We start from the raw sequence: 54,280 nt of genomic DNA on the forward strand, positions 1-54,280 counted from the left end.
AAAATAAAATTCTAGAGAGCATGGTGCCTATTCCATCCGTCCAAAAAAAAATCTAGGATTGGATATGACATATTCTAGTATAATGAATTTGGACAGATGTATATCCAGATTCTGTAATAGGATGTGTTATATTTATTACTAGGTTGGTTTTTTATAAGACAGAGGGAGTACTTTTTAATGTAAGACTTATCAGGAAATTAACATGTTACAGAGAGAGAATATAAATAGTATGATACTTTATATATATGTTCGGTGAATATTCAGTTAAAGGAATAATAATAAATTTAGAGTGAGGAATATAACTTAATAGAGAAAATGTATAATATTTTATTTGGCAAAAACACCAAACACATACCATTTGGCCAATCAAGAGAAGCGCCCTCGATGGATGTAGGGATAAAACAAGAGTGTTAGAGAATCCGATGACATAATCAACTCCTACTCATCTATATTCGTCACCGATGGATATTGATGAAGTAAGCTTTTGATGACTCTATTTGCTTCGAGGCGAAACCCTAAAGTTGTTTTTGGCACATGAGAATATGAGTGAAGCAAGATTATACTAGTGGTGGCGGCTGATACAAATACCAAGAGAAGAGAAGGAGATGTGGATAAAATCAATGAGCAGATCTAAACACGTAGATCTGAGTAGCATTACAAGGTAGGAGGAGATGGGGATATGTTGAGGTTGAAGAAATGATAAGACGATGCTATAACCGAATAAACATAGATGGGGTATGACGTTTTTAGAGTAAATACGACGGGAGAGCATCATTAGGCGTTAGATTTGTAATCAAATGGTTAGATCTTTGTCCCTATAAGAGGGATCGAAAGGCTTTTATAAAATGTATATACGTTGGAATTTCATTCATAAAGAAAGTTATCGAAATGCTATCATACTGAATATATACTAGCAAAGAATCATATTTATCGTAAGAGGAAGCAAAGGATAAAATTGTGTAGTTTAGGTAAAACAAAAACCACTGCCTAAGAGATACCGAACAAGTTTTAAAGCAACAATGGTCCCATTCGAGCCTGAATTAGATGAAGATTAACTAAGGAGATGTACAATACATAGGGTCAAATTTATTATCCGGATTTGGACAACTCCAGCAGATTCTTTGAATTAACCAAATTATTAAAAATCTTGCTGTCATCTTCGAATGCTAATAAATGTATTCTTTATTAATCTTTGGCTCCTAGTACTAACCTTCGTGTCTGCTTACAAACAACGAGCAATTTTGACGACTGACGAGGGCTTCCCCGCAAATGAGGCCCGAGCCACGTCAGACTTTCTCTCTCCTACGTGGCAGCTCCCGGGCAGACGTGCGGGCCTCGCGCCTCCGGACACGGACAGGTGGGCCCCACGCCCCCGCGCCTCGGCCGGCCGGGCCCCACCAAATCCTGATCCACCGCGAACCAGCGCCTCAGCCCGAATCTCGATGCACACGCGGGCGGCTATCCGACGGTCGGTGCGCGAGCGTTCGCTGCTCTGCGCCGCGCAGCGGATGCGGATGCGGATCCCCGCCCCGATGACGTAGCAGGCGTAGGGACAAAGGCGCTGCTAAATTTTCAAATTAAACTTAAACTAAACCGAAACCGGTTAGGCTATGGGATTAGATAGGGAAATGGAGATGGAGATGTTTGACGTCCCGTTGGAATATATTCCAGTCGATAACACCAACTTGTAAATTCAAATTTGCTTGTCTAAACAAAAATCTCAAGCAGATGTGTGATTAGCATGTAACTCTAAAGTATTTTGTGCTTATGGGATTTACGATTTATTTTTTTTTCCATTTCGGCATAGGCATGACGTGAGAGCTTACAGTACTTGACAGCTTATTTTCTAACTAATTTTCGAGGTGTGTACTTTTCACAGTTGACACATACCCACTCTCGATGTCCGTTAGAATTAATAGAGTAAGTTAGCGAATGTTAAACCGAGCACATGGTGGCTATAATTAGCAGTGCCGGAGAAGTTACCACGCAGTTTAACCTTTTTAGGTGTGGCCAATTGATCGTGGACTAGTGAAAGTACTAAACAAAATATTTGAAAACCTATATCACGAGAGCTAGTTAATTAATTTCAAGCCGTAAGCTAAGGGTCTGTTTAGTTTGGGAAAAGAAAATTTTTGGGTGTCACATCGGACGTTTGACCGAATGTCGGAAGTGGTTTTTGGACAAGAATGAGAAAACTAATTTCATAACTCACCTGAAAACTGTGAGACGAATTTTTTGAGCCTAATTAATCCGTCATTAGCATATGTGGGTTATTGTAGCATTTATGGCTAATCATGGACTAATTAGGCTTAAAAGATTCGTTTCGCGATTTTCTCCCTAATTGCGTAATTAGTTTTTGTTTTTATTTATATTTAATACTTTATGTATGTGTCCAAAGATTCGATGTGATGTTTTTAGGAAAAAAAATTGTGAACTATACGGGGCCTAACTAAGCTTGGACCAAAAAGTGAAAATGGCCGTGTGAAATCACGTTGTGCAGTGCACGCAGCTTAGCGAACGGTGATGCAGGCGGCTGCAGGTGGAGTATTGACATTATCGTCGACGATTGTGACAGTGTATATAAAGATAATTAATCACACGATGATTAAACAACTCATCAAGTTACATGTACATGGTCTACGTTTATCGAGTTCTCTTGACATGGTCTACGCTTATGTATGCATGCAGGTTGCAGGATCAGGTCATGACTTGACCCAGAAAATAGAAAATAATAATAAGGTACATTCTCCGTCCCAAAATGTAAGTATTTTTTTATCTTGACATGGTCTTCGAGATACTACTTTTACTAAAAATATTTTTAAAAGTAGAATGTTTTAAATAAAAATAGTTGCATATTATGATATTTCGTTTAATGATAAATATAGTAAGATCAAATTTACATGATTAATATTTTTAACTTTTTTACTATTAATAGGCAAAATTTAAAAAATTTGACTTGGCACTATTCTAAAAATACTTATATTTTGATAGGGGGGAGTAGCTCTTAAACAGGGATTGAGCAATGAAGGACCAATAAGATTTCTACCTTGTTGGTCGAAATCAAGAATCGCATATATAATATATTGGTGATGGAACCAAAAGGATATATAAAAATGTCGACGAATGTGGATGAACTTATTAAGTGCCTTAGTTTGATTGGTAGGTTTGGGAATATTTTCTTCAAGAAAAAAAATGGGAGATGGAATCTTAGTTAATCAGAAGGGGATTTAGCAAAGGCAGCTTTCGTGCAGTACGTGCATGCACGGAGCGTGTCTAGCTCCGTCAGGCGCGAATGCATGCATGCCATGTTCCATCTCGACCAAATTAAACCGGCCTAGAAAATCAAGCAACTGATCGATCATGCATGGCCATATATATATACACGAACTAGTCTGATTAATTGTCATCATGGACTAATAAAAAACCAGTTATACTAATATTTGATAATTAATCTGTCTGAAAGCTGTACTATGTGCTGATATCCGTCTCGATTGCTCGCTTGATTAGCTTAATCCCAATTTCAGACCGACCTATATGAAAATGCGCTCACAGCGGCGAAGAACATGCTGTGTCGTCAGTAGTGGGAGTATATATGTTCGAATTTTCGATGTACGCTGATGAGCAGTCAGCATCGATGGATTGGTAGCACCGTGTACGTAGAAATAAATCGATAGTCTTGCGAGACCACGACGTCCACGGAAGCACGCGAGAGACACCGCGCCGCACGGACCGGTTCGTCGGGCTGATACGGCGACGAGATGGTGAGATCTCGCATGCGCGATTGGGAGGTTCGCCTCACGGCACCGCTCGACATCGGGTTTGTTTGTGGAGTTTCCCACGGCTGCAGTTTCTCTCACAATTATTTCATCCAGATTTTAAAAAGCTATAATTGTAAAATCTAGAAAACGAATTAGAAACCAGAGACTAAAAACTCAATATCTTCAGGTTATTAGAAGTTAACTACTAATCAGCTGTTTCTCAAAACCCTTTTTAAGAGATTATAGCGGCTGTAGTTTCTCCTATATTATAGCGGCTGTAGTTTCTACCCTGATTTTGAGATTATGTAATCGTAGAATCCATAAAACGAATAAAAAGCCAGAACCTGGGTTTACCAGTTTGTTTGGAATATCAACAGCTGCTTTAATCTTAAACTCTCAAATAAGAGCAATTCTACGGTCCTTGAAGAGATACCATAAGATAATAAAAAATTAGTGTAAAATTTAGTTCTTCATAGTACTTAGGTACCAAGAGATACTAAATTTATAATAGAAAAAGTGTTACCTTAGGGCATGTATAATGGTCTTTATTAGTGGTCTCTCTTTATTATCATGCAAGTATATTTGGTGACGTGGAAGAGAAAGGAAGAAGGAAATAGAAAGATAGTTGCTACGCATGACAACGGCATAGAGTCGACTCTTAGTATTTATTAGGAAATTTTTCGTTGCATTGAGTCTAATAAAGAAAAGATGACTAGTAAGAAAGTATTTTAGTTTAAAGACAATATTGTCTTAACTATTGTAACGTGATAGCCTCTAATTAACGTAGAGACCATACCGATCTTTATCTTTATACTTATTCTTATGATACCAGGTATTGTAAAATTGCTCCTCAAATAAACACTCCGAATGTTAAACTTCTAAATAGACCCATCATACTCGTGGCGGTCGTCACCGTCGCCGGACGCCGGGAGATTTTCTTGCGCGGGCGCGTGCGTGGGTGCGACCGTTTTTTTTTTTTTTTTTTTTGAGGTCGATCGATCGGTCAATGGGTTGATCCAATCAGGGGAAAGGGAAAGGAAGAGAGAATCGATACGATCGAACCAACCGCGATTAATTCCTTGTAGTAATTGGCACGTTTGGAGAGAACCTGTCAAAAAAAAAAAACAGAGAGAAAAGAGGAAGAGTATGCACACAACCCATGTGGGCAGAGAGAGCGGAATGCAGGATAGATAGACCAATTCCTGCAGCTTGTAGTTAAGCTGTCACGAGGTTATGAACTGATATGTCATTCCCTTTACAGAGGTCGCAACACACAAGGACTTGTATCCTCACAATAATTTGAACGGTGCTAATGTCATGACATAGCCACCATAAAAACGCACATGAACCAGATAATTAAAGGTCTGTTTAGCACAGCTCCAACTTTAGCTCTACCCAGCTAAACAGTTTCAGCTCTACCAAAACTGGGAGTGGAGCTGGGTGGAGCTCTCTCACAAAATGAACTAGAGTTGTGGAGCTGGGTTTAGGCAGCTCTATAACTCCACTCTAGACCTAATTTCTGAAGCTAAATTTAGGAGTTGGAGCTGTACCAAACAAGCCCTAAGTAGTATTCCTATAACGGAGCCACGACCAAAACGCTGGAAAAGCCACAATATATATTGTACAATGAGAATATGAGATATAAGGCTGCGTTCTTTTCGAAGGTTTGAAACAGCTAATTAGCCACACGCAAAATGAGAAACGAGATTAGTATGTGATTGATTAAGTACTAATATATAAAAAATTGATGAATAAATTTATTAGAATTTTTAAAACAGTTTATATATATAAAGTTTTTACATAAAATACATTGTTTAACCATTTGAAAAGTGTGCTAACGAAAGTCGAGTAGTAGCTAAATTGCAATAGCTGAAAATAACGCAGCATTAGGCTCCCAATGATTTTTTCTAGCCCGAGAAGCACCCTAATATCCTGATTTCAAATCTCTGTAGGAGTGAGTTTCAGACTAGGTTATTTGAGAGCTAAGTTCTCTGTTTAAAGCGCTAAGTTTCTAATTAAAAATATTGTATATATCCGGTTGTATGTAGAGGAGGCCGAGCAAAAATTACCCTTCCATGATCGACTCATGTTATTTTTAATTTTTTCACTAGACAGTATTATTAACATTACTTTACACAATTCACACTTAAGACAATACATTTTTTATAAAAATTTTTTATTGCATTGTAAAAAAAAAGAGCATTGTTTGAAGCTATTTATTAAGTTTATTTATCAACCGTCATAAAAATGTTATTTATCAATCTATTTTTTATACTTCCTCCATTTTATATTATAAGACTTTCTAGCATTGCCCACATTCATATATATATCTTAATAAATATAGATATATATGTGTGCCTAGATTTATTAACATTTATATGAAATAGCATAGTAGCCCGCGCAGATTGAGCGGGTAGCATCATTATATTTTCTCTCATATAATAGCATATATGTTTTCTCATTATATTATTCAAATATATTAAAATGATAACATAATTTTAAATTTTTAAATAACTTTGCAAAACTACTAATGTGTAATATTCATATTGTATTTTATATACGTGTTAGTTATTAATTATTTTTAATATCAAATTTTAGTTATTTGTAAATTATATATATTCCTATATGGACTCTAGACTCATCTTTTAATATTTCTTTGTTTAATTCCGAATTTTCTATAAATTGTATTTCTATATAGACTCTATGTTCTTCTTCCAATATTATTTATTTTTATTTCTGAATTTTTATTATTTCTAATTGCATTTCTATGTGGACTCTAAACTCATCTTTTAATATTCTTTAATTTTTAATTTTGAATTTCAGTTACTTCTAAATTGTATTCCTATATTGACTTTAAACTCTTCTTCCCATGTTTTTCTTAATTTCAAATTTTAGTTATTCGTAAATTATATTTTTATATGGACTCTAAACTCTACTTTTAATTTTATTTCCAAATTTTAGTTAGTTTTAAATTCCTATATGGACTCTATACTCTACTTCTAATATTCCTTATTTTTTAATTCCGAATTTATTTTTTTTCTTAATTGTATTTCTATATGGGCTCTATACTCTACTTCTAATATTCCTTATTTTTAATTCCAAATTTCTATTATTTCCTAATTGTATTTCTATATGAACTCTATACTTTACTTCTAATATTCCTTATTTTTAATTCCGAATTTCAGTTATTTCCTAATTGTATTTCTATATGGACTCTATACTCTACTTCTAATATTCCTTATTTTTAATTCCGAATTTCAGTTATTTCCTAATTGTATTTCTATATGGACTCTAGTCTTCTCTTCTAATATTCCTTTTTTTTAATTCCGAATTTCAGCTATTTCTAAATTGTATATCTATATGGACTATGCTTTTTCTTTTTCTTCGATTAATGTGAGAATTTCTAGGGCATGAGAGCGAATGTGGAGGCTCCTTTTTCTATTCCTTTAATAATATAATAGAAGATAATATAATAGATGTGGACAATGCTAAAAAGTCCGATAATCTGAAACAGAGGTAGTAATTAAGTGGATAATACATGACAATAACCCGCTCAACAATCTTAAATCAAACCAGGCCAAGTCTTACTATATTATTGAGTGCCTACTACTATTTTGACTGGGAGTTAACCCCAAACCTCTCGAAATAGCGAACTTTTGAAATAAACAGCTTAATTACTTGTATTCATTCGTGTTCACGAAAACTAACAATTTTCAACGATGATGATTTTTCTTTCACCAATCTACGCAGTGCAAGTTTTGTTTGTACCCGCTTCCCATTACTATGCACACCTCATATGACAGAGACAAAAGAAGAAACGAGATTTTTTTTTTTTTAAAACAAGACGGGAATCATCTTTCGTTGGCTTAACACGGCAATTAAAACCGAAAAAAAATCTCAGATGAAAACCATGGATGACATCCATCTCTTGTACTAATCAACACAAAATTATCCATACACGAACACAGATTCAGTGACATTCCCTGTGACATTCTCGATGACATTGAGTCATTGACATATGGGACCCACATGTGACTGGACCCACATGTCAGTGACTCAATGTCACCGAGAATGTCACGGGGCAATGTCACCGAATCCCAATCCTCCATACACATGATCTTAAATTAACCACCTGAATCTAATATTGTAACTGTTCCCATCAGAATCCAAAGTCCCAACTCTAAACAAGTAGATGAGCATCTAGCTTTCCTGCATGTCCTGCTATATATAAATACATAAATATATAGTTTTTCTTTAGGGAATATATAAGTTAGTACATATAAACCAGTCCCTATTTTTAGTTAAGACACGTTAACGGTGGTTGAATCCACCATCCCTTTGTGCTTGCAGGGTCCCACAACTAATGCAAGTGGAATAAATCATTAGCTAAGCCATCTAGGATGATGAACTCCTTTACACTAGCTAGCATCGATCAACCATGTAGAAATGCAGCTTCAGTGGGAGAAGGTGGGAAAGTCTTAGGACAAGAGCGGGAGTCGCGGAGCGTAAAGCGAGACAGCTAAATGGCAAAGGATTAAGTCAACATCATATTTAGCAATCCAAAACCAGCACCGCCTGTGAGACGGTGTCCCTCTGGCCAATCTCAACCCTCCGTCTTAGCTAGTATGAATAGCATTAAATCCACTGCCACATAAATAAAAATTTGATGTTATAAGAGAATTAATAAAAAGAGAGGTAAAAAGATAAATGAAACTATTTCTTATACAAGAAACTATCTCTATACAGGAATCAGGAATTAAAACAAAGGATATGTAGATAAAAAGAGAGAAAAGCGGTGATTAGATAAGAATTTAATTAAAGATACCTTCCATTGGGTATATAATTTATATATATAGTGTCTATATGACATAGAAATTATGAAAACTAATTAATAGTTTATGGGTTGGGATTACCCTGACAGAAGCGCTATGAGGCTACACCCTGGTCTTTTTTCTCAACATTTTAATTATTAGATTATAGCTTATAAAATTTTTAAAAATACATTGAAAATAAAATAAAATTAAATTACGATTTGTATTGTGTTTCTAAAAAAGTTGTATTGGAATTTGAGAAAACGAGAGTATTATGGCTTATTTGTTTTGTATTGATATGTGTGAGATAGATTGGAAATAAACTTATTTGGAGATAAAGGGTGTATGATCATGAAACAATTTATAGGTAAAATGGTACTCCATTAGTTAGTGGTTTAAAGTTAATGCTAAAATATAAATTATGACGATAGATCCTCTAAATTAATTTTAAAATTTTAAATTTCAGCTACCGCTAATAACCAAAGGATGAGAGAACACTACTTTATCCGTTTAAAAATATAAGATTTTTGAGGAATTCTTTTTTGCAGATTATGATGGTTAATCATGAAATGGTGGTATGAAACTAGAGTAACTTAATCGGTTGCTTTGAAGATAGCTTTGGACTAAGTTTATCTTTCAATGATCAAGACAACATCAGGTGAAAACAAATTAAGACCAAACGGAGCCTTCATATAGATAGGGTAATCATCAGGGATGTAAGATCACAGTGATCAGGCACATGCATCTCCAATGCAAGCAACATCACACAGGTGGAAGTTGTTGGTAGCTTCTACATTGTGCGTGTGCTGTGTGGATTATCTGGTTGGTGAATGATGATTGATGAGTACGACGCGAGAGAGATGAATCTCCTGGTTGACACGTTTGCTAGCAATTCTCCCATGTTTTTGCATTTTGGGCGTTGCAGTGTTGTTATTGTTGTGATGGCGTCATAAAAGCCTCCTAATTAATCCCATCAGGACATCTTTTCTCATCTACAACTACTAGATGCATTTCTCAATAATCAGCTCATTCACTAATTCATTTAATAGCATCATTCCGTGAATATTTTTCTTAAAGGGAGTATGATATTTTGAGTTAAAATAAAGATGACATGACATGACATGACATGACATGCATGCCATTAGACCTAGGTGATAAATACTCCACCATCATTCTAATTTCTCTAGAAAAAAACACAATCCTAATGAACAAGAACAATGATTCAATGGTACAGCTCAATCATGGCATTTTCATGCATTGCAGCATTGGTGAGGTGTGAAGGGAGTAGTGGAGGAATTGTAAGGTATGGATATCACCAGGGGAATCAAGAGGAGCAGTGGGATTATGGAATTGTCATGGAGTGTTTGTTTTTGAGCTTAATTCATATCTGAATCTAGCTTGGCCAGTAGACCAATTCTGCTCCTTAACACGTTTGACTAAATCATAGGAATGTACAAGGATGATACATTTGTATTAATTATTTGCGGATGAGTTAGCATTGCACACGCCTGCAGGGATTTGGTCAAGATGGGGGTCAAAATGCAGGCATAAAAGGAGGGTTAGGTTTCCTTTTTTTTTTTTTGGTTTCGTTAGATGCATTGATTCATTCAAAAACTTCGTTCCATAGGGAAAAGTTCCGATTCTATGCTTAGGCCACCTTTGATACAGAGGAATTTTAAAGGATCTGAATTCTGAACTAAAGATCAATAAAAATCTTGTAGAATTCATGTGTTCTAAGTGTCCCCCTTCTTCTAAAGACCCTTGAGCTTACAATTTTCTGTCATGGCTGAGATTTTAACCCGAAATCATGTTCTTTTCACCGAAATGAAGTCGAGAATTGGCTTCAATGCTAGATCCACTCACCGCCATTTTGTTAATATAAACAAACCAAAAAAATGATAATATTTTGTGTATGGGCCAGGCCCAACTAAGAAAGAAGCCCAAACAGCATATTCTAACGAGCCCCAACATCCGGCCCATTTAACACAAAGATTCAGCGAGAGCGATGGGCCGGCGTTTCCTCTCCTCGCGTTCCCCCGTCGCCACTCATCCAGTCGTTTTTTATTGTGGCCCCTGAATTTCCGGCGAATTACATTTCTCCCTCCGTCACTCACACAGTGGGGTTATATTTTTTAAGCACGGAACCCCTCCACGTATTTATATTTTCCACTTCAACCGCTTCATCCCCTTCTTCCTCCTCCGGATTCCGGCCGCTGCTGCTGCTGCTGTTCTCCCCTCCCGGGTAAAGATCCGCTCGTATTCCCCTCCCGCTCCTCATCTGCAAGCTGTTTCTGATCGGTTTCTTGATTCCGCGTGGTGCTATGTGAGTTCTTGCGTGTTTTGGTCGCGATCTTGTAGGTAGATTCTCCGGTTCCGATAATCTTGGAAGGGGGAAAAGCGATAGTTTCAGAATTAGGTAGTACTGATTTCATGATGTATGATGCCGCATAGTTTATGGGAGATGAACAAGCTGCGATTAATTAATTAGTGGAATGATACAGGTAGCAATCCTTCAGGCAGTACAGGAAGATGGGTGTGGTTTTGGCTTCCTGAGATGGTGGCCTTGTGGGTTGTTCTGTGCACTTTTTTTTTTTTTTTTGGTTTCGAGAGCATAATTTTGATCAACTGATACCATGCGATGCATTTGTTGGTAGCATATCTTGCTTATGTTACCAACTGTAGATAGCAAGTACTACACTATTTTTCCTAAAAAAAATTCCCATAATTTTGGCCTGTTCGGTACCATACAGACTGAGGCAACATACACTTTGCATACCCTTTTTCTTTTTTTTTTGGGTGTCTATTTACATCTTGATACCATGTGTGGGAAACATTGCCGTTTTGACCCCCTAAAGAAACACTGTTATTGATCATTTTGCACACTTGTATACACATATACACATGCTTCGGGGGCTGAATATGAGGTTGTGTGATCTGTGGAGTAACTAATAGTTGCGAATGACTCATGAAAGCTTTATTTGTTGCAGATTGAACTGTTGGCAAGTTCTGAAGGACTCTCCAGTTATTGGAGAAATGTGTGGACGGCTTGCAGGCTGATGAGCATCCAGACATGCTGACGCTACATGGAACCGCTCTGTTCATTAGGCCGAGTGCTTACCAAGAGGTCAAGTCATCACCAAAGCATGCCATAGTTCCTCATAACAACCTATTAGGTTGCAGTGCGTTTTATAATCCAGTGGAAGGGCATCATGTGCAGAAGCCGCACATCGTTCCTAGCTGCAAAGTTAACTTTACCAGGGCGAGCCATTATCTCTATAGAAGTTTAAGTGAAAGAACTACAAGGCATTGGCTGGTACAGATTTTGTCCCAAAGTCCTTCCTTTTGATGAATTCGGCTGCTCTTGGTTTTTCTCTGAATCATTGTGCTGTGTGTAGCATCGGTTTCATGTTAACGCTTCGTCGGATGAGGACTTCCGCTCATCACGCAATATAGCAATCAGCCTATTCAAGCGATATAAAAATGTCATTGACCGAGGAGGTGGAGATAACCTGAAGGTACTGTTTCTCGCTGAAATTCTTCTCCTCTCTTCTGGACATAACTTTTCTTCAATATGGTGCTTTCAATCCTGCCAGGAGTTTGTTAGTGCTGGGGTGAATGCATATGCTCTAGGCTGTACTGAAGAGGGGCTCAGGAAGGAACTTATGGATATTGAAGATTCTGGCCTTGAGATTGAAGCTCTGCGGTCCAATGGAGGAGGAACCAGCTTGACCTTCAAAGTTCACTCCTTTGAGGTTAGCACAACATAAAGTGCTCAGTTTACAGTTACCTTTGCTTTATACTCTAATTTCATTGACAATATGCTCTTTAGTCTTTATACACAAGTGGAAGAGTTTTGGTGTGCATTTTCCATCATCATGTCTTTACTTTTTCTTTTAATTTGTTAATGATTATCGATAGATGAAGTCCACTAAGTCGCATTGGCAAGATATGAAGCTTTATGTAAGGTATCATGTAGTCTGCTGGAGAACACATTTACCATGCAAACACACTTGATAAGACCTGTGCTTTCATTTCTTCGTCTTAGCGAGAATTTCCCCTTTTTTTGGTAGGTCCGTGAATGCATCCTGTGGCTCAGTATAGTATTCATTACAATCCTGTGCACACCACAACCAACGATCATCAGATGGTCTACTACCCCACCAGTGTCAGCTGACGTTTTGCATCAGTGGAAAGGATTTTGTGCCTTAATAGCGAACGCTTACTATACCAAAGGAATGGCATGGTGAGACAATTTGAAATTAGCAATGTTTCTCTTTTTATTTACAAGTTTTATGATTATGATCATATGCATGGGGTCAAAACTGTTGTTGCAGGTTACCAGTGAAAACTTTGCAGCTGGAACAAATGGCTGTCACGGGCAGTTCAGAGGAGCCATCAGTAGTAGCTAGTCGCATGCAATTAGTTTTCAGTACATTAGAGGTTCGTACCCTATTGCATTCTCAATCGACAAACACTAAGCAGAATGAAAAATTCTAATTGCTGACCGGTTTTTAACTTCAACTCTGCAGGTAGTTAGTCCTCAATGGCCAAGAGTGTGATGAACTGAAACTGAAAGCACGTGTGCAGTTTTACTACATGCTCATGTCTGGCAAAGAGGAAAAAATGGCATCAGGAACGAATCATTTTTTTTCCTTCCAATTTGAAGTAAAATGTCCAGATGTGCAAATGTATACTACAAACAGATCTCCTTATATACTGAGATATTGATCAATACATGTACAATTTACTTTTTATATGCCTTTTCTGTTGCTTATGTTTCCCTCTTCTGCTGCCGTGCAACAAGTGATTGATATGGTAATTGTTCATGTTTTAGTGTTTGCTAGTTGCTACTCTGTGTGTTTAACCACCTTCTTGCTGTTTACTTCGGATTCAAACTTTATGAGTTCATCTAGAAAATAAGCTTAAATCAGTTTTCCAGTATAGTAACTTAGTTAAGAGCATGGTAGGTCGGTAATGTTTAACATGATTCCAGACAACTTTACATACTGCTAATGCAGTTTTACATGTACAGAATACAAGGACCAACCTGTTATAGTTGTCTGGAACGGTGACATAGAACACTTCCTTTTCATTCCATAACGAGGAAACGTTGTGCTTTGAATGAATTGCATAGACCAGGATAAAATTTGATCAATTTATATCAGAACGAAGACCCTCATAAGTCATATTAACACAATAACACAAGTGGTGCTTTGAGACATCAACCCTTTGAAGATTAGTTACGGATCTGTGTTCACTTGTTCAGCAACAAATGTGCTTCATATCTCACTGAAGTTCTAAAGTACAAGGCAATAAATTTAAAAGTGCCACGTTTTAGACTAAACCCAAAAAAAATGGCTGCAAAAGCTAACACAATATGTTGGAAATATTTTTTTCCTGCTCCAACCATTTTCTGCTGCCTTGAAGTAGACTCTGTTCTACACCCTGTTGTATGCCACGTTTTTGCTGAATAGGCGACGGATGTAAACAACTTGCAAAGCGCTTGCACCCATGAAAGCTAGGTACTCCGCTATTGTGTAGAACATGACACGCCTTCTTGTGCTCTCATTTGCTGGATTTATTAACACAAAATAAGCTCTCCACGATCACATAATGATAAGAAAAATAGAATACATAAAAACGTCATGCTACAAGAGCAAGAAAAAGCTATATATAGCACATCAATTACCATAAAGGGGAATATATGTTAAGCCAAAGAGAAAACAACTTTAGATATATTCCCCTACAAAGAAGCTAAGTGAAACATCAATTACCATAAATGTGAACATATATTAGTTAAAGAGGATATTCTCCCTTTTTGGAGCAACAGGTGACAAGTTCCTTTTCCTGACTGAGAACACATCGACCCACCTGACTAGGTTCTAACTTAACACTTACCAATATCAAGATTTGCCCTAAAAAATGTATAGCTAAGAATTGATGATCAGAATTTGAGAAAGTAGTATGGAAGAACAAAGGAGGAAAGTTAGGTAGCTCAGAGATGAACAAAGACAGAATGGAAGAACAGCCCAAAAGTGGGAGACCAGACAGAAATTTGTCTCACTCAAACTGTGGCTTTATTGTGCTCTAAGAAAGGGACAGGCTAAAGTCGTTAAACACAAACCAAATTAAATAATATCCAATTTCCAGTCACATATATTAGCCATTCTATCCCTATTTGCTCTTCTTTCTGATGGTGATAATGTTGTAGTGTTTAAAATGTAATAACGGATCAGTTTTTTCTTGCTTCATGTGGAAAGGGTGGTGAGTGGACCAACAGAAAATTCATACAAATTTATGCATTCTCATATCACACGCAGGATTATAGGAAACTGCCAAAGCTTCAGTGACCATTTGCAAAAGGATTGTTAAGCTTACTGTGTCGGTGACGAGCTTCACGGGCTTTAAGGTATTTCTGCTCAGCAGTGACAGATTCTAATGCTTCCTTCAGCTCCGCTATTTTCACATTGATAGGGTCCAAGTGCTCTGCAAAAGCAACCAAATATAGCTTATGTACGCAAATATAAAATGAACATACCAAATATAAACCTATGATCGCATATTAAACTGATTGTGATTCAATGCTCAAAACAAATAAATTGACGTGATAAGCAGATATGAGACTGTGACAAGCGAAAAGGTCAAGGTAAAAGACCAGAACACTAACCATCTTTTGCCAGATTGTGCTCGTTGGGTATGTGCCCAACATGAATGTAGAAAGAAACGGTTTCAGGTGCTCCATATGGATTATGGAAGCAGAACTTGTACATTCCACCCCTTGGAGCTTTAAATTCAAATTTGTCACCAGACTTCCCCTTCAATGTATACACAGTGTTGCCACCTGGTGAAGTTACCTACATTCCACGAGAGCACAAAATATCACGAAAGGAAGTGAGACAAGGTTATTAGTGGAATAACGCTATAGTGCAACACAATGATACTTAGTTATGTGTGATGATCAGAACACACTCCAGTGCAGAATGCGCTTTGAACACATTTGCAAAAATTGGCACATTATCTTTTCTTTCAAATGAAGTGGCTCCAAGAAACACTGCATCACAAGTATTCTCCAAAGTTTGCTTATAAATGAATTCTGATGAGGATTTATAGATAGCCATAATTCAATTAAACTACAGTTATTGGGAAGAAATATCAAGTTCATCTACCTTTCTATATCAGGGTATTAATAAGAAACTAAAGGGGCATTCACAGCGAACAATTCGATTCTGGCATCAATGGAGGTGAAAAATGTTCAGCCTCCCCAAAACGCCTAAAGTGTGAACTTTAAAACAAGATCACCAAAACATAAGAGACAGGACTCTACACCCGATCAAGAAAATAGAGAAGAACCTTGCTTAAATTTTCTACAGGACAAGGTAAAATCATCTGGAACACCTTGCCACTGGCCAAAACTAACCACCCAAACTAAAAGTAGTGACTTTTATAAGCAGATCAGTGGAAAGCCACCAAACACACTATCACGTAGTTGAACCTATGACCCTGTCACGCAGCAAAATCTACAGACCAGCATGCCAATCCATCGAAACATCATCGAAAAGTTCGTAAGTTTGCACCACGCTCCAACGAATTGACTAAGAACAGCCACCGCGCCAAGTTAATTTAGTTCATAAACTAAAATCAAATCGAAACCTATTCATGAAATATCTTCATATCACCAAATTTCCCCAAACTTTTGCACCGCGAAATCGCAGATCGCAAAAAGAGGACCACGATTCCACCTGATCCCCAATCCAGCGTGCCCCAGATCACGAAAAAACAAACCCATAAACCCATCTAGTTATAGATCCTTGCATCGAAAATCAAAAGCACAACGAAGACGAGGAGGATCGGGGGCGGGCACCGTGAGGTCGATGCCGGGGTGGTCGGAGCTCCAGAAGATGTCGTGGTCGACGACGACGAAGTTCCCCGACACGGTGTCCCCCTCGTAGGGCACGAACTCGTGGATGCACTCCGTGTCGGTCACCGTCACCGACAGCGCCTCCCCGCGCCACGCCGCCACCGCCACCACCACCACCAGCATCGCCGGCCGCCACCCCACCGCCATGGCCCACCGCACCGCGTCCGCTCTCACCACCGGCGCGTCCACCCCCTCGGCACGAGCCCGGAGTTCGCACGGGGAGGAGGAGGAGGAGGAGGCGGCGAGGTCGAGGTCGATGGCGATGGAGAAGTAGCCCCGGCGAGGAGGTCACGGGCTAGATTGGGGAGAAGAGGGAGGCTGCGTGTTTTTGCAGAAAAGGGCTCAGCGAATCGCGTAATTCTGCGGGTTTTGCGTGACGTGGCCATGTGCGCGCGAGTGGCTGCTTGTGTCGTACGTGGCGAGGAGAAGGTGGCTGATCTAGCGGAGTAAATAGCGTCTCTCATTATTTACGTAATCATGAGTAGAAGACGTACTCTAGATATTTGGGCTGGGCCGAGAAACACGTCCCGTATGAAATTTCTCCTTTGGAAATAAGTCCACTTGACGTCTCTCGTCTTTACGTTGAGTTTAATTCACACCCCTAAAACCGCAAGGGACCACCTATACATTTGTCAGACAAATTTTCTCCTAAAAATTTGACAGATATAATTATAATACAATCATAGTGTAATTACACTATAACTTGCATGTAATTACACTGTAACTTGCATGTACTACAGTGTAACTTGTATGTAAGTTTCACGCAATTTTGAATCATTAGATCTATTACAAGATTTGTTCTGGTGAGGAAGAAAAAAAATCGCAGTACACACATATGTAGGAATGAAAACGAATCGAATACGGTCGGAAACAAGCTCTATCATATTTGTTTTCATATTTTTTTCTCGGAATCGAAAACCTGGATACGAAAACGGAATCGAATATTATCGAATACAGGTATGGAGCGAATACGAATTGAAACGAATACGCTAACGAATAATTATCAAAATATTAAGACCCCTCAAAATAAGCTTCTTAAATCAAGGAAGAGCTGTAGCCATTAGTTTTCAAAAACAAAACATCACCATTTTCAAATTTTATCTCTATTTATAAGGGCAAGGGGGAGATAGAAAATGTTGTGTTTACTTTCCATACAAATTTATGTTATCATAAAACAAATAAATTAATGTGCATCACTGAAATTTTCGCATGCACATTGAAATTTTTGAAAATTGGTTGAATATTTTAAATTTTGGGTTGAACATGAAAGTTTTTAAAAATTTGAGTGGTTATTTTTAATAATTGAATTTTTTTCATTTGTTTGTATGTGGACCACTTAAGGACCCGCATGGAAAAATCAATTTTTCCATAAGGGTGTCTTAAGAAGCCGTATGCAAAAATAAACTTTAAAACTAGTTTATCTCACTCATATGAACTCCAAATTGGATGATTCTTTTTCCTAAATGTTTCCAAAATCATGCTCTATCATGTTATTGTATTCTTACCGCTATTATTTTGGACTTTTTTTTCGTGTGACTTTGTTTTATCAATTAAAAATTTGAATTTCAAAAACTTCAAATTATATTTTGAAGCTGTAATTAATTTCAGCTAAAAAAGTCATGAACATAAAACTACATTTATATTTTGAATTGTAGATCTCATCAAGACATAGAACTTTTATTTTGGTCATTTCTTCATCCGAGAAAGTGATAGTAACATTGTTCACAAAGTTTACATATCTCTCTTATAGTCTATAGAACCAGATGAGATAGATGTAAATTTTGTGAACAAAGTTACTATCACTTTGTCGGATGAAAAAATGACCCAAATAAAATTTATAGATCTTGATGAGTTATGAAACTTTGTTGTTGATAACTTTTTCAGTTGAAATCATTTAGTATTTCAAAATGTTGTTTGAAGTTGTCATATTTTGAAATTTAAATTCAAACGGTTCAAACAAAGTCATATAGAAAAATGACCAAAACAAAAGTTGTAGATATTGATGTGTTATACAACTTTGTTTTTGACAATTTTTTCATTTGAAATCATTTACTACCCAAAAAATTATTTAAATTTTTATATTTTAAAATTCAAAATTTATATAGTTCAATAAAACTCGGATGGGGAAATGACCAAAAGAAAAATGGTAAATCTCAATAAGTTATACAACTTTGTTTTTGACAACTTTTTTATATGAGTTGATTTAGTTCCTTAAAATTCGTTTTAAAGAGCCACATGTAAAAAAAATCGATTTTTACATTGAAAAAAAATCTACCATTTTTTCCCAACCTTATCTTCTCTTGACTCTTTCTCTCGTCTCTCTCTCACAGACACACACTTTTTACTCTTTCTATCTCACTACGCGGGGCCGAGCGGGCGGCGGCCGGCCGAGAGCGGCGCGACACGCGACGAGCGGCGACGGGCGGGCTCGCGCGGCGGGCGGCGGCAGCGGGCTCGATTGCCACGACGGCTTCGGTGGGCGGCGAGCCGGCGATGGCGTCGGTGGGCGGCAGCGGCAGGCGGCGAGGGCGGCGGATCCGGCGGCGGCGCCCTCGTGAGGGGCCGGATCCGCCGCCCTAGGGAGGTGTTCGGCGGTCGGCCCCACAACGGCCAGCGGCGGGCGGCTGCAGTGGCATGGATCTAGCGCCGGCCATTCGGCGGCTGGCGGTGGGTGGCGCAAAGCTGGCGCGGCCGGCTAGGGTTTCGGGTTTTTTTTTGCTGAAAAATTTCCCTTTTGCTCGCATGTAAACTACTGGATATCGGATGAAAAATCCCGGGTAGTTTCCGACCGTTTTCCGATTTCGTCGGATATCACCCTTACTGTATTCATTTTCGTATCCGAGAAAAAAAATCCAAATTCGTTTCTGAATCCGAGAAATTCCGGATAGTTCCGACCGAATTTTTCCGAATCCGAAAATTGGTCAGGACGGACGGAAACTATCCGAACCATTTTCATCCCTACACATATGTGAAAGGATTCCCACGACCTCCATTTTACCGAAATAACATGTTACGGAGAGATTTTTGAAAGTTACAGATAAGTTACATTATAGTTACAGTATAATTATATACAAGTTACAGTGTAATTACAGTACGATTGTACTGTAATTACATCTGTCAAATTTTTGGGAGAAAATTTGTCGATAAATATGTAGCAAAATTGAACCGTAATACCCGAAATCTTCAACCTCCATCTTGACAAAACCGTTTAACTCAGGTCCTCTAGTAATATGGATAGATGGTTTCGCTGACGTGGCGTCATAGTCAGCAAAAGAAAATAAAAATACCATGTGGGACACACGTGCAAGTGCCTCTTTCTCTTCTCCCCTCTCGTTCCTTTCTCATGTTCTAGAGCCGCCGTAAAGGTGGCGGCGAGCACAGGGCAAGGGAGACAGAGAGTGAGCCGGTGTCGAGGAGAACAACCGTCGTAGCTTTGGGAGACAACAAGCGCGACTGCCATAGCTTAGGGGAGACGACATTGAGGAGAGCGGTTGCAGGAGATCCACGGCCATCTGCCTCGAGGAGCTGCCGGCGGCCATGCTCGCGACTGATGGTGGGAGCTATGGGAGGGGGAAACGCAATAGACGAGTCAACAACGACAGCGGCAATGCCTAAGCATGGCCTGCTCTCGGTTTCCTCAAGCTCAAGGCCAGGCAACCACGACTACGTTGACATGGAGGACGCGCGACGAGTTCGCATGGTATAATCGTCCCTACCCCAGTGCTTGGAGCCGTCCCCGCCCTCCCCCATATTTCCCATCTCCGCCTCCCTCGCATGGAGGCTGGGCAAGCTTGATCTTGGAGGGGCTTGCCGGCATTGCAGGCGGCAGCCTTGATGTGCTCCTCGGCATCCTCCTCCTTGTGGCGCGGAACGCGGGACTTGGAGCTCTCGGCCTCGCGCCCAATACTCCTCCTTGGCGCTCTCCAGGCAGTCCCGACATCTCTCGGCCTCCACAATATAGTGACGCTCGCGGGTTGCCTTGGCATGGGAGTTGACGACCATCTTCTTCGGCATCGCGGCTATCTGTGGTGGCGGTGGCTGGTGGCGCGGCAGGCCCACCCACAGTCGCCTTTGTCTCCACCTTCTCGCGGAGGCCGAGGCCGCTTCCACCTCCGCACCATCCAAGACGGTCTCTCGCATAGGCTCCCAATGTCACCGAGGTTGAGCTTGCACACCGCCGTGAGGAATGCGAGCTCGATGACCCCTTACCCGGTCACCCCCCTCCTCTTCTAGCCGCCCACTTGCCTCTCTCCTCTCCTCGGACAAGCTCGTCAGCCGCCTCCGCCTCCCTCTCTCGCCTCTACCTTCCTCACACGGTGCCCGGACGAGCTCGCTCGCCACCACCCCACGAACGACATGTGGATGCTGACATGTGGGGCCACACGTTTTTTATTAACTTTTCCTGACTAGAATACCACATAAGTCAAAACCAGCCCTTCATACTGCTATGGACCTAACTTAGACGGCTTTGCTAAGATGAAGGGTGAAGATTTGCCTGTTCGGCAAGCCAACCTGCGCTTTTACGTCTGTACAGCATAGTCATAGTCGAACGGCTGAAGCATTGCAGCGGATGGCCATTGTAGCAATGCGGTAATATGCTTGTCCTGTTGCAAACCTATAGGAGTAGTTGCTGATTGGCTGCTGTAGTTGCGCTGCAGCGCTGCAACGGCTAGTTCTGCCGAACAAGCCAATTGTAATTTAGGGATGTCAATTAAACGTGAAGTAAAGATAAGGGACGGTAATTGGACTTGTTCCTTCTCCTTTTTATGTGTGAGAGGCCCAGTAAAATTTCTTTTGTACTGTACACCTGTAGTGGTTCTATGCTTTGAGATGATCTTTTCTTTTCATAGATAAACTTTAATTTTAATCCAGATAGTACTCCGTACAAGATTTTGACATTTAGCGGAAACGGGTAGTACGAGTGTTACTCTACGTGTCAACTGTCCTGTCCCACGATCCATTTTAAAGAGGTGGTACAGCAACGCCGTGACAGACAGTCTCCTGTTGTGAAATCTCGCAGCAAGCGACACCCGTACTCCTGAAATACTCGCTGTCAAGCTTCTGAATCATCTCTCCGAGCGTTTCTCTGTTCTTTTTTCCTTAATTAAGACACCAGGTACAGGTGGAGCCTGATACTCCTACCACGTAGTACTCCTAGATTTGATGAGCTGGGAACCACTTTCTTGATACTGTTAAGATCTTCAGATGATGATATTTTGGTGCCCTTTTCGGTTAGTATGTTTGAAAATATCTTTGGCACCGACATCCTCTTGTCCTCTGCAACCTGAAAGCAAAACATTTTTTTTCCCTGGTCAAGGACACGCGCTCACGGCACGGCTCAAACAAAATGGAGCACTTTGTATGTATATACTCCACGTAGCACTCCAGTATAGATGAAAAGTTCAGAACTGTCACCACACGACAAAACAGGCAGCCTTCCATGACAAAAGACAAGGGGAAAATGAACTAGTATAGCCAAGATATTTATAAGTAGAACTTTATTTAAGATTTGACAACCAATACAGAAAGTAAACTACTAATGAAGAAACTTAAAAATCAGCTGAAATTACTCCGTAACTTTCAAATTTTAAAAGGGCAGCAGTAGCTGTTGGGGGATAAGAGGCACCAGTTGCATATGGCAGTAGCATGGGCAAAATACAGCGCACATAATTAGCTGATACTAGGTGCAAATTCCAGAAGAAGAACATTCGAAGCCACCGTCCTAGAGGACATCTAGAAGCTTCCCAGCTTCTTGAACACCCGCAGCTACTGTGCTGTCTTACTGGACACCTCTAGAAGCTTCCCCCGCGGGAGAAGCTTCTCGACTTCTTGAACCTTCCGTCGCCTGTGGCAGTGGGGCTTGGCTGCTTTTTTTGGCAACTTGCAGGGCGGCGACAAGATGTCCGAAACTATAAAAAAATGGAAAGAAAGACAAGTGCAGTGCTACCCCTACATTCCTACTACTCGCTACTGTTGCGATTACGTCACCCTACGAAACGAAACGTACCCTTCGTTTTCGCCGTGGAACCTTCTCGACCTTTCACTTGGGGCTGAGGTGATATATGCTCTGCACGAGCACGTCCACGTCATCGTCGTCATCCTCCTCGTCGTTGTCCACGTCAGCGCCGCCGCTGTTACTCTCCTGGACGCCGCCGGCGACGCCGTCCTCTCGCTGCTTCTCCTCCAGGCCGAGGCTGAGCAGCTGCATCCAGAAGCTCTCGGTGTCGCCGCCGCCGCCGCCGCCGCCGTCGCCGCGCGGGGTGGTGTCGCCGTCCGGCTCCGCCACGCCGTCCGCCGCCAGCATAGCTGCCGACTCGCCGGCGGCGCAGGTCTCGCCGTTGCGGGTGAGGAGGTACTCGATGGGGCGGCGGCGCTTCTTGGAGAGGGCGTCCTCGAGCACCCTGTTCCGGGCGCCGTGCTGGCCGGCCTGCCGGTCGACGAGCATCTGGAGGAAGCCCGGGTTCTTCATGGCGCGCGCCAGGAACACCGTCATCTGCTGCTGCTTCTGCTCCGCCGCCGAGATGCGCTCCTCCATCGCCTGCATCTGCGCGCGCGTCGTCTGCTGCTCCTGCCGCAGCTTCACCACCTCCGCGATCAGGACGCTCTTGTCGCGCTGCAGCCGGTTCACCACGCCGTCGCGCCCGAACTGCCCCACCTCCAGGCACGCCGCCGCCGGCTGCTGCTGGTGCTGCGACGACGACGACGACGACGAAGACGACGGGGGGCTCGACGGCGGCGGCCGGCGTCGCTTGATCGTCTTCAGGAGCTCCTTCTTCCCCCGCAAGAACCCCTCGTTCGCGAACTCCCATCTATCCGGATCGACCTTCCTGAACCCCTGAAAAGAAAATCAAGAACCCCGCCATTGATCACGCCAAAACACGAACCGCGCATCGCATTCCGCCATTGATGGACTTACGTAGGTGTTGAGCTGGCGGACGAAGCTGGAGAAGTTGCTGTGCTTGAAGTAGCGCGGGAGGAGCACGGCGGCGAACGCATTGGCGTCCCAGACGACGAAGCTGTTGCCGGCGAACCCCCACGAGATGACGGTGTCCGTGCCGGGGTCGTCCACGACCTCGTACGTCTTGCACAAGAACGGCGGCGGCCCGGCCTCGCCGAGGCCCTCCATTGGACGAGGCAGGTCCATCACGCCGACCGCCCACGACGACGGCGAGCCCTCACCCGCCGCCGCCGCCGCCGCCGCGGCGGCGAAGTCGAGCTCCTCCTCTTTCACGATGACGCGCAATGGATTCATGTCTAACCAACCAACCAATGCAATTGAGTAGCAGAGGAAGATGACGAACAGAGCACACACAGCCACTTAACGCAGGAGAAGAATTTGAACGACCGGTGAGAATGGCGATCCTTGCCGAAAAAAAATATATCGCCCTCCACCGAACGAATTCAATCTGGAACGATCTTGCCTCTGAAAAGTTTGCAAAAAATATCAAATTGTGTAGAGTTTAAGTGATCAATCACCACCAAAGACAGATGGAGAATTAGGGGAGAAGATGATCATTCAATCAGCTGAAAGGGGATCAGAGAAAAACACAAAAACTCTTGCAAAAACAAACCAATGGAACCCAAATCATGCGATTCTTAATCAACACAACACTCTACAAAGATCACAGCTGAATAAATGGCGATTGCAAATGCGAGAATGCAGGGCTTTCATTAACGCCAAGAACAGCTACAGCAGGAGTGTTCGTTGGCGAGCGAACGAGCTCGCTCGCAAAAAAAAGATGACAAATCAGAGCAAAAAGAACCGAAAATACAGAAGGATGAAGTACACCCCAAAGTACAGAGAAAATGATGGCGGAGAAGAAAAGGGAGAGGAAAGAACACGAGCAAGTACAGCTGAGATTTTTTTTCTCTCCAGCTGGGTGGAGTGATGAGTCCCTTTATCCCCTTCGTACTTGGATGATGGAGCTCGTCGAAACCAGGACCAGCATCCGCGCCCCCACCCCGGCCTATATATATACCCGTCGGGTCGGGTGGGTTGGGATGTGGGGGCGGAAGTTTCCAGACAGTTCTGGAAGCGGAGCCTCCATTCCTTCCCCCCGGGATGGTGTGCTGCCTAGTGCGGTGACGTGGCGGCGAACGTTCGGGAAGGCCCGGGGCGAGAGTTCTGGAAGCTCCTCCCCCTCCCCACTCACACCCATCCCAGCTTATCTTTTTTTTCTTTTTGCCAGTTGCAGCTGCAGCTGCGGGCTCCCCCGCTTTTCGCCCAACCGCGCGGGCCCAGATGGCCCCACCCGATTGACCCCTTCTTTTTGTATACGTGGAGGATGCTGGTTGGCCACGCCGCCGCGTGGTTGGCATGTGAGGCTGACAGTTGGGCCGTGAGAGGGAGGGGGGTGAGCCACGTGAAGGGCGGCGAGAAATCGGAGAGGAGAACTGGGGGAGATGGGCCGAATGTGGCGAAGAAGGCCGGCGAATACTGCCGCGGTTGAAGGCTAAATTTTTAGTTGTACGGCCCGTCTCTTGTGTACACTTTGCAGGCCTTTTAGGGTTCCACGACGCTCGCTGTGTTGGGCCGCTGCAGCGCTCGCCACGCAATGCAGCCGCCGAGGCCTGGAGCGTTTGCCACGTCATCCAGGGGACGGTCTTTCTTTTTTCTCACCCTCGGGGGGCACAAGGTACCCACGCGATTACGTGACACGTTCCTTTGGAAAAGACAGGTGGATGGAATAAGTCTACTACACCCCCTCTCATCTTATCATGGTCTTTAACGGTATAAAGTTTTTCTCCACTTTAAAAACCGATGTAAATTGATTGTGTTAGTGGTTTAGGAAGTGGTTTCTACTGACATGGTAGGTTGAGGTGGTATTATATTAAGGAAAAAGATAGAAAAATACCGTGGCCTCACGTGTGAGTGAAACCTCTTAATTGGTTCGAGGAAGCCAAGCAGCGGCCAAGACTGAGCAGTAGTGACAGCGAAGATTCGCGGAGGTGGATGGCCTCACGACCACCGTCGGGCGGCATTGTCATTTGAAGGAGTTGATGGTGGAGGCGGCTATAGTCCTCGGCAAGTCTGCTACCGCTCCACATCATGGGATGCATGAGTTTGCCAATGAGGTGCCGTGTGAAGCTCATCGCCTCTGCACCGCTGCCGCCTGCCGGTGGACTTGGTTGGAAGATATGAACTCGTTGCCACAGGCCGTGTTCACGACAAGCCGCATGAAACGAAGCGTGAGAACTTTCCCTGAGCATGGACCTGGACACTAGAGGAGCACCTACCGAGATCACTAAGGGCAAGTTTTATAAAAGAGATAGTGCTACATCTAATCTTAATCATATCATCAACTAATAAATATAGATAATATGTACATTATATCACATATATACTAATTCTAATACACTAGCTCTAATGTTTATTTGCCCAATCTACTCTTCATCTCTCTTCTTTTGTCTTGAATTTTATGTAGGGGTTGCCTCTTGTATGAGGGGTGACTTCATATCTCTCTCATCTCTTTTCTCTTCCACCTCACTACTTAACCTTATGTGACATTTAGGAGATTTTACTTGGATGCTTGTAATACTTGCCCTAACAAGCAACCAGTCGAGCGACCCCTCATACCGCAATTGAAAAAAGATATGAATATTAGGGAATGACCTAACATCAAATAATTAGAATGGGCGAGGCTCCCATACCGCAATTGGGGAAGACGGTTGGAGTGTATAAAGTGAATTGCCCGCCTTTCCTTATCAGCTTAGGCTTTTAGGTGCAACTGGCTGGTGCATGCAACTTAATATGGTATCAGAGCCAAATGTCTCGAGTTCGAATCCTGGCTGGCGCGCAATTAAATAAAATAATTTCGAATCCTGGCTGGCGCGCAATTAAATAAAATAATTGTAGCCCACTCCAATATTCCACGCTTGAGACTTGAGGGGGTCTCGCGTGAGGGGGAGTGTTGGAGTGTATAAAGTGAATTGCCCGCCTTTCCCTATCAGTTTAGGCTTTTAGGTGCAACTGGCTGGTGCATGTAACTTAATAAAGACGAAGTAAAGTTTTGTTTTTTACCCTTTGGGCCTTCGACGAAATGGTTCATTGCTTGTATGGGCTATAGAGCTGCAGGCCTCTTCTGGGCTCAATAATATTGTGAAGTAGTCTGCAGACCCTGAAGCATCCTTTTTCTTTTCTTTTTTAGTACAATAAAAAAGGTCCTGGAAAAGCTTTATTATTGCACGTAGTTGAAGATTGAAAGCTTGCCAAATGATCCAGAGGAAAATAAACATATGGTTTATTGGTTTGCCAGCTGAAACTTCACCGACCAAACTTGAATTATTTTCTGTTTAAAATACAGATATTCAAGTCAATATTCATTCCTGAAGATTATCACTCTGTTGGGTGGACATATATTGCAAGACGTAAAAGGAAAGCTACAAATTCTACCTTGTCAATCAGATGAGATCTTCGCATTTGGAAGAGAGGTAGGATTTGGCAGTGGCAACTTCGACTTCGACAGAAATGTGCAGATATTGCTTCCTATGTCTCTCCCAGTCAGGACAAAAGCTCCGCTGTCCCAAAAAATACCAACACAGTTTTGCCCGTAGTTGAAGATTGAAATGGTTTGTTGGTTTGCCAGCTGAAAATTCACCGAGCAAACTTTGATCTCTTGTGTTAAAAACACAGATAGATATTCAAGCAACTATTAAGAAATGTATTCATAAAGACCATTACAGAGTGCATACGAATTAGCGACAAGTAAAGGGAAGCTACAAATCCTATCTTATTAATCTGTCTCAGATGAGATCTTCGGATCTACTGCAACTGCGGCTCCGGGGAGGCCGTGGCCTCCGTCAGATCGTCGATCAGGCGGTGGATGTCGCGCCACGACGACCCGCCCTCGCCCACCGCGGCGCGCGCGCGCTCCGCCAGCACGCGCGCCCTGGCCCTCGCCCTGTCCCCGTCGCCGCCGCGCGCCATGATCCCGGCCACCGCGCGCGCCACCGCCTCCGCCGGCACCGTCTCCGGCTCGCCCTCCCTCGCGCTCCGCCTCCCGCCGCCCCGCACGCGCGCGCCGAACGCCACCACCTCGGTGACCAGCCGCTCGTTGATGAACTGCTCGAACACCAGCGGCCACGCCAGCACCGGCACGCCGGCGGACGCCGCCTCCAGCACCGAGCTCCACCCGCAGTGCGACACGAAGGCGCCCACCGACGGGTGGGCCAGCACGGCCAGCTGCGGCGCGCACCCGTGGACCACCATGCCGCGCCCGGCGACGCGCTGCTCCCACCCTTCCGGCGCCCACCGGCCGCTGGAGTCCTCGGGGCGGATCACCCACAGGAACGGATGGTTCGACGCCTCCAGCCCCAGCGCGAGCTCGCGGACCTGCCGCGGCGAGAAGTAGGCCCAGCTCCCGAAGCTGACGTACACCACGGACCGGCTCGGCTTGGTGGACAGCCACCTCAGGCACTCGTCGTTGCCGTCGCCGCCGCGGCGCGCGGCGGTGTTCGACGACATGCCGACCGGGCCGACGAAGTAGGCGCGGCGCGCGTCGACGCGGCTGAACTCGTGGCAGTACGTTTGCTCCAGGTCGACGAACGTGTTGACGGCGACGCCGAAGCCGGCGAGCTGGGACGCCCTGATCCGGTCCCAGGAGACGGAGAGCTGGTCGTCCCGGAGCAGGAAGTTGGGCAGCTCGGACGCCGGGATGGAGATCTCCTTCCCTGGCATGCCCGGCACGGGCACCGGCGGGGCGGCGTCGCCGGCCCGGATGATCTCGGCGCGCACCGTGACGAGGTTGTTCATGGCGAGCTGCGGGAAGACGCCGACGGGGCTGAACGTGAGGCGCGGGACGCCGAGCTCGGCGGCGATGTCGGTGGCCCACCAGAAGGGCACGTCGGCGACGATGGCGTCGGGGCGGTGCTCGAGGAGGAGCGCCTCGTGGATGGGCTGCGACAGGTCGACGGCGCGGTACACCCGCCAGGCGTCGTGCGCGGCGGCCACGCCGAGGCACTCCACCCCTCTCTCCATCCCGACGTCGGGGAAAGGATAGCAGAGCACGCCGACGGGGTGGCCCCTCGCGGCGGCGCGCGTGACCGCGGTGGCGATGAGCGCGGCGTTGCCCGGCGTGACCACCATGGTGGCGTCCATCTCCTCGGGCCCCGCCGCCGCCATGCGGCACGCGAGATCGGTCATGGGAATCAGGTGTCCCTTCGCGAAGAAGGGGAGGAAGAACACCCTCAGCCGGCGCCGCCTCCCGCCACCGCCGATCGCGTCAGCCATGGCCGATGCACGAGTGGAGTGGAGTGGGAGAGAAGCGCGCGGCGCAACGCGAGATGTTGTTAGGGCGGTACGCATCTCAAATAGCGTCTCGTATGATCTGGTGTGTTATTCACACTAAAATTGAAAGTTTGGTTGAAATTAAAACGATGTGATAAAAAAGTTAAAAGTTTATGTGTGTAGAAAAGTTTTAATATGATGAAAAAGTTGTAAGTTTAAAAAAAAATGAAAACACGGTGCGTATCTCTTAAAAAAATTTAAAACTAAACACGGTGCGTATCTCTTGACCTTTCTGATAGTATCACATCGTTGGCTTGTACTTTTTTCAAGTTCTCGGCAAACTCTTGTACGGTTCTCAAATCTCAAACCATATTTTTCCACAAACAAACAACGGTGTTGTTTACGTTTCCGACTGACTACCCGATCCCGCGCCATGTGGTGGTATTTTGATTGCATTTCGACATGTGTTTAGTTCACGTTGAAATTGAAAATTTGGTTAAAATTATAACGATGTGATGGAAAAGTTGAAAGTTTACGTGTGTAGAAAAGTTTTGATGCGAGGGAAAAATTGGAAGTTTGAAGAAAAAGTTTAAAACTAAACAAGGCCAAAACTTGGATCAAACTACTGTTTCAAATTTGAATTTATCAAAGACCATTCGAAATCCCTCCCAGATATTGATTTTGAGCCACGTCGAAAACATTGAAAATCGCAAAAAATCGATCGGGTTTCGTTGATGAAGTAAACCCAACCTTCTTGCCCATAACCAAGAATGATACGCATATGTAAGTGTGCTTTAGATGGAAATTAAGTAAGATCGAATATTTGCCTCTAGTCTGATAACGGGAAAAAAAAAGAAGATTCTTTATGTGAATTATTGATAAACTCACTGCTGTAATACCAAGGGACTCAACATTTTTTTCTTATACTTATTATAAGCAAAATAACTTATCAACAATTAAAAAAATAATTTATTGCTAAAACTTTTATATAATTGTTCCTAACTATTTAAAAAAAGTAAATACTGGAAAATAAATCATAGTGAAAAACCTTTAAACTATATTTTAAAAACTAAATGTTATGCTTATAAGTTACCATGTTGGTCGTAAGGCGCATGATATATATATTGATGCAAAAGATGCAAAACGAAGGAAACATGATTGCACAGCTAAGATACATTAGTTTCATCATGTTTGAACTTTGAAGGACATTGATAGCAACCAGAGACAACAAGTCCAATTGTGGCACATGTCATATTGTCATTAGTGGCCAAACAAATCACGTTTATTTCGAGTAGCCGGCGGAAGAAAGAGCACTGAACCTGCCGTGGAATATCTCCTTGGTGCCTAGCACGCTTTTGGCCTCTGAAAGCCCTGAAGATTTTTACCACTAGAAGTATCGCACTCTACGCTTCAGTAGCAAATCATTCAAAAGAATCGATATTCAAAAGCTGCATATCTGCTGCTGCTGTTTTTGGGCATTGCTTTTCTAACTACACAATCAAGCAATTCCTTTATGATAGAGGAATATAATAGAGGTATTTCTCTGCTTCAAATATTAAAACAGAGCGATAAAAAAAGAGCTGTTTTTGGGCATTGCTTTTTCTAACTACACAATAAAGCAATTCTTTATGAGAGAGGAATATAATAGAGGCATTTCTCTGCTTCAAATATTAAAACAGAGTGATACAATAGGGGAAAAAAAGGAGATTTGGAGTAGGAGACGTCCCTCCAAACATTTTTTAAGAGGAAACTATGAGTGTGTTGGGAATTGAACACGGGATCTTGGTGTTGAAATCACACACCCTTTGTCATTGCACTATCAAGTGCATCTCAACATAGTGATACAATCAGAAATGGATTCAAATGAACAATTTTTATTAAAAAAAGGAAATTCAGTTCGACAACTTTACAGTTTACACTTCTGTCTGTAGCAACTCATTCGCCTATTTTGGCTAAAGCTACAAAGGCAGAAGATTCCATATTCACACGTTGCATATCTGCATCTTCGGTCTTGGACATTGCTATTTCTAACTACATAACAAGACAATTCCTTTATGAGGGAGGGCCCGGCACTCTGGCCCCTTGGAATGAAATTATGCACCGAATTATTGATATAGATTACTCCCTCCATATCAAAATATAAGGCTCAACCACTCATAACACAAAGACCAAGAAAACATTTAATCACCTTGGTTAAATCATCTTGATGCATGCAAGCAATGTAACTGGGAGGCTTGATGGTATAGGATTTAAAACAAATCAATTCTATTGGACCAAGAGATACTAGTTAATGTATGCATGCATGCACGTCTGCCTCATATTATGAGACATAAGAGAAAAGCGGTTATGCCTTATATTTTGGGATGTAGGGAGTATTTACTAAGGAAAAATTAAATATCTTTAAAAGTAAATTTAACAAATGCTCAGAATAAGTGATTCAAGCAATACAATAGATGAAAATATACAACAATTTTTAAAGGTGTGGAGCAAATAATCCGAAATAGCATAGAGTGATACTCTCATAAATGAATTCAGTTCAACATTTTTTATTACCAATAAATAAATAAAACTTATGACTGGTTGTAACTTGTAACTAGGAAATGCATTACAACAGAAGACCAAAAAAAAAAACACATCAAAGCAGGGTACATCAATCATTTGAACTTTTGAAGGCCACATCACAACAAATTAAGTAAAGCACAAAGAAACCCAGATGAGTTTTTCTGTGGGCCGACAGCCCGACATCCTACGAGGCCTGCGTGTCCACCTTTGGGCCGAACACCACGTCGGCGCCGTACCGGAGCACCTCGCCGTCGCGGCAGATCCTGGCCGTCACCGCCGCCGGCAGCGTCACCGCCACGTCCCTCGCGGACTCGCCCTCGGCCGAAGGCAGGACGATCACGAGACCCTCGCCGCTCGCCCCGCCGACGCGGCACGCGGCGCGCGCCGGCGCCGCCCCGGCCGCGAACTCCGCGCCGTAGAGGGGCACGTGGTCGAGCGCCATGCACGTCAGCTCCGGCCCGTACATCTGGAACGGCTCGCCGCCGGCGGCCTGGCGCGTGTGCAGCCACTCGATGGCGGGCCACAGCTCCTCCTCCGGCACGGCGGCCGCGCGCCGCTCCACCGCGGCCGCCACGCTCGCCAGCCCCGACGACAGGTCGGCGCGCGCCGTCGCGAAGTGCACCGCGGTGCCGTAGTACCCCGTCGGCAGCGGCGCCTGCATCCGCTTCCGGAAGTCCAGCGCGAGCGTCAGCTCCCTCTCCTCGGCCGCGCCGCCGCCGGCGGCGGCGTCGGCGGCGGCGGCCGCGACGCGGAGCCAGAAGAGCGCGGCCAGCGCGGCGAACGGGGTGGTGCCCGGCTCGACGGCGGACAGCAGCGCGCGCATCGCGGCTGCGCTGAAGCGGAACGTGGCGGATGACATCTCGCCGCCGGTGTCCGGGGAGCCCCTGGACTTGGCGGCGAGCAGCGGGTGCTCCGGCGGCGGCGCGGCGGACTTGGCGGCGAGCGCCGGCGAGTGGAGGAACGGAGGGTAGGGGCTATCCCGGCGGTGGGCGGCGGCCCAGGCGTTGAGGAAGAGCACGGCGGCGGTGGGGTCGTTGTGCAGGTGGGTGCAGCTCAGCCCCAGCGCGTACGATTTGTCCGCGAACTCCGTCAGCTGCACGGGGCTCACACAAGTTCAGAATCGATCACTCCATAGCCGTAAAAAACTAGTAAAAACTCACTGTAAATTTGTACTAAACGCTGCTGATTTGAGCAAATATCAACTTGAAAATTGATCGGATTATTCATGAACGGCAACTCCATGTGACGCATTCAATTGACAGAAAATGGCCATGCTGGCCGGCGAGATGTAACAGTACGTACGATTCTAGCCTCCAAGCAACCAACTAACCAGACTAGAGAGACGCATTAAATTCCGGAAATCGTAGGTTCGCGACATGATTGCTGGTAGCAATGTTAATTGAAACAACTGACGAACAAATAGATAAGATGATCTACTGGTCCATTAGCATCTTTAATTTTTGCTAATTAGCTCACCTACTCTGACCAAACACACGAAGTGAGGTAATTACTGTCGTTAGATTTGATTTGAGTAAAGAGTAGTGGTCACCTGTACGTAGAAGGGAGACCAGATGTAGGGGTCGGGGCCCATGGGCTCGAAGTAGGCGAGGTCCATCTCCTCCTCGCCGGACGCCGTCGCGAGCCACTCGTCGAGCGTGGCCGCCGCCGTGGCGTCCACCGTGCGCACGCCGGCGTCGTTGCACTTGACGATCCACCCGTGGTGCACAGCCGCCGTGGCGCCGCCGCCCTCCCCGCCCTCTCCACCGCCGCCGGCGGCGGCGGCGGCGGGGCGCGTGAGGCGGCCGGTCATGGCCGGGTACTGCGACAGCACGTCGGACAGCGACTCCTTGAGCGGCTCCCTGTCGAGCCCCGGCGCGGCGCGGTAGTAGAGCACCAGGTACACCGCGTGGCGCTCCATGGCGTTGTCCAGCGCCGACAGCGCGTGCGTCTTGCCGGGGCGGACCGGCGTCACCGACGCCGCCGTCGACTTGGCGTACCGCGTCACGCGGCTGCCTGGCCCCGTCGCCATCCCTCCGGCCATCGCCGCCGCCGTTGGCATCGTCGTCGTCCGCCGCTCCGCGCCGCGCACGAGATCGAACAGGGTACAAGGGAGGATTCGCGACGGAGGAATTCTGGATCGGATTGGGGTGTGCGTTTTGGGGGAAGAATTGGGCGGAGGATGGGGGAGCATAAATAGGGAGGAGAAATTAATGGCGGGAAGCAAAGGTTGGCGGGGTTTAGCTGCTGGTGGTTGAACACATTAACTAACTTTTGAAGTGCCAGGACACGTGGCTGTGTATGATTGGACTGGCGGAGGTCAAGTGCCTGTTAGTTGGTGGACAGTACGAGCAGAGGATTAAGATGGCGTCATGGGCTTCAGCTTTTTTTTTTTACTAGCAATAGTGCCCGTACATTGCAACGGGAAAAACACCGTTCGATAGTGGGAAACCTTGAAAACCTCAAAACGGTAAAAATCAAGTCTAATTTGATATATTAACAAATAGGTAGGACCGAGTCTAATTTGATAAATTAGCATAGGATTTAGGATTTAGTTTTAGATTTATTTTTCGAATCTACTTATGAGTTTATCTGACGGACTTTAATTTAAAAAATCTGAGCCACATTGTTTGATCAAATTTGCTATTGGCCCAGGTCTTCCCAACCGGGCCAAACTTGGGCTGGCCCATCTTTGGTTAGTTGAGTCAATTCGACGGCTCGCAGGCCAAGCAGCTGACGCAGCACACATATGTGGGGACGGTCCGATGCACTTTCGCGGCCCGTTGGGCGCAGCGTAATCAACGGCGGCGGTGGCCCGACGCTGGGCAAATCTGAGCCGTCCGATCTAATGGATGGCTCCGATCGTCCCCGTGCTGGATGAAGTGACGACCGGGAGAGAGGGGCAAAACCCAAGCTCCCACATCCCTCTCTCCCGATCCTATTTCTCTCCAGCGACAAGCGAGCAGAACGACGCCGAAGGTGGTGATGGCAGTTTGGTGAGCTGGTGCGCGCGTGCGGTGACGACCGCCAAGCGGCTCCTGCTTCGCCAGCTAGCGGGCGCACTCGAGGGCGGTGCAAAGCCGTGCTACAGCGTCGGTGGTCTGGCTAGGCGGGCTCGCAAATGGCGATGAGCGCCGAGCGGCCTGGACCTTTAAGATAAGATAAGATTTTCACGGACGACGGAAGTAAATTGAATCGGACTTTTTTTTTTCTTAATGTTTTTTTTTTGCTCTTTTTTCGTTATTACGGACGACGGAAACGTTTTAATTTTTAAAGTAGTAGAGATAGAGATAGAGAAGATAGAGATATATAGTACCGTGTCACATATAATAGGATTCAAATTTTTTTTACGGCATCACATATAATTCTTTTTTTAATCAGACATAATTCGTTTTTTTTCCCCTCTTTTTACCGCGTCCACGGAATCAGATTCGTTTTTTTGTCTGGTTTTTTCACCCGGTTTTTTTTACCGATTCCTATTTTACACGGAATCGTTGTTGTTTTTTGCACGGTTTTTTTTCACCCGAATTTTTTCGCCCGTTTTTTTTCATGATTATTGGTTTTTTTTCGCCCTTTTCTTTAGACGGAATAGGATTAGCTTTTTTTCGTCCGTTTTTTTTTCGCCCGATTTTTTTTCACAGAGGACGGAAACAGCTCATATCATATAAGTAGAGTTAGAGTTAGAGATAGAGATTTTTTTTAAGTAGTAGAGATAGAGATAATATAATAGGATTTGATATTTTTTTAACCGCGTCATATATAATTTCTTTTTCTTTGGAATCAGACAGATTCTTTTTTATTTTTTTTCGCCCTTTTTTACTGCGTTGACGGAGTTGGATTCGTTTTTCTTTTCCTTTTTTTCGCCCCTTTTTTGATCGGACGGATTTAATTTTTCTTTTCCTTTTTTCGCCTGGTTTCTTCGCACGATTTGTTTTAAGCCGGTTTTTTCGCCCTCTTTTTGGATCGGACAATTTGTTTATTTTCTTTTTTTCGCCCTTTTTTTGGCCGGTTTTTTTGACGGACGACGAAAGCACCTATTATTTTTTTAAGTACTAGAAAAAATGCCCGTGCATTGCAACGGGTGAAGTCTATTTTAATCTTATTATTGTTATATGGTTCAGTTAAGATGAAATTTACTGTTGGAGTTCATTTATCTCTACTATTATAAAAATTAAAAATCTGTGCATGAGTTGATTTTTAAGTTTATTCGTTTTTGGAAATACAGATCCATGTTTGAGTCGGTTTTTAAGTTCGTTCGCTTTTAGAAATATAGAAGAAATCGTATAAGAAATCTCTTTAAAAAAACTCGCCTGCTAACTTGAGACGATTGGATTCCTAATTGCAGCTCATGATTTTTTTTAAAAAATATATATCCAAACAAGTTCCCACAATAGATTTCTCGTTAACTAAAATATATGGGAGTAGCTATACAACACTCGACAGTTTTTTAGATGAAAAACTTTCAAATGTAACTAGTATGTAACTATAGTGTAATTACATTGTAACTATTATGTAACTATAATATAATTAATATGTAACTCGGATGTAACTCCCACAAAAGTGCAAAGGAGTAACTGGTTAATGGAGCAAGTGTGTATGTTGCAGGTTTTGGGTTCGATCCCCATGGCGCGCTTGCTAAATTTTTCCTATCCTCCTGCACCGCTAGCACGAACAGGGCTTGCAAATTTTTTCCATCTCTGCACGCACCGCCAGCGCTGAAAACTGTCAACAGTTAATTAGCAAAACCAAAAATATATAACAATAATAAGATTAAGATAGCTTTTAACACACGGATATTTTTTCTAGTGTATATATATATATATATATATATATATATATATATATATATATATAGAGGACACTCATATGGGGCACCATGGTGCCCGGGCACCATGGTATCTAATGCACAAAATTACTCAAATTTTTCAAAATTTTCAAATTGTGAGTATATACCTAGTTATAATAATTTGATTCATACCTATACTTATCAACAAAACAACTCAAATTTAACTTTATTTCACAATCCATGATTACATACCTAACTAATTATATGTATGGATGCTATATACCTAGAATCAAAATCTAACAAAAACAAGTTCAAATTCAGTTCAAACTTGCTTTAAACTAGTTAGTAAAGTAGTTAATGTTAATACCTAAGTAATTGAAAAAGTTTCATACTCATTTGAATTGGGTATATAGTAAATTTCAATCATGGTGCCCGGGCACCATGGAGCACCAAACAAATTTACTATATATATATATATATATATATATATATATATATATATATATATATATATATATATATATATATATATATATATATATATATATATATATATATATATATATATATATATATATATATATATATATATATATATATATATATATATATATATATATATATATATATATATAGAAAATCATGAGCTGCAGTTAGACGTCTAATCGTCTCAAGTTACTATACGAGTTTTTTTAAACAGAATTCTTATATGATTCCTTCTGTATTACCAAAAGTGAACGATCTTAAAAACCAAATCAAATACATATATGTATCTCCAAAAGCAAACGAACTTAAAAACCGATTCATACACGGATGACGTACCAAAATACCGGCAAAAACATATTCAATTTTTATAATAGTAGAGAAGTAGAGATAGAGAAGTAACTCTCCTAGTTGAGATCGATTAAGTTTGGTTCTCTACCTCATCAATTGTTTGGTAATGTTATCTGGTTATTGTTTGAATTGGTACTGAACTTCTAGAATATGACCAAATTAAACGTAGGCACTACCAATTACGCCTGTTTAACCTTCATCCAAGCCTACCACATTTAACACCCATTGATTTGTAAAAAAAAAAAGAATTTGAGATACTTTCAATTTATTATAGGGGAAAATTTATAGGAAACCCTATCCTTATCTTTGAAATTATTATGGAATAGATAAAAATCGTGTGTTTCCTTTTTCTATCCGTACTTTTTTTTCAGTGAGGTGTTTCAAAGGAACTCTTACTGTTTAACTTACTAAAAAAAATTGGTAATGTAATTTTTGGTACCAATTCGAAATTACCTTTTCTTTTGTTTTGTTCCAGAACTTCTGCTCTCCTTATAGGAAGTCTAAAACAGGTCCTTCTTAACCTCAAGAAGAATTTCAAACAGTGGCACGGACGCAGTACGCACGGTGCAAGTAAAAGCTTGAGGTGAAGTTAAGAATTTATTAAGATGGCGTCATGGGCATTAGTGGCGGAGCTGGAACCATGCATATTGAGCGTGAGCGTGGTGCATTACTTTACTATATTTTACTATATAGATGAAGGCAATCGCTCTAACTAATTAGTATTTGACTATTTATAGATAGCTATTAACACCAAGTCATTGATTAGGAAGTAAAAGAGCTTACCAAAATATAAGATAAACATAAACCGCAAAGGGAAACATAAAAAGAATACATACGATCAAGAGTAAATTGCATCGCCGGTACACGAACTTGTCAGGTGAGTGCAATCTAGTGCACGAACTTGTAAAATGCTCATTTTGGTGCATGAACTTAACTGATGCGTGCGGAGGAAGGCGAAAAGGACACTTCATGGCTAATCTTATTGATTCAGGGGCTGATTAGAATATTATGTATATTTGAGAAGGTTACTATTAGATATACACCTCTCTAATAAAAAATAGAATACGATACAGTGATAGTAGAAAAAAGGTGAAAAAAACCAAGCAATGATATTTTGGTCCTCGTTCTCACGAACTAGACAAGTTCGTGTACTGAAACAGGTATTTTACAAGTTTATGTACTAAATCGCATCATCCTAATAAGTTTGTATACCACCAATGCAATTTTCTCTACGATCAATCTATGAAAAATATATCCTTGGCTTTAAAGCTGCCAATCTCAATTTTATCGATAGTTAATAGCCTACAATTAAACCTGAAAAGAAGTCAGAAACATCTTAATTTTCAACTAAAAATTTATATTCAATTAACATGTAAAAACATAAAAATAAATATGTTACCTGTCCATAACCTGTCAAAGTATCAATTAAATAGTTTTATTATGTTAGACTATAAGTGCACTGCACAATAGAATAATTTACACCCCAAAAGCAATGACAGAGCTATTGATTTTTCTTAATTTTTATCCATAGTCAAATCAATATCGATAATTGATCCAAAACGAGAGTTAGAGCTATTGATTTTTCTTAATTTATTTATGGACCTCTCTCATATGTTGGATCTTTCCTTAGACTTAACACTATTTTGACGATGCAAAGAGCTAGTCGGGTTTGACCATGTAGTTGGTCGAACCAATCTAAATCTCATGGATACATGTATGAAAACTTTCTCTCGCCTTGAGAGTTTCACATGGATGATCGTCGAGAGCACATCATGGGCTCATGGTGATTGGCTTTGGCCGCTTGGTGGCAACAAGGAGCTAGGCGACGAGAGGTGTTTAGGTCCCAATGAGGTTTTGCTTGCTCCTTTTATTTGGCACATACTCGGCTCAAGGAAAATTTCGTGGGCCGTGGGCGCCGTATTTGATCCGTACCAACGTGGTTGATCTTGTTGGCGATGGATGTGATCTCTACCAACAGACAAAAAAAATATCTCGAAATGCATCTACACAGATAAATCTAATTGGGATCGTGAACTGGATATATACGTGCGGAAAAACCTGGCCCAAACTGATTTAGTGATGCGTGGAGGACACCCGCGGGATTCGGAAAGTACGTCGATGCGTGCATGAAAAATCCAAAAGGTACATCGCCGAGAAACCGATCCGAAGAATAAATTGACGAACCAACAACATATTTCGCTTTTGATAGAGATAAAGATATATAAAGCGTTTGTGTGATGCCGAACCGGGTTTTTTATGGTGTTTTTTCAATGGAATCAGAATATTTTTTTCACGAACTATTTTCTTTGGACGACAGTTTTTTCGGGAATCAGACACTTTTTTTTTACTTTCCGTGAAACGTTTTTTTACGCGGTTTTTTTTTGTCAGTTTTTCCCTGGAATCGATCGGATTTTGTTTTCGCTGGTGCTCCCGAAAATCCTGCAAAGGCAGCAGTATAACGCAGTAGTGCGCCGGCGGCTATCTGAGAAGTCGAGGAGGGCCAGGCAGCGGTCGTAGACGTCGTCCGCATGGTGCGTGCTGGATGCGCCGGATTCTGCCCGTCCCCTAGCAGCCGTCGCCGGCGGCGGAGCTGCATGCGGGCGGTCTCCATCTGCTCGATGAACATGGAGCGCGGTCACATCCCATTCTGCGGCCTCTTCTTTCCTCTACGGACCTATTTAAATTGTAGCTAAAATAAACTTTACCAAATTTTGGTAATGATAAAATTTTATCAAGTTGATAATATTGTCAAAATTTTAGCAGAATTTTTTATGTATTTACCAAATGTGATAACAAACTAAACGTATATATTTTTTTAGCAACTTTAAAAAAAAATAATATGGTTGAAAGTATCATAATCTGAATAGCCCCTACTTCCTGCGTCCCCAGCCTCCTTGACATGGAGCGTGGCCACACCGCTGCTCCGTGCCAACGTTGCCACATTCCTCGCCTCGTTCGGCATCGACGTACCAGGCCTCAAACTCCCTGCCACCGTCGACGTCACGCGCAAGCATTTGTCGAGTTCCTCTACTCACTCGGCCTCTCCAACGAAAACCTCGCCGTGCAGCTGTGTGCCGACACACATCGCATGTCCCGGAGATTCGGCAGGATTGCAATATGCAAGTAATTAATTAAACCACAAAATCCTGCTCAATCTTCACCAGGATTATTAATTTTTCTGGCTAAATCCCCTCAATATCAATATGCGAGCAACTCTTTGCCCCGCGTGCGAGCACCTCGCCGTCGACCGGATCAGCAAGGAGGTGGTGATCAAGGACATGGTGCGAACTGTGCTCGACAACATTGCCGGATGTTGGTGCCGCCGCCGCCGCGGACACGCTCTGCCACCACAGGATGCTGGTTCCCCCGATGAGGATGGATGGAGTTTGGGAAGATGATAGAAAAAAGTGAAGAGAATGGCATGGCTCAAATTTTAGGAAATTTCAGTGGAACATAGCCGGTTTCACAAATAGAAACGATGATGTTCTAATATTATAAATGTGTAATGACATGTACTCCATCCGTTTCAAAATGTTTAACATCGTTGGCTTTTTAGCATATGTTTGACCGTTCATCTTATTCAAAAAAATTTGTGAAATATGTAAAACTATATATGTACATGAAAGTATATTTAACAATAAATCAAATGATATGAAAAGAATAAATAATTACTTAATTTTTTTTAATAAGACGAATGGTCAAACACGTACTAAAAAGTCAACGGTGTCAAACATTTTGAAACGGAGGGAGTATCAAAATTTACCTAAAGAGATAAGCACGGTTCATCGAGATCATCTTGGCTGCGACTATTCTTGAAGCGCAGGGATGATGCGGCCGGTGCCTCCAAAATCATAGACTATGAGCTCATAGTTGCTCATAGTTTTAGCTGAAATGGCTATGAGCTCTACGTCCTGTGCGGTGTGAAGATTGTATGCTCCCGCAAAAATCATAGACTTGTTAGACCAAGAATATAATCCTTATTTCCGTAATCAATAAAGTTGCCCCTTTAACCTTAAAGACCTTAAAAGAAAAGATAAGCTACATTTCCAGGAAGTAAGGAAGATGCCAAAATTTGTGGTGCTATGAATATGGACCATTGATAAATAGAGTTGAGACTTGAGAGTTCGTGGTGTTCTGGACATTGGTCTATAGAACATTGAGGCATGCTAGGAGACGTATTGCACTACTATTTGCTTGCGACAGTATTGCTGCTCTACTGTTTGTTTTTCTTCTAAGGGTGTTTTTAGTTCCACGTTAAAATTAGAAGTTTAAAGAAATTAAAACGATGTGACGGAAAAGTTTGAAATTTGTGTGTGCAAAAAAAAATTCGATGTGACAGAAAAGTTAAAAGTTTGAAGAAAAAAGTTAGAACCTAAACAAGCCCTAAGAGATTGGGTGTGCGTCGCCCACCATATTGTTGACCTCTGTACGTCTTCAATGTCGGCACCACCTTTGGCTTCTTCCTCTTAACCGTTTAGCCCCCACATCATCGGCTTAATCACCCGATCGAGCAACTGGCCGTGACGACTCCCTACAATCTCTTCCTCATTGTGTAACACACATACACCATATATTGAAAAAAATTCAGAGCATCAATTGATTTATATTCTATGAGCTTGTGGGTTCATGAACCCATGCAAATACAAAACGGAAAGAAAAGACAAGGAAGTTGGGAAGATTTAAACACAATATAATAAATTAAAATACAAAATGCACTATCTATTTATTAATAAGATTAACAAACTGTAGGTGCACTTCAGAATAAAAGGAGCACTCGTAAACGGCCCCGGGTCCTGATCCAGCCTGGAGCTCCTATTAAGTCGCAAACTAAGAACATGCTGTTCAACTCAAAGAAGTAGAATCCCATGGGCATCAAATAGAATGTTGTCAGGTATTATGCGAGAAGGCCTCCACGTCTTGCCCTAATGAACTCGCGCTCTACGTAGCACGTGATGACCATGCCGACCACGTATCCGAGCTCGGCGAGGGTTTTTGATGACGCTCCTCTATCTCGAGGCATGTTGAATTACTAGTGTGGATGTACCGCCTGCATGCATATACATAGATGTTCGATATTCCGTGTGTTTTTAAATATACGATACATTTGACTTTTGACGTAGGTTTGATTATTTGTCTTGTTTAAAACTTTTATATACAAATGTTAAAAATATATAACATGCTTGAATAACTTTTAATAATAAATTAAATCATAACGAAATAAATGATAATTCCATAATTTTTAAATAAGATAAATTTTTAAACATATTTTAAAAAGTAAACGGCATCATATATATTAAAAGAACGTAGGTATACTACTAATTAAGAGAAAACTAATTGAGTAAAATTTTAAAATCGCCATACGACATATATATGAAAGTTGAATGGCTATACCAGATTTTTATTTGGCTTATGTAAGCATCAGCTTTTCCCAAAATCAATCCAACGCAACCAAGTTAATCTTAATTTGTGCCCTTTAGCAACGCGTATATATCTACGTGCAGTGAAAAATAAACGAAAATTTAATGGCTTCAGTATACGTACGCACCGGTTAGGCTTAAAGCACCGCAAACTAACCAAACCAAGTTGATTTCGACGAAGGACGAAACCAAGTTAATTCCGACGGCGCACAGTATATATACGCTGATCACGCAGCAGCGGCACGATGGCGGAGGGTGGAGAGGTTCTCGGGTGAGACTTGAAAGGCGAATTGAAGCGTGGCGCGCGGCCAGAAGGGCGCGGAAGGTTCAGAAAAAAAAATAATAATATCGCGGCACGAATCTAGGAGATATTGGAAACCGATGCTATCTCTAACGAGTTATCTGATCAATCTATCGATAGAACCATGGGCCGAAGCCCGTAGTCCAGGCTCATGCATAACGTACCTAGTCCATATGCATTTAACTCCCTCAATCTAATTATCTTATCTTATCTTAACCTAACTAAAAATTTATGCAAAATTGGTTATATAGCATCGAAAGTTTACGTTTTTTTATAGCACTTAAAGATATCGGTTTACTTTAATAGTACTCAAAGTTCACTCGTTCACATTTTGAACACTTCCATCAATTCCCGATCGTTTTCTGTCCACCTTAGTCGCTATTGACCCATCCACGCACACCATATAACCTTTCTACCCCTCATTGCCTGCATTCTACTTGGACCTCTCTCGCCGGTTCGGAGACAGCGACGGAGCCCCACGCGGCGCCGTTGTCCTCAGCCGGCAGTGTAGGTTCCGGGAGGGCGGGGTGGAGCACGAGGCGGCGGTGCACGCCACCCGCGGCAGTGACAACGGTGGCGAGGGGGAGGTGCGGGTCAGCATCGATGGGAAGAGAGTGGCTGAGGTGAGCTGTGTAGGGTGGGGTTTCCGCAGCAACCGCGCCACCGTGCTCACTGACGTTGAGATGATGGACGTGTTGTGGGACGTGCACTTCAGAGACATCCCAGTAAGAACAAGATGAGAGATGGAGAGAGATGGGTGAAGGGATTGACTGACATGTGGGCCCCACCTGTCAGTGGGTCCTACAATCTTTTTAATGACAAATGGGTCCCATGTATATTTTTTAATTCTGATATTATAAATGGGTCCCACTTATGTGATGTCTGATATACAAGTGATTATATAGTGATAATGCAGTAATGTAGTGGAGTCATGAAATTGGTGCTTTTTAGGTTTTGATTGAGCCAATGGGGTGGGCAGTTTTTGGTGCACCCATGGGTTGCCACTACTGTTATTTCTATGATGCACTGCATATTACAATTTGATTAGTTTGTGCTAAGTTAATGAAAACAATTATTTTTTAATGTTCATTATGCAATGAACGGTTTTTTTCCGGCACAATTAAAATTAAGTTCACCCATTGCAAAGCACATGACTCATACTAGATATCTTAAAGCGCCTGCGTTTGCCGCTCCCAAAGCGATTTGGCTCCTGTTGACTAATCCGCTTGAGACACCTCGCTAATATGGATTGAATATGGTTGGGTTTTAGATGCCTTTCCCGTGGACCATTCGATCCTGTGCATGGGCCACATCTATCCATCCGTTTTTTCCTAACGCCCGTGCTTACCGCGTCGTGGGATCGCTTGGCGCCGAGCCCTCCACGTCGCCCACTCGTCTCTTCCCCTTCCTCATCCTCACGCCCGCTCGCTCCCCCCGACTCCCTGACCGCTTGCTTCCTCCCCCCTTTCTCCCGCCCCTCTCCACCAAACCCTAAGGCCGTCTCCCTCCCTCCGCCTCCCCGTTCGCCATCTCCCCGTGGCGTCCTCCGCGGCTCCTTCGGGCGCGGCGGCGTCGGCGACGGAGTGCCCTCGCTTTCTAGAGCGGTGCGGCCTCAACGCCGACGAGTTCGACGACGATGCCGAGGCGGAACCCACGGTTGGCTTGTTCGGTAGATCGATTAGGGGTCTCGCGGAGGTTAATTTCACTGCTGTTGCTGGTGGTTTGAGTGTATTTTTGTTTGTTTGTTTTCAGGGAGAGAGGAGGGGAAGGCCATCGTCATGGCTGGATCTGGTCTCTCCTTGCTCAGCGGTAGCGGCAACGTCCTCCCCTTTGTCCTGGCCTCCCCATCCTCCTCCCAAAAAATCCCCCACTGCTGGCTTCATCGATGACGGCGATGATGTACAGTAGCTCCCGTGTCACCCACTCCGCTAGATATGGAGGCACCTCGTCCTCTTCTTCGTCTCAGCGCCAGACAGTCCCCTCGTCCTCGGCACCGTCATCGACACCAAAGGTCAGCGTCCCCCCTTGTCACTCCTTACTCAACTCCTCTATCCCTCGCCCTTATCCTCCTCCCGCCGTCCTCTGTCTCTCACTGATCTCGCTGCCGACGATTGTGTACAGGAACAATGATGAGGCCTCTGGGTGGAGACGAGGATCTCGGTGGTGATGCGGCCGGAGGCAATACAACATTCGCACTGTTAACATGACATTGAAGTGTGGTTGATTAGGCGAAGAAAGATATATTTTGGTTGGAGGATTGCAGGGATGTAAGCGGTTTGAATAACATTTGGGACTAACCTGACAAAGAGGTTCCAGTGTTTCCTCTGCGAAAGTTGTTGCGAAAAGCAGCTGGACAAGACAATTATGAGGTATCATACACAACATTTATCCGCTAAATTTGGTTCAGTCAAATTTGCTTGATTTATACGATACATGTTTATATATGTATGGATTATTACAGTGCGATGCGAAAGAAAATAAATTTCAATAGTTGACTATGGATGACATGGTGAAGGATTATTGCGACTAGCGACCAAATTATGTGGATGTTGTATGGGTTTCCTATAAATTTTGTACTTCAACCACAATTTACTCTGTGTAGTATCCAGATTTGAGTATTTGCTACCAATAAAAGTAGGTTTTAGGGGATCAAGTAGCGCAGCACATAGTTCTTACATAGGACCACGCATTATATATGGTCTCTTATGTTGAGCTAGATTGCTACCTCAAAGGTATGGGATGCTAGCTAGCTGCCTCTTATGTTCTATTGTTCTCACTTCTGAGCACTATGAAGTCCAACATGAAACAAGAGAACTGTTTTGTATAGAACATGCTATTGATCAGCACAACCAATTTCTCTGAGTTTATTTCTTGCTGAATAGAGCGAGATTGCAGTGTTCTGGACTTCCAGCAGAGAGAATTGCAACTGCTAGACTAAATTTTTTTTGAGGGGTGGCGGCACTGGTTTATGAGGTTGCTAAACATACAATGTCCAGAAACTTACATGCCATGGGATTATATTTGCTTGCCACAGTAGGCCTTACAAATGTATGGTTGTTACTTTACATTTTACATTTTTGGAGATTTGGGGAAACAAAGCCAATAGCTGTTAAAGTAAGAAGCTGTGAAAAGACCACCGGACATGTTTCTGTACAAATAAGTATTGTTACAGTATTAAGAAAACGTGGCGCTTAATGAAATGATTTATGCTGTCATTCAGCATAACCTTTGGCCCGTCACTGCTCTGCTTGCATAACCTTTGGGTTGTTGTATGAATTGAACCTGATTATTTGATATTCAACCGTTGGCGGTAAAATTTCCTTTTTACATTCAATCTTCTTGGCTGTTCAACAGCAGTGATAGCTTTTGTTCCCCCAGTGAAACAACTATGCAATGCTATTACTTTCTTTAAGAACAACCACATGCAATGCTTTGGGCAAATTCTATTATCTTGTTATATTGGCTAGATGAGCATCCTAGATGCTTAATATGGGGGAGTATGGTAAGATGTGTGACGAAATTCAGAAAGATAGTTCAATATAATTTTTGTTGTTGCCTCTAAATAAAAGAATAATGTTCTAAAAGATAACTCTATTCTGTTGTGGGTCAGCTCTACAGAGTTCCTTCTGTTTTTATTCCCGCAGATTCCATTTACATGGTTTTTCTTCATGGTCATGAAGCAACTTGCTCGTTGGACCTGTTGCATAGCTTACATGGCTCCTCCCATTATGTCTTGCTTCCAATAAAGACTTCATTTCTTTGATTGTTGGGGGTGCGCTTCAGACATGTGGTCATGCTGCCGGCAACCGCATTGGCTCCTATTCAGCTAAGACGCGGTTCTTGATTTGTTGGCGAAAACCCAAATTCTGGGGAATCATTGAGCTGACCTGGAGTTCTTGTTCAGTGTTTTGCTGAATCTGGATATGGCGAGCTTTTAGGTAATGAATCCTTCTACCAGCTTATTTGATGGTAATTTATGTTCTTTGGAGTCCTCCTCCCATGGCAGAAAGATAGGATTTTTTTTTCTTAGTAAAATTTTTGTTTGAAAAAAGGGAGCAAGCAATCTGCTGCTCACATTGCTGAAATCGAATCCAACTAATTCTTCTCCTACTTCTTCCAGCAGGAAACAAACGCCAGGAATGATCAAGGGCCTTTTGCTGATCACGTTGGGCATCAGAACCACATGGAAAACCTCACAGATCATCCAGAAAAAACTCTCAGAATGCAAAGGATCTAGGATTTTCTCCATTGAGTTTGTTGCCCTGATTGCATTTTGCCCCTTTAGTTCAGAGTTGTTCATTCTCTCGTGAGTATGCTTGAGAAACCAGTCTGTTGTTCATTCTCTCGTGAGTATGCTTGAGAATCCCGTCTATTTTTTTATGTGTTCTGCTAGAACCTGAGTTGTGTGGCTGCCTTCTCATCTCAACCCATAGAAGCTATTTCTGATTTTTTTTGGCCTGCTTGTTTTGGGGGCTGACATGCATAGCATTAGTAACACCTTCTTAACATAAGCTCCACCTACTATTTTACTATCCTCTTTTATGTTTAAGATGGTTGCTAGTTCAATAACACATCTGCATCCATAGCGATTCCATCATGTTGCTTCGTTTGTCCATGCAGGGAAAGGAGACCGCACAAAGCATCCGTTAATTTATCCATTCAGTATGAGATACCAAGGAAACCCACTAAAATGATAGTTGGCAACAACCTAGCAAGAAGAACCTAAGGTGGTTCTTTTTATTTAAACATATTATGTCTGCTTTTGATTTGGGTTTAATAGTTTTTGTTGGTGACCATAGTATTGCGTTTTCTTAAAATAAGCTCTCACGTTAGTAGGTGGCTATGAGCTACCATGAGGTGGTCACTGTTCTTTGCTCCTTATTAAATGCAAGTGTTGCTTGTGCAGGTGATGGAAAAAAGCAACAAGTACTTAGGGTTTGTCATTCTCTCCAGCAGGTGATATGCTATTCAATTTATTATTTCCTGTGATTTTACGGTGCCACTACCTTCGTTCTGTTCTCGGAAGCAATATAGCTAATTGCCTATAATAGATTACATAATAAAAGTTTAGCGCATCTGCCAGGTAGCATTTTCATACAATGTTAGATACTTACATGCTATGCATCTATTCAAGATTCCTTTTCTTCTGTCATGACCTATTACTGGCAGTACTTATTTTTGGGCACTCATATGGATCTTTTCTAATGGTTCTCTGTTAAAGCTACGCATTGTTCACACATGAAGATTAAGTGAAAAAGATGACACACCCATCTTACCTTTATTTGCTGGATATGCTATATTAAAACCCAATTGTATGTCCTTAGCGTCTTAGGTCATTGTATTGCACAACACCGTTTGTAGATGAGCTCAATATATATATATATATATATATATATATATATATATAGGACACTCATATGGGGCACCATGGTGCCCGGGCACCATGGTTTCAAATGCACAAAATCACTCAAATTTTTCAAAATTTTCAAATTGTGAGTATATACCTAGTTATAAGAATTCGATTCATACCTATACCTATCAACAAAACAACTCAAATTTAACTTTATTTCACAATCCATGATTACATACCTAACTAATTATATGTATGGATGCTATATACCTAGAATCAAAATCTAACAAAAACAAGTTCAAATTCAGTTCAAACTTGCTTTCAACTAGTTAGTAAAGTAGTTAATATTAATACCTAAATAATTGAAAAAGTTTCATGCTCATTTGAATTGGGTATATACTCAATTTCAACAATGGTGCCCGGGCACCATGGAGCACCAAACAAATTTACTATATATATATATATATATTGCTTATATCATTGTGTTTGCATAATAAGGTTTTGGTACTAATATGAGGTTACTATGCTCACAGTGGTTAGATATAGAATTCATTTTGTTATTGGTCTGTAGTTTGGTTTTGGCTCTTGTTTTGTTTTTCCACAGGCCCAGCAAATATGATATAAGATAATGTTAGTCATGGTCCCTCATCTTGAAAAGGTCGCTGCGGACATTCCTCAAACAAATATATGAGCCTGTATATACCGTACTGTTTAATGGTCATCTCAAATGATAAATATATGAAAGTATTATATGTTTACCGTGTTTTATCTAAGAGTACATGAGCTTGTCAAGTTGTGTGGCGAGATTAAATATATCATTGCTGATTGCTGATTTGTTGGCTACCTTGATGATGTCCATATGAGAGCATCTGAACATATATCCATTGAAATAATCCAATTTCACGTCCTTAGAATGCATACAGACTTCGAACAAGTATTAAAAAAATAACTCAACGCAAAAACTCAACGCAAAAGCTTAGTGCACTCAGGTCAAGTCACAAGCATACAACAGAAAAACGGCTTCCCCTTCCATACACCTGCATCATCTGATTATACCAAAGTACATTCACGAATAAAAACATGGTTCCATAACGTGATTCAGTATTCAAACATGCATTGCTTGCTGCTTGCCATAGACAGGACTAATATCTATACTGAACTGATTTCCTTTTGTTTTCGCTATATTAAATCGCCTGCTTCGAGCACGCGCGGCTTAGCGCGCGAGACCGTTCTAGTATTTTTACATATCACACTAAATGTTTGATAAGAGACACTACTACAAAATCGGTTTTTGCATGCGGCCAAAATCGATTTTCGTAGACGGTTGCATGCGGACACTTAAGCCATCCGACTGCGAAATTGAAAAATAACAAAAAAAAAATCTGAAAATCAATTTCCCTAGACCCTAACCCTAGAATCGCAAAAGGGAACTAATACAAACTCATAGTAGGGATGTCACATCCACACAAAATCATCCACTCATAATATAGTAATTAAAGTGTAATTACACTTCAATTATTCTATAGTTATATCTGAAAGTTTTTTCTCAAAAATCTTATGGTAGTTTTTTAATACTCCCATTATTTTTTGTATGTGACACGTAACTTTTGATGTAATCGCACCCAACTCGGATCACATTAGCTAGGCTGCTCTACGCCTCCCTTGTGTCAGAACGCTTGCTCGATCGGCTCCTTTAGGGTGTGTTTGGATGGTGGTCAAGGATGGATAGGATATGTCCATCCATATTTTCAGGGATATGGCCATCCAATTTTTGTTTGGTTCGACGGATAGGATGAGCCAAGTTTATGTTTGGTTGGAAGGAGAAGAGGTGGATATGGTGAGCCAATTTTTTGTTTGGTAGGATGGATGGGTGTTGTGATCACCTTTTGGATGAAATGGTGAGAATACCTCCTTCTCCTTGTAGATGGCCTAAATATCTTTTTTTCTCTGATTTTACAATATAATGTAAGCAAATAAGTTTTATTAATGTTATAGAGCAGATTTTCATCGGACAATTCAAAGACAAGCACTTGTACTACATATCCGATATTGCAATGCACTCCTATCTGTGAATGACATTTTGTGCCATTTCTAGTTATTTTTGGAAGTTTCGTTATCAGCACCTGTTTCATCTCATAGCTTAATCATTTTACTGGTTTTCAAGTTGAATGAAAAATCCTGCGGAAAGTTCTGATGGTTGTTGAGGTACTGCACAAGCAGCACAGCTATACTTGTGTTTCAACAAACTGAACTGACGAATCTGAATCTAAATCCACAAACCAATGAGTTTTGCTGTTGTGTCTCTGTGCATTGCTTGGTTGACCATCAAGAAGAACATCAAATACCATTTGCCGCTCCTGAACCGCTGGACGCCGCCTACCGCCGCCGCCGCTGAACGACACCCACCGCCTCCACCCGTGCGTCTGCCGCGCCCCTGCGCCTCTTCCCATGACCCTGTGCCTCCTCCCACGCAGCCCTTCGCGCCGGCGCTTGAGGCCGTTGGCGCCTCCGGCTGCGCCACCAGGGGAGATGAAGGGGAAAGGAAGGGAGAAAAGCTAGGGTTCAGACTTGAGAGCTCCAGAGACTCAGACCGGTGAGAAAGAAAGAAAAGAAGAGGAGAGGAAGAGAAAACGAGGGGGAAGGAGGTGAGCGCATGCCACTTTTTCCTTTTACGTGCGCTCGCCCGTCCCTGGATCGCCCCGTTCGCCCGATTCGGCCGGATGCATCTGTTCGGCATCTACTGCGAATATTCCTTAGGGGGTGGCCATATCCTATACCAGCCCAACAACCAAACACCTATAAAAACCGGGCGGCCATCTCCTACGCAGGCAAAACCATCCAAACACATCCTTAATTTGCACGAACGTGCCGGACACACGCACAGGTCCACGGGTGTGTTCACCGCCACCCGCAGTTGTACATTTCGACATCGCTTGAGTACACAACTAGCACCACCCGTCGTTGCACCATTTGCTCACACTCACACGGCGCCGCCACAGTAACGTGTACCGCACTGCAACGTGGTCCATAAATTAGAGCACACCTTCTCCTCTCCATCTCTCCCTCTCTCTCTCTCTCGATCGGCCACATCCACCCACAGATTCGAACTTCTCCCTGCCCCCCCCCCCCCCACCCCCAACAATGTCGGATTCGACATAGCGGTGAGCCATTCTGTTCATCTCTCTCGCTCCTTCTCTCCGATTCGTCGTTAACTGTGTGTGTGTTCTTTTTTGCGCAGGAGGAGGATTCGTTTCTTCGCGGTCCCCGTGTTGAATAGGAAGGAATTCAGAGGGATTAGTCCTCATCGCCGAGGTTTTTCAGAAGACGACCACCACGGTTGATTTACCGGACCTCTCAAGGCAACAGCGGATGATGTTCGGGCGGCGACGTTTATGGAGCGCGCGCGTCAAGGACTAGTACAGCCAGTTCAAGGAGAACTCCGCCGAGAAAGCACTGGATCTGCATCGAGGACAAGTTCCGCGCCGCCGGCGACTACGTCTCACAGAAGAGCAGCTCGGTAAGCCCAGTTTACACCCGAGCACGCCCCCTCTCCTCCCTCCTGCACAACTTTGCTGCTGGGTTTCCGACCTGTGATGAATCGCGTTTCGCTTCTGAGTTTCCCTGTGTTTTGGCCTAATAGTTCATCCTCTTGGATTCATGTCTGGATTTTGGCCGCGCGTGTAGTAAGTACAGTTCATCCTCTTGGTGTTTTGGCCGTGATTCCTCTTGGCGGTTCGGTTTGCTTTTGAGTTTCTCAGTGTAATTGGCCGCTGTGTGTAGTACTAGTTCATCCTCTCGGGGGTTTTGTTCTGTGCTGTTCTATTCGTAGCGCGTGGTTGGAGTGTTGAATCGGAAGGAATGTAGTGTGATCGATCGCTTCTGCAACCGTTTGTTTTTCTGAGAACGGATGATTAGCATGCAGGTTCTAGTGCCAAAGCGGTTGTTATTTTGACAAGCATTTGATCTTTTTTTCGAGTTCCTATTTTGCATAAAGCCTTGTCGGTGTTTAGGGGGAAAAGTCTGCGCGAATAGGTTAGTGTTTCGCTATTTGAATCATTCGCGAGTTTAGTGTTGTATTTATTTGAAACGGAGAAGCATTTAGTTTTTTTTTTAAAAAAAATTCGCCTTAGATCGTGATGTTCTTTTAGATTGAATCGGTGTCTACGCATGCGAACATAAGGATTAGGATCTCTCTTTTGCTACAAATTTGGTGGAGTTTTCTTCGCTACGTGCACCCTGTTCTGCTTGCAATTAGTACCGCCAAGTCTCTGTTTCTGTAGAAACTCTACTAGTGCTTGAGGTTTAACAAGCGTGTGATGTTTTACCAACAACGCAGCAATGTGAGTTCGATTAGTGCCTTCGTTGTGTTTATGGGAAGGCCTGCGTGAATGGGTTCCTGTGTTCGCGATTTGAATCGTCGTTTGTGGTGGGGTTCAGTGCTGTTCTATTTGAGTAGTAGAGGAGCAGAGGCATTCGGTTTTTTCCCTGTGGATTTGTGATGCTTTTGTTGTTGTTGTTGTTGTCGAGTCATTTGGTGGTGGCTATTAACCTGTGCGTACATCTAGATCTGTTTGTTGCTAGCAGTCACGTTGAATTAGTGGCAAATTATAGATTAGCTTGTGAGGAGATCTCCTGAGTATTTGACATAGACAATTAGTTAACTGCAGTAGTGTATACAAGCATTTGCAATTCAAGTTAGCAACACACTCTAATTGCAATCTGGTTCGCCAGTTGCAACGGATGGCAGTACTCCTGTTCTCTGTTCTTGCTATACTTAGTGTTCTCTGTTCTTTCAGATTGAAGTTAATTCAATCTTCTCTTTATGGTGTAATTTGATAGCTAATTATAACATGCTGTTTCCTCTGATGGATCTTGAGGGATAATCTGCAGGTTTCCTGTGATGTGTTTCAGGTGTTTGGCAAAAAGAAGGTCGAGCCCATGGTCAAGGATGCAGCAGCTCCAGGGAAGGGCGGGAGGTGACTCCGGTGGCAGTCGAATCTCAGTGAAGGGGGCTCGCATCTGATCATAACCAACTTGAGACAAGTGTAAATCCTCTTAGGTATTCGATGGTGGAATTTTTGGAGCTGTGAGATCTTATCGATCAGTGAGTAGTTCTTTGCTGCGTCATCTTGTTTGTAATTCTAGGCCGTCGTAGTTTGGACACGGTTGGCTGAGTAGTAGCTACTGATGTTTCTACCTGAAAAATAAATGTGAACCTTTAAATCTGTTTGGTAGTAGCATCTATGATTTGATAACTGAAGTGCAGTCAGTTAATTTTGTGCCGCTGCTACTCTGCATTTCTGCTATATACTTACTACTATATGCGTTCTTGTGTTTGCACCTATTCTAACAATGTTGATGTCTTCTTCAGACTCATACTAATCAACTTCCCTTTGACTTTTCTTTTTCAGGCTTAAGATGGAATCTAGCAATGCACAACCTCAAGATTCTGCCTATTCAGTTCCCAAAAACCCATCCATGACTTGTTGCCGGAAGAGGACTGATGGCGCTACTTTCCTCGAAGATCTGAAAGACCATATCGAGGAGTTCATCCATGCCTCCATGGATGAGCACAAGACATGCTTCAAACACCATCCAAAAGGTCAGATGTGCAAACACTCAGATACTGCACTTCTTTGCTCTTTCTGCATTTTGGACATTTTGATGATGAAGCATTTCTTGTGCTTCATGTTTCGCATCTCAGATGTTTGGGATGTCAAAGGTTGTCGCGGAGCGTTCGGCGGATGCCAAGGAAGCTGAAGTTAAAAGTGCTTTGCCTCTTCAGACCAGTGTCTCGCAGCCTGTTGCATTCTGTTGTCTGTCGGGTTTCAAAAAAAATTCTGTTGTCTGTGGCTATTTGGAGCTTAACAATCAGTCCATCAGTAATACTGTAATAACAGAGATCCTTGTGCCGGCAGTCTGCTGCTTTCTGTTCCGTGTTAGTATTTGATGCGTCGTTGGTGTCGTATTTGATCGGCACCAATGCGGTTGATCTTTGCCAATAGACGTGATCTCTACCAACATACAAAATACTCGCAGTTGATCTAAACTGATTTGGTGATGCCCCGAGGATACCCGCAGTACTCGAAAAATACGTTGACGCATGTATGAAAAATCCAAAAAGTACGTCGTCGAGAAACCGATCCGAAGAAGATATTAATGAATAAAAAAACAGGTTTCGCTTTTGAAAGAAATAGAGATATATATAATGTTTTGTGGTGCCAAACCTGTTTTTTTTGGGACGATATTTTTTTCCTCTAGAATCAGACTTCTTTTTAACGCTGCAAAATAGTTTTTTTCGTGAACTTTTTTTGATGGTG

The 54,280-nt window shown here is 42.8% G+C and overlaps 5 protein-coding genes, 1 long non-coding RNA gene and 1 pseudogene across 17 annotated transcripts; 3 read left to right on the forward strand and 4 right to left on the reverse strand.

Annotated features, from left to right (window-relative positions):
* The first annotated feature begins 10,722 nt into the window (after window positions 1-10,722).
* Window positions 10,723-13,323, forward strand: LOC4334078 (uncharacterized). 2 transcript variants are annotated; one of them, XM_015776817.3, is made up of 7 exons: window positions 10,723-10,892; window positions 11,557-11,882; window positions 11,965-12,084; window positions 12,163-12,321; window positions 12,640-12,812; window positions 12,904-13,009; window positions 13,099-13,323. In XM_015776817.3, the coding sequence occupies exons 2-7, from the start codon at window positions 11,640-11,642 to the stop codon at window positions 13,126-13,128; spliced, it is 831 nt and encodes a 276-aa protein (XP_015632303.1). In that variant the 5' UTR covers window positions 10,723-10,892; window positions 11,557-11,639; the 3' UTR covers window positions 13,129-13,323. The 2 variants fall into 2 exon arrangements, with proteins under 2 accessions (XP_015632303.1, XP_015632302.1); XM_015776816.3 differs by having other exon boundaries at window positions 10,723-10,811.
* Window positions 13,324-13,702: 379 nt separating this feature from the next.
* LOC4334079 (transmembrane emp24 domain-containing protein p24beta3) lies at window positions 13,703-16,789 on the reverse strand. The gene is made up of 4 exons (XM_015776818.3): window positions 16,431-16,789; window positions 15,237-15,423; window positions 14,948-15,055; window positions 13,703-14,141 (listed from the first exon to the last, which is right to left on the reverse strand). The coding sequence occupies exons 1-4, from the start codon at window positions 16,632-16,634 to the stop codon at window positions 14,008-14,010; spliced, it is 633 nt and encodes a 210-aa protein (XP_015632304.1). The 5' UTR covers window positions 16,635-16,789; the 3' UTR covers window positions 13,703-14,007.
* Window positions 16,790-21,285: 4,496 nt separating this feature from the next.
* LOC4334080 (heat stress transcription factor A-2a-like) lies at window positions 21,286-24,418 on the reverse strand. 5 transcript variants are annotated; one of them, NM_001402251.1, is made up of 4 exons: window positions 24,340-24,418; window positions 23,404-23,910; window positions 22,495-23,322; window positions 21,286-21,771 (listed from the first exon to the last, which is right to left on the reverse strand). In NM_001402251.1, the coding sequence occupies exons 2-3, from the start codon at window positions 23,737-23,739 to the stop codon at window positions 22,528-22,530; spliced, it is 1,131 nt and encodes a 376-aa protein (NP_001389180.1). In that variant the 5' UTR covers window positions 23,740-23,910; window positions 24,340-24,418; the 3' UTR covers window positions 21,286-21,771; window positions 22,495-22,527. The 5 variants fall into 5 exon arrangements, 4 of the variants coding, with proteins under 4 accessions (NP_001389180.1, NP_001389182.1, NP_001389181.1 ...); NR_175009.1 differs by having other exon boundaries at window positions 22,495-23,910; NM_001402253.1 differs by having other exon boundaries at window positions 21,333-23,314.
* A 2,623-nt stretch (window positions 24,419-27,041) lies between these two features.
* LOC4334081 (probable UDP-glucosyl transferase 73B6) lies at window positions 27,042-28,814 on the reverse strand. The gene has a single exon (XM_015773458.3). It carries the CDS (start codon window positions 28,789-28,791, stop codon window positions 27,250-27,252), a length of 1,542 nt encoding a protein of 513 aa, XP_015628944.2. The 5' UTR covers window positions 28,792-28,814; the 3' UTR covers window positions 27,042-27,249.
* Window positions 28,815-31,235: 2,421 nt separating this feature from the next.
* On the reverse strand, window positions 31,236-33,433 carry LOC4334082 (protein ECERIFERUM 26-like). Its single transcript, XM_015773705.3, has 2 exons — window positions 32,825-33,433; window positions 31,236-32,368 (listed from the first exon to the last, which is right to left on the reverse strand). The coding sequence occupies exons 1-2, from the start codon at window positions 33,332-33,334 to the stop codon at window positions 31,460-31,462; spliced, it is 1,419 nt and encodes a 472-aa protein (XP_015629191.1). The 5' UTR covers window positions 33,335-33,433; the 3' UTR covers window positions 31,236-31,459.
* A 10,613-nt stretch (window positions 33,434-44,046) lies between these two features.
* Window positions 44,047-50,048, forward strand: LOC4334083 (uncharacterized). Of its 7 annotated transcripts, none has more exons than XR_010739813.1 (8): window positions 44,047-44,266; window positions 44,363-44,621; window positions 44,732-44,979; window positions 46,255-46,548; window positions 46,731-46,956; window positions 47,231-47,337; window positions 47,517-47,566; window positions 49,602-50,048. It is a non-coding gene; the product is annotated as an uncharacterized lncRNA (long non-coding RNA). The 7 variants fall into 7 exon arrangements; XR_010739812.1 differs by lacking the exon at window positions 49,602-50,048 and adding an exon at window positions 48,565-48,726; XR_010739815.1 differs by lacking the exon at window positions 49,602-50,048 and adding an exon at window positions 48,565-48,726 and having other exon boundaries at window positions 46,731-46,916.
* A 750-nt stretch (window positions 50,049-50,798) lies between these two features.
* On the forward strand, window positions 50,799-53,962 carry LOC136355546 (uncharacterized; annotated as a pseudogene).
* The last annotated feature ends 318 nt before the right edge of the window (window positions 53,963-54,280 follow it).

The sequence above is a fragment of the Oryza sativa genome, chromosome 3 (genome assembly GCF_034140825.1).
Source record: "Oryza sativa Japonica Group chromosome 3, ASM3414082v1".
Lineage (NCBI taxonomy): Eukaryota > Viridiplantae > Streptophyta > Magnoliopsida > Poales > Poaceae > Oryza > Oryza sativa.

Bases quoted from the DNA above. Each gene is read 5' to 3' on its own strand.
- LOC4334078 (XM_015776817.3), top strand. From the start codon at position 11,640: ATGCTGACGCTACATGGAACCGCTCTGTTCATTAGGCCGAGTGCTTAC. The intron at 12,813-12,903 runs GTGAGACAATTT...CTGTTGTTGCAG, and splicing joins TATACCAAAGGAATGGCATG to GTTACCAGTGAAAACTTTGC. The intron at 13,010-13,098 runs GTTCGTACCCTA...TCAACTCTGCAG, and splicing joins TAGTTTTCAGTACATTAGAG to GTAGTTAGTCCTCAATGGCC.
- LOC4334079 (XM_015776818.3), bottom strand. From the start codon at position 16,634: ATGGCGGTGGGGTGGCGGCCGGCGATGCTGGTGGTGGTGGTGGCGGTG. The intron at 15,424-16,430 runs GTGCCCGCCCCC...CGTGGAATGTAG, and splicing joins ACCCCGGCATCGACCTCACG to GTAACTTCACCAGGTGGCAA. The intron at 14,142-14,947 runs GTAAGCTTAACA...TAATAAATCCAG, and splicing joins TGAAGCTCGTCACCGACACA to CAAATGAGAGCACAAGAAGG.
- LOC4334080 (NM_001402251.1), bottom strand. From the start codon at position 23,739: ATGAATCCATTGCGCGTCATCGTGAAAGAGGAGGAGCTCGACTTCGCC. The intron at 23,323-23,403 runs GTAAGTCCATCA...TTTTCTTTTCAG, and splicing joins TCCGCCAGCTCAACACCTAC to GGGTTCAGGAAGGTCGATCC.
- LOC4334081 (XM_015773458.3), bottom strand. From the start codon at position 28,791: ATGCGTACCGCCCTAACAACATCTCGCGTTGCGCCGCGCGCTTCTCTC.
- LOC4334082 (XM_015773705.3), bottom strand. From the start codon at position 33,334: ATGCCAACGGCGGCGGCGATGGCCGGAGGGATGGCGACGGGGCCAGGC. The intron at 32,369-32,824 runs GTGACCACTACT...AGCCCCGTGCAG, and splicing joins GGTCTCCCTTCTACGTACAG to CTGACGGAGTTCGCGGACAA.